Raw genomic sequence first — 72089 nt, 5'->3', positions numbered from 1 at the left:
TAAATCACATGTACGTAATGATAGGCCATGTCCCACCCCCACCCCCCCTGCCATGGGTTATATTGGGTCACATTTCATTTTCACATCAAGAAAAAACTGGATGAATAGTGAATGGGAAAGTATCATTATAATTGGAATCCTGCTGGTTTATGCAGGCCTGCACATCTGGAATAGGGTGGGAAAAGAGAAACAGAAGAGTGGGATTCTTCTCACTAGACAAAACCAGGGAGTCTGGAAAGCACATGTCGTCTGGTTTCTTAAGTTACAGCGAAAGTCAGCATTCAGAAAAGAAAATGTTCAGCAACAAGCCCTTCTTCCCCACAGATCTCAGTTCAGAAGTGCTCCTGTTCTCTCTTTGGAGCTATACCTCAGCCACCTCTAGTTACTTTCTATGAATACGTGGGCTATTTTCCTCCTCTGTAGGCCCCAGTGAACACTTAACTGGGGTATCAAAGTGATTCCTCTCCAGCCAGCCTTCTAGTTACAGATTAACAGGAACTGCCCTCGTATCATATAGCAATTTAGACAGGCAAACACATTCATTCATGTGACCGATAAAACATGTTTGCTTTGTGTTAAAGAATCTATAAAAGCCTTTTCTAACACTGTATTGAAACAGTCATGAAGGTTTCATTAGTGGTAAACAACTTCAGTGCCTTATCTGGGTCACTGTGGTGTTACATATATGGGTCTGCGCCCAGGGGCCTTTACAGCTCTTTGGAGGCTTCATCTTGAGCTCCAGCCGAGCCCCCAGGCAGGGAAAGAGCAGGGGCATGGCCTCTCCGGAACTGTGAAATTACACTCCGTCTCACAGATGAGAGGGGTGGCACGTCCACCCCAAGAATGCACATCTGCATTCACTCCCCAGAGGTGCCAAAGGGCTCCAGAGAGCTCCCAAGCATGCAGCCAAGCCACTACTACACCAAAGTCCAGGAGAGGGATGATGCATGCTGTTGGCTAAATATATGCCACAGGAAGAAGCCGCAAGATTACATTAGTCTGTTTTAAAAGACAGTGACAGTGTGGTGATGTACTGTGAGGAAGTATCACATAACCCAAGCACTATTCTTTTTATTACCATTATTTTGTCATCTCCATCTTATTTAGCTCGCCACGTATACTTCCCAATCCATCATACAGCATAATTACATTCAATGAATGAGCTCTCAAGTTACATTACAAAAAGAAACTCATTCTTAGAAGTTTCTCAACTGAGTCGTAAGCAATTAAAACCATCTCTGAGTGCTTCGTTTAATTTTCTTCAATGGAAGAAGTCTTAGAAGGAGGTAGAAGTAATTTCCTTTTCAGAAGGGCCATAAATTCGTATTATGGTATATGAATAATGCATTGTTCTATTTAAAACATCTGAAGAGCCAACACAGTCTGCTAAAAGCTGGACCTACTGGCAACATAAAGCAGGGGACTAAAGTTCTGCAAATAAGTCAAACACAAGTAATGCAGTGCTGAGGGTTGCCTCATCTGTCAGACATGGGGCCTACAGAAGAGGGGACCTTGTCTTGTTCCAAGCACAAAGTTGGCTGGAGACATGGTAAAAAAACTAACTTAATAAGACTAGTCTGCTTTACATAGGGCAAGTCATTTGTGTGTCTGAGCCACTTGACCATGAGCAAGATCCAGATATTTCCCCCTGAAAACAGAAAACTTGTGAAAAAAATACTTCCCTCAGTGCTAGTGTCGCTGAAGCAGCATATCCATCATAGTCAGCACAGCCAATTTTTATAACTAACCCTTTCTAATCCATTTTATAAGTCACTGCTAAACCATTTCATAATTAACTCTTTCAGATCTTAGGCAGAGAACACATCAGGTGTATTAATTCTGCAGCTGCAATTCTGGCTGCATTTTTCTACCACACTTAACATCACTTGTCTTTGCTGGGCTCAGTAACCCCTACTAACAGGTTCACCTTAAATATATGGTCAAGAGATTGGGGCAATTGGTGCAGAAGTGTGTTTGGAACTGCAAATGGGTTTGGGATCTTCTTTTACTTCTGAGAAACAGTGTATTTGTTTAAAAAAAATACAGCTATAACAGCCAAAACTTTGTTTCTGAGTAATGTTTGCATAATCAGGACTGACACTTAGGTATTTTTCTGCTCTGGCTAATCTCAGTGCCTTCTGCAAAAAATATAAAGTGATTCTCCACGATTTCTATTGGCTCTCTGGACAAAAGGTTTTTTGTGCACTGCAGGACCAAAAGCATTACATGCAGTAAATATTTGAGCTGAAGGTGAGCTACTGATAGATTTGTATGCACTATCATTATTCTATGTTATTCATGTCGTTGGCTTGCATCCCCCTTTGTGGCCCAGTAAAGTAAATGACTGCTCAGAAAGCTGCTGAGCAGGAAAGAACCTGCTACATAATACACAAATTGCAACAGATGATTGCTACTTCAGGCAATAAAAAGCTTGTTATTTTTAACAGCTGGGAGAATGTATGCTTCTTGGACTACATAATACACTGTAATGACTCAAGAGCCATTTTAAAGTACTACAATACCATCTTAATTTACTTCAGATCCACCTAGCCAGGTCAATTATAAAAAATATGACTACTTTAAAAAAACCAATTAAATTCTATCATGCTTAGATTGGGGCTCCTCTCATTTAGCCCTAACTAACCAAAAGATGAGCAAACCTAGGAATATCTAGTCAACTAGATATTCCTACAAAGGGGTGAACATCTTTGATAGACCTATTACTTTGCCTTAATTTTAGGAGACAAAGCAACTGCGTCATATAGGTGCAACTTTTAGGCAGCGAAAATATATGAGATTAATTCATTCCTTATTGATGCTTTTGTTTCTCTGTTAAGTATAGTTTTCTGTTACTATAGTTGAAGAAAAATACCATTGAGAGTAATAAAAAGAGGCAGAAGATGTGTTTTTGTTAAAGAGGAATTTATTTCATTATGTAGGGACAAACAAGTTAAATTTAAGTTACTTCTGCTGCCATTTCTTGCCTAAATCCTCCTTTACCCAAAGAATAGCCCTACTGAAGTATCACTGGTATTAGCTAAAGTGTTATGTAAATAAAGCTGACAGAGGTGACAGCATGATATAACACTGTTCTTTTTTTCATATAGCATATGAATGTGATTCCTACCATGTTCTTCTTCCAAGTGCCAAAAACAAGACAAAGATCTCAAAATCTTATCCTCTGTCTCACAACTTGAATAAATACCCAATCCTGTACATGGTGAATAAAACTGAGCCATGTGTATTAGATCATTTCAAGATCAAAACAAAAAGCATTCTTGAATCTCCACCATGGATTTAACTCACAGAATTCCTATAGATATCCTGGAAAAATATAATGTTATTTATTCTCCCCTTGTAGTTTTGGCAAATTTATTCGTGCAGTATAGCATTTCTAAGAACAATTTTTAAAAATTGCTTATACAAAAAATTGGTTATTTTTTAGTATTAATCCTTACAACGAGATGATGGAAACTTCCACATTCCAGACCAATCTATGGAAAATAATGTGCCCCATGTAGCCCATAATTAACCCATACTTTGTAAGATGTGCCCCAATGACTTAGCAGAACCTTCTTTGACTAAGAAGAAAAGACATTACATTTAATTTAAGGACACAAATTAATAATACTGAAATTGAACCAAAGATTGGACCCATCAATATTGTCTTCTATATTAATATTTCATTTAGCAATCAGGGGATTTTTTAAATTCTATTTGGGGATGTTTTCTGGGGAGAAAGGAGGAAGAGAAAAAAAGCAGAGAAGAGGTAGGAGGTTTTTAGTTATCCTGTGAGTTTTGGAATGGAGAACTTGGAGCTGTCATCTGTTTTTTAAATCATGAGCAAAATTAACAAAATAGTTATAACAGGATAGAGTTCTTAGATAAGGCTGTAAGAGTTTCTACAAGATGTATGATTCTACTAAAACAAAATGTATTGGCTTCCTCAAGAAATTACATGACAAAGTTCTCTAGTGTAAGGTGCCAGGGGATCAGAGAATACTTCAGGTTGGAAGGAAGCTCAGGATGTATCTAAATCAACCTTCTGCTCAAGGCAGGCTCAGCCACGTGGTCAGACCAGAACACTCAGGGCTGGGACTAAATGGTTTTAAAAACCTCCAAGCACAGAGACAACACAGCCCCTCTGGGCATTGTCTCCACTGCCTGACTGCCCTCATGGGAAACAGGTTCCTTCCTGTGCACAGTTTGCTTCTCGTTTCAGTAAATACCTGCTGGGTCTCACCTCCCCACCATGCCCTCTGTCCATAGTGACAGCACTTTCTCAGGCACTGTGGGGCTGCTGTTGGTCTGCCCTTGAAGCTGGCTCCAGTCCAGGCTGAATACCCGTTATTTATCTGCAGCAAGTCCATGATGTGTAACACAAATCATCATAAATACTCCTGCACTCGGGCAAACTGCAGCTGACATCATCCCTAGGAGCATCAACCAAAGGAAATGCTGACGAGTGACACAGAAGCTCCAATCTGTCTGCTTCCCTCAGATGGACTGCATGAACCAAAAATTTACTCCAATTCCTCATTTCATGTTCTTTCACTGCAGCCTCCAGCAGCACCTCAGGCATGCCACGAGAACCAATGAACTTTTAGTGCTGTATTAAAACATGCTGCAACTCTGAGGCATTACTATGACTACAAGAGTAGTGAGTTGATTGTACAACACAAACTGTTGACTGCATTACAGCTTCCCAATGCCAAGAAAATGCACCTGATGAGGCAAAAGGTAACACACAAAGTCTGCTACAGATCAGGCAGGTACGTTACCCATGTAAAAATTATCTTTTACTGTGAGTGTAGTCTGATGTGCAATTTCATACCTTTCTACCCACCTCTAGAGAGGCTTCAAAGGTATAAAAATTCAACAATTTTTGGGAGGATATGAAGAATATAATGATGAGTTTTCTAATGAGTACATTCTTTTTGTAGCCCATTGTACAATATCCTAGTATATATTATAATGAAAATGGTCTCTGTGTGTGCTTTTTGGCTTACTCCACCATAAGAACAGCCAGCCACCCTTAGGTAATCATCTCCCTGCTAAACCAGACACAGATGGCTTCTGCATGGAGGCAGATGAGGAACTTTCTTGCATCCCATTCCACTACCTGGCTCAGAAATATTATAACTAGCAGCCAGGGATACAGTCACATCTGATATTGCCACAGCCAGTTTTTCTACCATGAATATGTATGATTGAAGTGTAACCAAAACATGGATACACTTATGCATATGAGAAGCAGAAAGCAGCATTGAAACAAAAGTAGTTTACATCCTGCCTTTAAGACACTGCTCTGAAATTTCAGTTTAACAACACATTTCAAATTTTTTTTACCATGATCCTGTATGAACCATTCAGTCTCTCTTACCTGCAAAGATAAATTTCAAAATTTTTGATGCTCACTATTTGTTTGCTGTTGTTGTTTTATACTGTCAACCCTTTGGGGAAAATACATCACTTTCTCGTTGCAAAAGCTACCCAGCATGGAAGAGTAAATCTGGTTCATTAGTAGATGTTCATTTGGAAGGGCCTTAGGTCCTAAACTTGAGCAGGACAAGTGCATAGCGCTCAGCAGAAACCAACTGCCTGAGATCCCATCGTGGTGTTTGGGCAGGGGTTTAGGTCTACTCCAACCACCAGAGCTCAGAGCACTCTCCCCAGCACCCAGCTTTGCACCCATGAGATGCATTCAGTTTGGCAGGTCCTCTAAGCAACAATGTTACGTGAGGTCAAAGCACAACTTACAGCTAAAGATGCATGTGGAAACACAGGATACTGTGTAGCAATGGCATAAATTATCTAGTAAGATTAGCTGCATTTATAGCCTGTCAGCATTCCACTGGTCACCTAACAAGGAAGGACAATTTAGGAATGCTGTTGGCATTCACAAAGCCATTTGTAGTTCTGGACACACTTTTTATTGGATCTAAGAAATGAAGTTACTCTGCAGCAATGCTTCAAGAGAACATAATGAATAAATAGGGTGGCAGGAGTGAGAGATTTTGGTGAAATACAACATTTAACACTCCTTTGATAGTCTGAGCACTCATAAGGAAAACAGAACTTAGCCAAGAAAGCAATTAAAGCTTCAAGTCAAATCTTCTGTGGGCATAAATCAGTTGCACTATTTTATACAAGGTGAAGAGCTGGTTCTGAAATTTATTCACCCTGCTGCTGTGTTATCAAAGAGCTTCTATTCACCTCTCTTGCTCAGCAGCGCTTGAAAGGAAGCATCCCATGAAGTGTATGCCAGAATCCACACAATATATCTCACTGCATTTCCTCATCCTATCCCCTCTGCTGATGACCTCTGGACCCTTTCTTTCAAATCCTCTGTGTTCTGATACCCCCACTGCACAAACATGGCTACCTATTTCCTACAGAAATAAACTTGGTTCAGTAACCATGGACATAGCTTATCCAGTCAGGAAAACACAAAACACAACTGTCCATTGTGAAAAAAATGAAAACGCTCCTGTTCCCATTCAGTGACCCCATCCCCACTGACACCAGAGCGGCAATTTTTCTTATCTGAGGAAACATGACCACATGGGAGAAGATTACACGCTGGAATATTGCAGTCACATTGAGCAATACCTTTCTTTTTCCTCTTCTGTAATCACAGTACTGAAGGATAGATCTGACAGGATTTTATTGACACAGGCTTTTATAGATCCAGTTAAAAGGTCCCCAGACACTCATTCAGCTTCCTGTACATATAGTACAAAATGCTGCAGAATCATTATTAATGAAAATACATTTTACTGTGAATAAGCAGGGGAGGAGAGACAGGAATTCCAAAAGACTTTAACAGACACCACTTCAGTGTGGCACATTACCTGTGTTAGTTTGCCATAACCAAACAGGAATACTTTCTCTTATCATTAAGGGAATTGTAAGACATGGCCTCAGTCCTTAGCCCACATCTATCTGATTGAACTTTGGCATATGTCTCCTTCACCTCATTTTCCTATCTCAGCAATAAAGACTGGTTCCTTCACTTCATCTATCTTGTCAAATTAGACATGTACATGAACCCTTTCACCCCACATAATGTGGTTGGAATAATGTAAGAGAGCCCTGAAAGCCTCATATTCAGCCACAGAGATCCCTGCAGTGAAACACAGAAGCCACTAAGCCACTTACAGAAGTAACACACTACATCACGTAAGTCTAATCTCAGTTGAGCTTCCAGAAATACATAGATTAATTATAACTTTAATTTTATATACTTTGAGATCCTTAGCTGAAGAATTCAGCCAACTATGACAGTAATAGCACCAACACTAGCTAAAACTGGAAAATAACTGCTTCCTTAGCCTCTTGGTTTCACACATTTATCCACTTTTGAAACTGATTTTTTCTATGCTTTAAGGTAAAAAAACAACACCAGCTCATCTTGCTCAAATGGGAGCAAATTCCCAACAGCTTTTGTGCTATGGAACAGTGGGAAACAAATATACACACACACTTTTCCCATTGTAATGAAGCTCTAACCATATTTGTTTTGGAATAGGGCAACAGCAAAACCAGCTGTAGTTTGAAATGTGACACTCAGCACACAGATTGTCTCTAATAAGAAGTACATGATGTGCTGCGTTTGAGGAAGACATGGCTTTTGCTTTTTTTTCTCAGCACTCATTGACTGAAAAAAAATCCTTTCCAATTTTAACAGAGCCTAATAAAGCTTGCTTTTCTGACATCACAACAGTTACCTTTGCCCAGATTGACAAGCTTATGGGCTGCTGAAAAGAATTGTGTGAGGGAAATGTTCATACAGAGATAACATCATACTGTCTGATTCATAAAGTGATAGAAACTTGAGTAAAATGACCTAAAAGTGGTCACTAATCCATAGCAGACCAAAGATTGGCTCTGGCAGCTCAGACTTAACTCAGTCTAAATTGCAGATGAAGTCAAAACACCTATTTCTTCTGGAAAAACTTGTGATCGTCTGTGAACTTCACTATGCCCTGAATTGCCTTTGTACCAAGCTGGAGGCCTTCCTTCCCCTTCTCCAGTCATGAAAAACTTGGAAATCATGTTTCTGGAGGTCCCACTTTCTTTGTAAGTAAGCTTAAGACCCCTTTCCTACCCCTGCATGTGGAGACAGAAATGCTGTTTTTCACTGGATACTGCTGCTACCACCCTCACCTACTTTCAGAGTGCAATTCTCCTGTAAGACAGATAACAACTACTTCCACAGTGTTCTTCTGATTTTAACCTATTTATAGCCATATTTATTCCTTCATGTCCATGGCCCCTTTAAGGTCACATCTGTACTGTATGAAGTCTGATCTCTCTCAGTGTGAGAGTGGTCCCTGAGGAACCTCCTTATCCTTCGGATCAAGGATTTGAAAGGGAAAAGGATGGCTATAGCAACCATTTACATACAGTATATGCCATGGGGACCATCAGGATCCTGAGCCATAATCAGATCAAACAACGGGCACTGAAGATTACATGCAAGAGATCAAGTCAGAACAATGTCACAACTTAGAGAATTTGGAACTTGGTCACATGTAATCCAGGAATATGGTCATATAAATCTCTCAATTTATGGACCCCTGAAGGAGTCAGGCTGGCATGGAGGACCACTGGTCTGGATATCTAGGACCTATTATCTCTAGAGAGATCAAGTGCAACTCAAATACAAAGGCAGTTGAGCATCTATTATAATCTAAATGTGTCAGAGTAATTTTTCCAGGCAGAAACAAGAAAGGGGACAAATTTACAGGATTGTGACCATGCATGTCACTCTTATTTAATGTTGGCTTTTAGTCATGGAAGCTACTCATTTATGGAGTGCTCCATAAATAGTTGTAACTTCCCCCCCCCCCCACCCTGCAACCAGTCTAACAACACTTTGCAAACTCCCTGTTTCACCTGCTCCATGCAGCACCGCAGTGAAATCTCAGCAGTGCATGATCTTTCATTCACGGGTCTTAGCTGGTTAAGTTTTCAGTTTAGCAGATATAAAACATTGCTTATGCTCAGAATTTAACATTGCAGAAAGCCAAACCCAGGTTCTAACCAGAAAAACAGACACCTCATGCGTGCTGCTCTAGCTTTCCAGCTCAAATAATTGTCTTGTGTCTGCCAACACAGGACACATGAGTAAGACGTTGGCAGTGAAGCGAAAACTGCAAGATCAGTTATCAGGGTTTGCAAGCTTTTCTTAGCAACAGAAAAGGCAGCCATCATTTTCTGTTTGTGCAGGATTTCAGCAGAAACAAGCCTCTTTAATTTCATGAAGGAGAGCTTTTCAGTCTTACGCAAAAGGTCACGTAGAGCATTCTAGCTGTGCTGCCTGGATATAATCAAATATAGAAGTGCCCACTGCTTCTGTCTCTCATTTCTTCATTTCCCATCTTCTAGTCACTGAAAACTTCACCTAATTATAGCTACACTTTCTGCTACCTTTTGATTACCTTTGAAACTGATTCTAAAAGGTTGTGTCCAACACCATTATTCGGTCTATACCAAAATCCTAGCATCTTCTTGCAACCCTCAGTCTAAAGTGTCTGACATTGCTTGTGAGTCTGGGATAACAGTCTAAATCCTGATCCTTATGCTGAAGCTTTCCAAATTAAGAGAAAAATATTTTTCTCACCTGTAGGTCTTCCTAAGCCCTAAAGATACTTGTGAGGAAAGAAAAGGATCAGAATTTGAATCTGAGATGTGCTAAGACAACTGTATTCTTCATATCTGCTGAAACACGTCATTGTATGGCATCCACTGTGGCATAGCCTTTAATCAGAATACAGGTTTAAAGGCAATAAATGATGATGCCAGAGATGTTGGCAGGAAGCGTCACAACGCTGTGCCTGAAAAGACAGACAAAGCTGTTTAGTGAGATCACAGAGGTGATCTTCGACATCCACCATTCTCAGTCTTCAGCCAATACCACGTTGGTGGCAACACATGACAAAAATCCTGGGGATGAAAAACAGTAGTAATTACCAGCAAAACGCACACTCCACCATGACACGTGTCATTTACATCTTTCAGGATTCCCAGTAATCATTCCAGCCTTGAAACACAGAAGCAAAGCTAAATTTTCTTTATACCTTTCCTATTCTTCATCACCTGACATGATTAAAAATTCAGAGTATAATAGATCCATACCTGTGTTGTTATGCACCATTGCAGGAAGATTAATTTTCTGGAGAAACACACAAGTGTTACAGAAATCATAAGAACTATCCTATAATTCTCAGGTCTACTCCTGTTGGTGATGGTTAGGACCACTGTAACAGACTGAAAGCAGTGCAGTCTCAATTCCAACGTGCTGCACGATCTGCAGAAGACTTTAGTCTGTTCACTTTATGGTTTACCTCTTCTGCTGACCTTGGACACAAAAAATTGGGCTGCAGAGGCAATCACTCACACTAACCCCAAAGTCACAAAGCAAAAGAACACTTCTTCCACCAGGCACTGCTGAAGCACAAATTCAGGCATGTCTTGGTACCAAGCTCTTGCTGGAGTACCAGGCCTCTTTGGGTTGGGAGCTAGACCCATGGAATCATCTGGGCCTTTGTAAATCAGTATGGCATAGTGTCTTTTATTTAAAATATACACACTCCCTTGTTGCTGAAAGAGAGCATTTTGATACAGTTGTATTGGTAATTCTGAATTACAAGTTCTTAGAAAGGGATATCAAAGACTATTTAAACTCTGGTGCTTCTTCTTAAACTTAGTAGGGGATGAGGTTGCTCACCGCTTTGCCGATTTCCTCTTATTGTACAGAAACAAAAGTGTGCTCGCTAAATGGTTGTAAAACTCCATTGTGCCTTACAGAGTTTTAGAATTGTTTTCACAGAGGGGGATTGAGGGAAAGACTGTTAGGTTTTGGCTGGAAAATCATATTTCAGAACAATGCTAATCAAACTACTAATGACTGTCCCATGAACAAGCATGGCCAGCATTGTTCTTTGCAAAATATGTACCAGCATTGTTCAGAGACACTAAATGAGGATTCTTTTGGCTACAATTCACAGGCAACATGTCATCATAATATGATTCTGAGGAAGAAGGCCTAATGTTTTGGATATTTACCTGAACATTATTGGTACCTCCTCACTAGAAACTAAGATATCGGCAATGCCACTTTTTGCCAGCCTTTCTTCCTTCAAAGCAAATATAGTGGACTGCAAGAACAACTGCTCAGTTCCAGCTAAATGAGCAACAGGTCAGCTCTAAGTATAATAACTATAAGCTCTAAGCATAATAATATAATAAGACACAAACATCCAAAAGATTGTGTTTCGTGAATAAGCTGTCTTAAATGCTATTTAAACAAACTTGCCCACAACTAATACCAGTGTTGACATTGTCCTGGATTTATAATGCATTTTCAAAGGTCATTAATATTGTCATCATCAAATATTCAGCACTTCTTCTCTGAAAGAAGAGGATTTTTGTTTTCTTATATTTGATCTGATAGTATCAAAGAGAAACATTTCAAATTTTTTTCTGCAAACAATTTTGACTCAGTTTTAATTGAAGACAAAAATAAGCTACATATAGTCTGACACCTCAAACATCCCATCAGGCAGGAGCTCAGTTTTCTAAGCAATCTTCATCTTCTGAAAAGACAAACCATTTTGAATCTTTCTAGGAAGTTTTCTAAATGCAAGCTAGCGTGTGCTACCAGGACACTTGGTGTTATGGAAAAAGAATACCAAATACAAAGCACTCTGGCAATATTCCCTGTTTGCCTTTTTCTCCCCTTCAAGATATGACAAATACTGCTACTCTCCACCATACTGACATCAAAGCTTCCTTCAGCCCACCATTATCACTGCTGAGCACCAAAGCAGTTGCTGGGTTTCCTTTATTTGTTCCACGTACAAAGGAAGGAAACATTATTTCTCCTACAGAAAGTCCATCTTAATGCCCCTAATGAACACCATCTAAGACACCTGAAAGGATCCCAGGAATGCTGGAGACAAGAGTGCAGAAGGCCTGGAGCAGGTTGTTTTTGTGGCAGGTCTAAGTACAGATGGTGGCATCAGGCTCCTGCTGCCTCGTATCAGACTGATCCTGAACACAGATCTCTTTATGGAGAAAATAGGATTTATTTTCACACCAGCTCTCATTCCTTAATCTAATCTCTCCTCTCTAAAATGGGTATTTCCACCTGGAGTCCTCTGACAGGTCACAAGGTAGCAAGGTGAACATTTTCATTTTAAGATGGAAAATCTACAAACCAAATCACTGATGGGAGCTATCAGTGAGCCAGATCATCCCAGACCAATAACCTGGCATAACTGTTCTCAGTACCATGGGTGGTGGCACTCACATCTACTTCTATTCAGATCTCTACCTTGTTTACAACAAATAATCTTACTACAGTTTGAGAGAAGTGGCAATAACATTGACAGAACAAGACTAGATGGATTTACTTAAAAATTATTCAAAAATGTATTAAAGATGAGATGCACAAAAAGGTGATTACATCTGAATAGGACATCCTAAAAGGACTCCAATAACTGATGAAAAAAATTAGTGTTCAAAGGAAAATAGGTTTAAATTTTGAAAACATTTTTCCCGTGTGTTTTCAGGTTGTTTTAAAATCAAGTAAAAAAATTTCTAATCTAAACTTTGAATAGTTTAAACCAAAAACATCATGGACATCCAAGACTCATGGACATCACCAGCTGAAGACTGGATTCATTTTCTGGTGTTGTCCCTGGAACTAGGATGAAGTAGAAAATTAAATGCTCAGCTGCTTTGCTTACGAAGAGAAAGGTCTGTGGAACTTAAAATCTAATGCATTAGACAGTCAATAAAGAGTTGTAACTGAGATGCCCGCTTTACCACAGACCTTTGGCTCACTCAACAGCTACTGGAAAAGGTATTACAGGACTTGCAGACTCTTGCAAAAATTCTCCTTCAGAAGGCAAATACCTCAGCCTGGCACAAGTTTAGAAAAATAACTAGGCCAGTACAAAAGGATGTTTACTGTATTATATTTCCCTTTTAAATGTGAGCCTTGTTTCTTTTATTAAAATAACAGTATGTATGTGCTTTATCTAGGTTAAGCTATCATTTCATCAACAAACAAGTGCTGTACAGCCCATCCGCCCAACTTTGGAAATAGCCCAAATAAAAGAAAATAACAGCAGTAAAAAAACATCTCAGCTTTATTATTTGATTTTTCTGAAGTATCTTTTGTGTGTCTCACATGCTTTGTCCATGACACCCATTTAAGAGCTGGGGTGGACACAGGAATCACTGAATCTGTCTCACACTTGCCTTTATCCACTTGGCTGTCTCACAGACAACCCAGGGGTTGACACACCAAGTGTATCATGAGGGTCTGATAAGCATATTTATATCTGAAGCTGCTATTCTGGCTTTCAGCACAGCAGGTAAGTCAGGTTTTGATAGTTCATAGCACAGAAATGCATCTATTATGTGGTATGAGCAGCTGTTTTCACCTCACAAAGAGGTGCTCAGCCTGTGATACCACTAAGCTTTCTTTCTTGAGAAAGGTGACACAAAGCAAGAGAACAGGAGAGTACAGGGCCACTTCTGCTAAAGCAAAAAGATAATGCAAAACCTGGAGTTCTAATCTCACATGCATATCTTGATGTCTAAGGAGTATTATGTACATCCTATTGTTTGCTACACCAACTGGAATTTTCTTTATGCAGACGGTTCTTGCTTAGTTACACGAATACAGCCCTACATGGTATTAACTGGGGAGGATGACACCTATGTCAGAGGATCTCCACTACACCTGTTGAATTGTGGTGTGAGAGGGACACTGACAACAGGGTCAAGTCCTGTGTTCAAATCAGCCCACCACAGGAAACCTTGTGCATAATAGCCAAGGATATAGAACATTAAAAATATGTTCTGAGAAGAAAAAAAAGTCATGTTTTATATTGTAGCTACCAAAGCCTTCTTCTTCTCCTTTGCCATGTGCAAGTCATTGTTAGCAGAGCCTGTTTGTTCAGGCCAAAAAGGCTGGCATAAGGAAAGGGAGGTGCCTGGTTCCTCAACATGAAATCCCATTAATATTACTGATAGACTATTCTTTAAAGAAATCCGTCTGTTTCTTATTTAGCATATTCAGAATAGCAGCTTGTTACATTTTTACAAGAATCTGTGTGATCCAAGAAAAGCAAAACCTCATGTAATGAAAGAAAAAGAGAGAATACTTATTAAACAATCCCATCAATTCCGTACAATTTAAACACCCATCTCCAAAATGGCTTCAGTCTGTTCTATTCACAAATTTCTTTGCTACAGCAGGAAGGGGACAGAAGGCTACTTATTTCCCTTCAGTTTTGCAAAATATGCATAGGAGTAACATCTCCTAAATATATAATAAATCATCTCTTCTTGTGAGTCAATATGAAATGCTGCCCTTCATAGCTGCATTGCAAACAACAGGTTTCTTCACTCAAACTCCTAAGCTGCCCTGCAAGAACTTAAGCTGAAGGCAGGATCTGAGCTATGATGGTTAGGACCAGTCTATGATAGTAGGTATCTTTGTTTGGATAACAACAGAGCTAAGTGGGGAAGTCTAGAAGGTGTGCTGCCCAAGGTGGGGGGGCAAAAAGTGTCCCAGAAAAAATTCTAGGTCTTTCTTCAAGTGTCAAGTATGTGATTTCCTAATAACAGAAAGGGCTTGTATTCAGCTTGTACTATATATAAGATTGTTCAAATATCTGAAACAGTCAAGAGCATTTCTTAGTGAATGTATCCAATATAAAGTTATTTGGAATCAAATGCTTCTGCTAATAAAGAATTAAGCCTAACTATTCATAGTATTTATCAGCACTGCCCCTTCTTCTGGCTGATACTTGAATCAGCATTGCAAAATGTTATATGCCTTCTAGACTTAAGAAGTCATTTAATTGTATTCTAAAATACAATTAAATGATCTTTAAGGTCCCTTCCAACCCAAGCCATTCTATGATTATAGGATCCCATTCCAATTTTTGTGATGCATGTTATCTGTTGGCAACAACCTGCATATTTATACAATAGTTAATATACTACTTGAGCAAGGCAATGACAGGATGGGGTTGCAACAACCAAACCTAATTCTGAACCAACACTGAGAATTCACAGTTGAGGTTTTGAACAGTGAGACCTACATATGATCAGAATAAAAGTTTGGTACTAAGACTAGGCTTATAACAGGTTATATGATGTTCAGAGACAGTATTATTTTCAACAAGGTTTCTATGACTTCTATTATTTATTTTGTGTAGCTGTAGATTCAGGACACACCAGGAGTCAGCTGTAATCAGGCCAAGTAGATAATGCAGTTAAATGCCATTACCACCATTAGCCTCCAAATAATTGCCTTTTTTAAACTGCCATACAGATGTGTACAAGAAGCATTCTTCTTTTTGTAGAGAAGTACTTATTCCATAGACGTGAAGAGAGAGAGTAAAGCCGTTGTCAGATAATAGCTGCTGAAATTTTCCTGAGTCTGCGGATACAAAATCACGTATCAGCAAAATCAAATGATCATCAGGATTCAGAAACAAGAATTGCCATTGAACCAAATTTTAGTGGCAGAACCACAAGCTGATGTGCTTTCTTTTCAGTTTCAAAATGAAAGTGCATTTAGTCACTTTCACAGTGCACGAGGAGCAGGAAAACAAAATCTCCTGTGCCTTCAAACGCAAGCTGCTTGTGACTGACACAAAGAGCAGCACAGCTCTGCCTCCTGTGAAAACTCCAAGTGCAAAAGGCAGCAAGCACCACACACCCCTGTTGGTCCCTACTCTGTTGCCAAAATCTCTCCATTGATCTACAATGCACTGGTGCTCAGTCAGCCCAAAAATAACACTGGTGTTATGCTTCAAATTTGGGATTTGAAACAATGCAAAATGAACTGGTTAGCAAAAGAGTGCTGCTGATTAGCACAGACAGCAAGGGATGAAACACAGAATGCTCTGTGACAATGAAGGCTAGTATAGGAGCATTTAATCTTGGGAATATATTAGGCTAATGGGATATTCCACTAGCTGCTCTTTGTGCATTGCCAGTTTGCAGTATGGGTGGAAGAAGGTCCTGGCACAGAAAACAGAAAAGAGCTCTGGTTTCCAAGGCTGGAAGGATCATGGAACAGATCTTTCAAAACTATTGGAAAAAGAGGCATCACGAGGCATCATTCTTCTCTGGGACTACAGAGAAGTGCTGATGGTTTGCAGAGACCACTGTTAATTCCTCCAGCTCAGAAGAGCGCTCCTCATAATAAGTATATCCTCCTCAGGATATACAGGCACACTTCAGTGGAGACAATGTATTTCAGCTGTCTAGAAGTGAAGACGTCTTCATCCTAGAGGCAATGCTAATCAGACTCCAAAAGGACCTCAGCCTACTTGTTATAATTTCAAAACTTTTCTTGAAAGAAAAGAAATGAAAAGAGAAAGTAAAAAGAAACCTGAGAATGCAAATAATGTCTACAAGTGTACCTTGACACCATTGGACCTTCAGAATGGGTTGTGCTGGAACTTACTGTGACTGAGTAATGCACCAGAAACCCCACAGAAGACAGGAATTCCTACACAATGCCTTCACAATTTTTGATGGAAAACTAATTATATAGTTTATTAGCTAAATTTCATATCTGCATTAGTAATTCTTCATTCTTTCTCATCTAAGGCTGAAACAACAGAGTAGAGCTATTTTCAAGTTTGAAAAGCAATAAACCTGTATTTAAATGGGTACTTTCCAATACTTGTTTGCTTTGGAAGTGTGATTCATCCCTGAGAACACAAGACAGCACATCTTCCTTGAGGAGTCACAGAATAAGCTGGGTTAGAAGGGACCCACAAGGATCATCAAATCCAACTCTCAGCCCTGCACAGGGCCACCCCCAAGAGTCTCAGCATGTGCCTGGGAGTATTGTTCAAATGTACCTTGAATTCTGTCAGGCCTGATGCTGTGACCATTCCCTGGGGACCCTGTTAAAGAAACTAATTTCTAGCACACCTGTAACTTGTATCTACTTTTTTATAAATTGTGAACCAAAAATTCATATGAAACACCATATACGTGGAACTGAGGAGCACAAACCACAGAACTATTCCAATCTCAAGCAGTTATAGAGAAAGAAGAATCCCAATTAAGATCATCAGACCACTCTTAATGTTGTCTTATTGCACCAGTGAATAAAGATAGTTGCCCAAAATCTACGTCTTGTTATAATGCATCAGTAAAGTAACTAAGGCATTCATACCTTGAACTTCTGGAAAGTATTAGGAGCCTGGGTTTAGAGTTGGGAGTGAACACAGGGTTTTCATAAGAAGAGACACGGTCACAACTGACAATTCATCAAAACTGAAATTATTACCAGAAGAACTTCCTGTCTTCAAAAAAAAAAAAAAAAAAAAAGAAAAACCCCAGGTTTTGAAATTCTAAAAATATGCCATTTCAACATTTTTAAAATAAAAAGTCATGGTTTTGCAGTTAAAAGTATCTTCTCCTGTTGAAACTTAATTTAGTTTATATTAAAAGGTTAAAAAAAGATAAAAAGGGGTCACCATTAAAATGAAATATATTTGTTTGTTTCTTAAGTTACTCACATATTCACTGAGTCCCATGCCAGGCCTAAAATTTCAAAATCAACAGAATCCTTGTGGGGCAAGAAAACTGTGTTCTGTATATCCACACAGCAAAGGGAACATTAGCAGTTCAATCTCTTCTCAGTTTCCTTGCACTGTAGCTCAAAAATTACTTATGAGAACCCCCCTGATGAATGGAAACATAATCTAGTTCTCCAGTCTTTTAAATGTTTAGAGACTTCTTTTATATTATTTATATTATTACACTTTTTAGAAGAAAGCCACACAGCTAGTCCTAAGGGGAATAAAATGGAGGAGTTCCTTCAACCAAAACAACCCCAAATTGTTCTTTTAGATTAATGAAATCAAAGCATTAACTATACACACCTATATTTTACTATGGCCATTGCATGGAAAATAGATTAGTAACAGTTGTTGCCGGAACAATTATGCCAGACTAGATTATGGGAGTTTTTTAAAGGATAATATATTTGAAAAACTTAAGATCAGTTAGAGGCCACTGCTCTTTTTCAACATCCATCTTTCCCAATCATCTTTTCAGAAAGGCACAAAACACAGTAACGAGAGAAAGTTGAACTTATTTGAATCAGTGCGGGTTATAAATTTATGCAAGTTAAGACCAGAAAAGACTGCTTGATAAAGCAATCTGAGGGTTTCTATATGACAAACTATCCAATTTCCTCTGGGCTCTCTCATATTGTGCTCCCATCACTGTATCTGACTGACACCATGCATTTGGCTAAAGCAAGCCTTGATGACGGGCCTCCACCTGAGGGACAGCTGAGATATTTATTTAGGCATAGCATACATATGTAGAAGACGATGGCCACTAAGGGAGTTTAGACACAGACACAAAGGTAACTAGCCACTGACTACAACCTAAAACCTAAAAAACTCCCTCTGGAATTATGCCTATCCATTTTGGACACAAAATCATCAACTTTCCCTGAAATAGTTGAAAAGCTATACCACCATGTTTTTTCAGCTCTTCTAGGATTATCTAGGACATCCCAGCTATGTAGTCCTAGCTGTGCTGCCAAACCCACTCAGCACTGAAGAACTATTTTTTCTCGTGTCCAGCTGTTCAGTCAGGCGCATCTTTACCAAACTTTCAACTGTCCCACTGCATTTAAGTTTCTGCAGTGACTGATGCCCCAAAAGTCTTGAAATCTGGAGGGGGTAAAAAAGCTCTTTTTCAACTGGAGGACTGCTATAGGAAAAAAAAAACCTTGTTTTAAACAGTATGCTAGATTATCCTACAATGAGAGGAAAATTAAAGTTTAGCTTAGAAATCATCTACAATAATGAGAAATATCTTTGGATTTCCTTCATGGGATGTGTTTTATTTCAGTAAGTCTAGGTTATTGATTTTATTTACTGCAGTAGATCAGATAGGGAAGCAGCAGCCTTTGTGCTTGTTTATACACTCTTTTGTTAACTGAAGCACATTCTGCTCTTTGGGGAAGAGGAAGGGTCTCTTTAGTCCCCAAAACCAAATTTCCAATATTATAAAATTATGCTAGTAATATGAGTTGTTGCGACAGAAACATGTAGAAACATTACAGTCCATACTTTTTTAAATACTGTAGCATAATCAACCCCAAATCAGGAGACGGATTCAGATTGGTGCTATGGTTATCACTACTTCTAAGGAGTTCTTTGTAAGGTATTTGTGAAATTATAGAGTATGGCTCTTAAAGCTAGAAAAGACCACATAGGATATTTCATGTACTTCTCTGTAGTACAACAACATAAATTCACCCAGCTGTGTATCCATTGTTTGCTAAGGCATAACAACCCCTCTTGGTTTGCAGACTTCAAGAAATGGTAAGCTCACTGTTTCTCTTCATAATTTGTTCCAGTGGCTGTTAACTTCATTGTTAGCAACTGAGGAGTAACAGTAATCTAGGTGGCAAGCAAAAAATACTGGGAATAGCACTACCTGTTTAAACAATGATATTCAATATAATTAACGTTCTTTTTGCCAGGTCTGTTCATTGTAAAAGCAACAAGGATTTAAGATTTTTTTTTTTTTTTAAGCAAACTTTTTGCATTTGTTTCTCATTCATTCATGTTTCTAGAAGCTTTTAAAGTTTGGAGGCAAATCCATGTTCTGGTTTCCATCTCCATAGGCCACAATGCTCTCAAACAATGACTGGTACTTTCTTCTGTAGATTTCTGTGATTTCCGTGCAGCTTTTTTTCAGGATAGAATGGAAGCCGCCTTCTCACAATGAAATTATTCCCATACGGACTCATAGCTGAAAGTTCACGAGAACTGCACATGCACAAAAAAGGAAGAAGAAATGTGAATACTCTTTGGGATGTCACAGAACACATTTCCAGATAAAATAATAGTCTGCATTTTTGCCAGTCTTTCCACCTTCAACGTATTGGACGTGTATTCATCATCAGATATTAAATATCATAAGCATTATTTTACTAAGGTCCAGCTTGACCATCACTGTCAGATTTAGCTGCTGCAGTTCCAGGGGCGATAAAAACTGTTGTGTATGACTGACAGACTCTTTAGTGCATCCGACTTTGACAAGTACATTGGCAGTAGCATTCTTGGAAATCTCAATCCCTGGAAGAGAAGTAGGATACTGAAAGAGTGTGTGGCACAAAGGCTGTCTGCTACCATATATTAAGACCGGGTGGTCTTGATGGGTGGGCTACAACCCCCTTATCTGCCCTCCCTCTGCAAATCTGTACTTACTTTGAAGCTTTACCCTTACAAGTTCTGAGTCCTTTATTAGAAGCTGAGGCTCAGCAGCACAGAGGATTAGCCTTTATTGTCTCACTCATGGCCAGGCCTGTCTGAAGGTCCTTTTCTTCTGTAAGAAGTGGTTATTGACAGCAGAAGTCCTGTGGAGGATAACTCCCAGAATACATCTGTACATGGCAATGGACCATGGTGCAGTGACTCCTGAGCAAACCTGACAGCTGAGATAGTCCTGGAGCCCTGTGCAGAGAAGCTGCTAAGGTCCCAGAGGAGACTCTGCTGTGTTTATATGGCCCTGCACCCAAGTAGTCAGCCCTAGCTCTAGTTCAGAGTCACCTTGATACAGCTCTACCAGCTCAATGCCCATCTCACCATGACTACGGCAAGCCACGGCCAGGAACTGCCCACTGCAGGGGATTGTTACAGCAATCAGCACTTCAGAAATGGATGCACAATAAAGACATAAAGAAAGCAAGAATGTACTTCAAAGTTTCATGTTTACCATCTGTTACACTGGCTAAGAGGGAAGCCTAAGTTTGATTGATTTGATCAAACTAAGCAATTCAAGCATCTTCTCCCTTATTTTAGGCCAAAGAAAAATGTAGCAATGCAGAAGCAGACGATAAATCAAAACCAGAAAAATAGAAATTAAAGCTCAGTTCTGGCCTTTCATCTTTATTACCCTTCTTTATGTGCATATGGTAGGTGTTCAATTCTTTCCAAGTCCGTATGATATTCCCTTGTGCTTCAGGAGCTCTAGAGCTGTAGTTGTCTATAAAAAGGCAACCTAACAGTTTCCTGTGACTGAGAGTTGAATGTGTTATTTGTTACCAGCTGGTTCATGGATAGCTTGAGTCCAAGTCTTGGCTTTAAGTGATCAAACTGACTTTAAACCACTCACTCACGGGGTGCATTTATGTATAGAGAGAATTCTGTTGCAATATTTTATTTCTGAATTATGCCAGATGACTTTTTTTTCCTAAACCAATATTAAAACCAGAATCTATAATATGCCAAACGCAGACTGCATTTTTTGGAAATCTGATACCAAACGTAACAGTAAATGAACCCTTCTGAAAGGTTAAAGTTGCTTTCATATAAAACATTTTCTACCAGGAAATGGAAGCAGAATGTTGAACTAAGCATTTAACTTGAAAGAACTGTGCACAGACTCCAATGGTTGCATTATCCTTTCAAATAAAAAAAGCAAAAGTTTTTTTATGAGCATACATAGTTCTAGCTTCATAAAAAGGGTGTTATGGTGACAAGGCAAAATGAATCCCAGTATTTTGGATGCTTCTTTTAACCTTCTGAGAGAAGGTCATTAACTATTTTTTTCACAATATGGTTAAATTCATCTAATAGTTCTGCTCCCTTCACTTCCCCTGCATCCTTTCCTCCCTGACAGGCAGGTCCATTCCTTCCCTTCCACTTTCTGATTTTCACATGGCTCCTCGATGAATGTAATTGGATTACTAAACCAACAGAAAGCTATTCATGTTTTTATTTTGCTGAATTGGTTTCCAACCAGCTGGCAAGGTGAACCAGCTCTAGGGGTTATACAAAAATTAGAGCTGGTGCACAAGCAATGGTTGAGAACAGCACTCAAGATTTTCTTGGGAGACCTAAAACCCTTAAAGTACCTGTTCTAAATAATGTGACTGCCTCTTAAAAATACACTTCCTGTTTGAGATGGTGGACCTGTTGCAGTAGATTCTGCAAGAAACTGATGAATGAAAGTAATCATACCAGATCTGCCAGTTACAGAGACAACAAAGATTAATGGCAAACATACACCATGGGGTGGTTGCCCATTCTCAGGAGCAAACATTCCTGCATGAGGGCGCTGACCTCATGACACATCTTTATAGAAAGCAATCAAAAAGTGTCTGTTTCTTGGGCACAATCTTCTGCTTTGGGGGGAAATAAAAAAATGCCAACTTTATACAGTTTCCTTGAACAATGATTTTGATTCTGTGATCATTCAGGAAGGGAAGAAGCCATCCAAATGAGCTTGACACATTGAGCCACTGCTGATTTGCCAGATTCCAGTGTCCTCAAGTGTAACACAGCATTATTATTCAGTGTTCTGTATTTAAAATCAGAAGTGATTTAATCTGGCTCTCTGCCATACCACTTGCTGACATGTTGACACCATGAAAATAATGCACAGCTCTGTGACCACACTACTTTCATGCCTCATACCGGGAGAAACAGACAACGCCTGCTATTATTATTAGCCACATCTTAGATACCTTGGAAACATGAAAAATTAACATCAAAATTATTTCAAACATTTGTAGTCTCCAGCCCCAAACTTTTCATTACAACTCAAAAGGAACCTGTGCATCCACTGTGATTAAAACCAGAGATTGTTGATTTACATCTCACATCCTTTAAAAGTCACCCTTCTAAGATTGTTTATAAATAACTGAGTTTGTTAACTGACATAGGAACACTGGCAAGACTTTTCTCTGTTAACTGAAAAGGCTACCACTTTAGGAGAAACCTCAAAATGCAACAAAAACGCAGTTCTAGACTGCAAAATTTGAAATAATTTATATCAGACATTGCTCTCTGCTAACAGTACCCAGTCTACTTCTACTCTTCAATCATTTCAAAAGGTAAACCTACCAATGCCATCACAGCACGCTTGTCAAACCAAAGTGAAATTGTGGTTTTCACTGGGGAACACCGTAAAGCAAAAATAGCACATTTAATATGCTACCTCCTCCTTACATGACAGTTTTTTATCATCTAAATATCATGCAACCTCAGTCATATTGAGGGCAGACAGCAATATATGCTGCTTTTCACAGGACATTTAACAAGACTGGAAGTTAACATCTGTATCACCTGTACCCAGCTATTGTTTCATACACTCACCCCTTCAATCCTCTGACTACCAAGCAGAGAAAGGGGCTGGTTATATTTTTACCTTTTTGCAGTTTACAATAATACAAAAATTGCTCTTCTTCATTTCCCTGGGCCTATGTTGTCAGAGCAGGACTGTGATGTGCTTTCTTCCTGTGAAGACACACAGGAGTAACTATTAAGTCAGGAGAGACAACAGAATACAACAATGAGAAACAGAAAGCAAGTCTTTATAGGTTAGAAGTTGGGGTGGCTGTGTTATTGTGGAGAACTCACCTCAATCCTCACTCTGTGGCCATCACTCATGAAATGCACCTATATGGTTATGCATTTGCCTACTGACTTTAGATTCCCAAAGCCTGAAATAAAAGAATATCTGGCTCAAAACCACTGAACTGTGCAACTGGATCATAGCTTCTCAGGGAAAAACAGATGTACGCATCAAAATGCCTTGCCCAAATAAATTCCTTTAGAAACTTTGGAACACAGCAAGCATAAAAAAGAAAGGGAGGGGTTCTTTTCTTTTTCTGCTCCTATGAGACCGTCAGAGCACACAGAAATTTGGTTTATTTCTGTTCAAGGATGAATACATTGGACAACATTCTGTACTTGTCCACATTGTTCAAAAGGATCAACATTTTGAGAGTCCCAAACCAAGACCAATTCTTTCTGTTTTCTCCATTAAGAAGACCAGGAATCTTGTGGTCTCTTTTCAAAGGAATGTCTTTGTCCAGAATCTTGCCTCAGAGATTTATTTTCACTATATTATTTAGAACAGAAAAGAACACTGGAATGACTTCCTCATTTCTTTAGCAAATCTGTTCTTAATCTACTTTATTCCAAGCATTTTATAGACAGTTTCTTACATGGTGTTCTACTCTGAGGTTCTGTAATTACACGCACAGTGGTCAAACTTTCTCTTGACCAGAAAAGACTGGCTGTAATTCCAGTAAATTGAAAGGAAAAGTTTGGGGAAAGAGTAGGTTGCTTGAGAAGACAACTTAGTGCTTAAGATGTGATTTCTGTTCTAACAGCTTCTCTGGGTAATGGAGTTGCCCCTCACAGAGTACTGACAAAACCTGTCTTGTGGAAGTTTTCTACAGTTTTTGTTTTGCCTGGGGTTTGGATTTCACAAGGCTAACTAGATTGCCCTTGTCTAGGAAACCCCGGGGGTGAAGCCAGATGGTGTCTGTGTGCAAACTGCAAAGATTGAAAATGGGGAAAGGATGGTGGCTGAAAACCAGGGAATAAAAACAACTGAACTAGATGAGTAGGTAAAGTACAACAAGTTAACAAGAAGTTATGAAGTGACATGACAAGGGTAATGAAGTGCACTTTTCACAGACAAAAATGTGAATATTTTGAGGGGAATGTCAAATGTATTTGGGCCTTTTTTCTAAAGTATTCGAAGCTTCCTTCAGCAAGGTTTTCTCTCTTCCTACTCAATGAATTCTTTTAAGAATTCTGTTAGCTACAGAAAATTCCTCTAAATTCTTGTTACTAGATATACACCTCTATATGCAAGAATAAGTTATTCCAAACAAGTCCAGTACTAGACAAGTAGCAAGTAAAAATAGCACAACTTGCACATTCTTACTAAGAGCTAGCTCAGCAGTTAGCAGCACTGCCTGAACAGTCAATTATAAAAGCTCTTGTTTTGTGATATCCTGATTTGACTATTTCCTCTACCAAAATGTCCTATTTCAGTGACTTAAAATGCCTCAGGTCAGTCTCACATTTTGTGCAGCTGAAAGTGCATGCACACTGAAAGAGCAGATTCTGGGTTAACGTGAGATATTAAGAACAGCAATGAGTCTCTTCGGAGGAAATGGTGCAGTCTTCCTGTCATCGTGGTTTCTTGACGGTGAAGGGGGAAGGAACAAGGAAAATAGAGACTCTTACACATTTAAAGGCAAGTTTTCTGATGGTGAGTGTTTCTAGAATTTTATCAGATGTCCATATTTACAAACTCGAGCACATGTAGTTTCACAGGAACATTCAAAAGGGAAAAGAGAGGAGATGATCAGCACAGGCACGACCTACTTCCGGTGTTGGTAGAGAAGGGTGTGCTGGCCACCAGGCCAGGCTGGTAGGGCAGCAGTGAGAGCTGTGGCACACAGCTGGGCACGCCATCACTGCTGTGGCAATAAGCTGGGTGGAAGGGCACAAAATGCACATATGTACCTGAGCCCAATCAGAGCCCAGGGGCAGTTCATTTCCTTACTTCTAAGTTGTGTCATTTGTAGAGAAGTTCCAAGTGACACCCAGAAATAGCATTCTTTTAGTACACATTAATGATTATTGTCCTACCCATACAGCATTTTGAAAATTTTCTGTGATAAGCAGTGCTAGATTTTTTAAATTTTCTACTGCCAACATTTTGGCTCACTTCTAAAAAGCATGCACAATTCCACACAGGTGAATCTCTGCTTGATTGTTTACAGTTCCAGTGTTATACCCTTACATATCTGTTCTCTTTGGCTAATGTGGCTTGACGATTTCACTCTGTGATTTCCCTTTTCAATTGTATGCATCAGATAGCAGATATTCATACTTCCCGTCCCTACATCATGTGACACATTTTCATAATGCAGAGTGATAACATGGCAGACCTACTCTTGAGAAGAATTAGCCTTGGTCTACTCTACAGCATATCTTAGAAATTAGCACTAATTTTTACAGTATAAATTAGGGAATGCAAGGTATTTACAGCTTGAAAATATTGAATTCTGCGTTACACTGCTGTAGAAACTCGGTACTCTGTCTGAAGATTCATTTGTTATTTAAGTCTAATTCTATTTCTGAAACAGCCTCTTTAAAACTGTATCTGCTTCATCTCTGTGCCAGCCTGGTCTCTCTGATATGACTGATGCTTTGGAAGACATTGCCCTGAAAGGACACTACGCTTGCAGCAGAGCACTTGAAAGCCAGCGAACCTCCATCCATCTTCTCCTTTATGGCATGTGCTGGGATAAACAATGGGGAAATCAGACACTTACTGAGGCTGCATGGAAAAGTGGTGAAGCAGAGTTTCACTGAAAACTTGGTGAGGGTGCGAGGTTACAATTTTGAAGGTGTTCAGTGTTCCAGCCAGATGTATACTTAGCTTTCTGTAAAGAGCTTAGCTACCTTAAATCTGCTTACTTCAGCTCAAGGTGACTGCTTTCAAATTCCTCAAAATTGCAAGAGACCACTACTTGAATGTTAAGGTTAAAAATATGAACCTTTAAAAATCTGAGCCCTTAAAAATCTGAACCTCAGCTTTTGATGAGCAGTAGTCTCAGTCTGCCAGCTCAATACAGTCTTGAACTCTCCACTGTATGAATGCTACCTGCCTACCCACTAGAAGTAGGTCATTATCATCCATCTGAACAGTAACTCAGAAGTAATGAATGGGAACAATCCCTCTCGGCCTGTACTTGAAGTTGTGATATAGAGGTAAAAAGCTAACCATGCCTTTATAACCTTATTATCCTAACTCTCCAGTCTTACCAGCCTTCATACCTCTAATTAAGCATGCAAAAAATAAATACCTTACTGACAGTTTGTCCTCAGGCTTGGTATGAGTAATCTGACTACATCTGGAAAATTGCTATAAAAAAAGATGTTGTGAAACAATTTTTCATTCTAAGATATTTTTTTTTCTAAATATAACAATTTTTTAAATTAAAAAAATATAACAACATTCTAAGCCAGAGTCACTGTGTCTGAAAGTAGAGCAAAACCTACACACTCCAGTTACAATAAAGAAAAATTTTTAAAAGATGTTAGCAATATTTTTTAAAAGGCAGAAGTATTTGTGTTTTTAAGATCATATCGGTGAAAGATCTAGCAAGCCAAAGTGCTTTCCTTTTCCATTCCAACTAAATCATACACTATTTGGGGTAGAAATTTGGCAGGAAACTCTGTTGTATTATCCCTACATTGTGGCTGGACTGATTTCTTTATCCTTTTTTGATAGATGGATGTCTAGCTGAGCCCTGAATATCCTCAGCAGTGCTGATTCCAAAGCTTCATTTGGCAGCTGGTTTCCTTGGCTATGATTCTCACATTTATAAACTTTTCCCTGATATATAATTCTAAATTTTTCCTCACAATGCTTAGAGCCACTTCCTGCTTGCTCGCTTTCTTAACTAGTGAGAATAATCAAATATTATCTCTTTTTCATTTACTTTCTGCTGCAGGCAATAAGAAGTCACTTTAAACTTCCGGGAATTAACATGATTGGATTAATCTCAACATCATACCATGGGCCTTATTTTGCAAGCCTACCATCAATTTTCTTACATAGCTCAAGATTTAGACAACTTTTTAAAACAAGTATCTAAAACCAGTTACAGTACTTCAGCACATAACCATAAAAGACCATAAACAAGACTAAAGTTCTCCCTTCTCATTATGTATATTTCCATGGATTATGTTGTATAAATTGTTATACTCGCTGATTATGTGGACCTTTCATCATGCTAGAAAATGTAAGAGTTTGCAGAGCTGAAAAATATCAGTGCTGCAGAAAAGAATGACACTGATTGTTGAGACAACAGTTGGAGAGACTGACTCTATAGAGCAAAGAAATTACATAGCAGGTCAGTATCGGTAATGTCACTGAATTGGGAGGCTGGTGTCTTTGTAACCACTACAAGACACTTAAGTAAAGACAAGGAAGGAGAAATTTATTTCAAAGAGAATAAAGACAACTTGGAGAATAGGACAGTGGGCTGTGAACCACCACTTCTGAAAAGGAGATAATTTTAGGAGTCAATGGGGGAACCTAAAACTGGCTAAAATGCTTTGGGAAGCTGTTTCTATATTGGAAAACTACAGCAGACTGTTAGCCATGCAGCACCAAGCTGCATCACTCTAACAGTTCATGGCTGAGGACCCTGGAGTAAAGGAGGCTGAACTGCAGCCTGAATGCAGAAAATGGTAAAGTGAGCTGAGTTCTATCTTTCCTCCAAACAATTCCTACCCTACAGAACCACTAACAGTTTCTTCCTTGGTATGTGCAGAGTTTCGTACATTCCCTCCCAAGGTACCCAGCCATAGCCCTTGGCACAGTATAGAACATCTTTTCCAGATAAATTCCACTGGGTGCGTTAGAACACAGAAGTTTCTTTGGTAGACTTAGCCCTGGGTTGGATTTTCACAAAATGATCATCAAATCACAAGTATTGAGCATCTGATAGCTTCTGGCAATTCATCTAAACACATGTTCATCCTGTCTTTGAGCAACTGACTACAAGGGACTGGTCATTGCAGCTTCATGGCTCAGAAAACAGGATGAATGAATACACAGAAAGATGGATCAGGATAGTATGATTCTGGGAGTCTTTTCTGTTAAGGGGATGAGCACTTGGTTCAGACTGTGCTTGCTCAGGCTTCTGGACACATCACATTCCCATCAAACATGCTTGTATGACTAGTGGGAACTGTAGCAGAATGTGTCCCGTGCAGTCATTAGTCTAATTTGCCAAGGCATTCTCACACTACTAACCTGGTATGCATCTTTCTATTTACCATGTAATTGTTTACATTTTGTCAGTAGTTACACAGTACCAAACGTGCCAAGACCATTCAAATGTTTTTGACCATTTCTCTAGTTCAGTTCCAACCATGAAAAGTAACTCAGCCAATTCCAATTGTAAAAGAACTGCTTCATCTGGCCATTCATTCCTTGTAGTGACAATTAAATAACTTGTTTTAGAGAAGGAGTGTTATGGCCACTGAACAGAAAACTCACAATTGCCTCAGAGCTGACCTTTCCCAAGTAGCTTTTAGCCACTGTGCCATTTCCTCTGAGCTGTGAACCCTTTAACCCCTGCATGTGCATCGGGTACAGTGTGTTCAAGGAACACATAGTTCTTCTTTTCACTGTAGGACTGTCACTTTTAGGATGTGAGAAATGTGGTTGTTTTTATAAATAAAGGAAGTATGAGTAATTCTGTGAAGCCACGAAGCCCAAACTCTGCATACATACTTGTTCCAATACCTTACATCATTTTAGGTGTTGAAGTTCTGATGTTCAAAATAACATTACTAAAATTACAGTGCTTTTATGCTATCAAGTCCATCTAGAAGAATTGTTTTTCTGGCAACAAGGATAAAATTTCCCAAATCAGAATACTGTATTTGCAAGTTTTCTTTTTGTGCCTTCATCTGTCTACTTGTTAATTTGCTGCTAAGCATTACTACCACATACAAACCACCTGGCAACATTGCTCCTGTGTTGAAGAGCCACTAGATACCACCTGACACTGAGAAAAGTTTGGACTTGCTGGAATACCTGTATTTGCATTTAGATTTGCCTCTCCCACTGGATCATAACTGTAGGTTGCTGTAGGATGCCACATACCTAGATGTGTAGCTGCAACATGTAGGCTTTGATAGAAGGACAGACAAGCCTGCTCTCTGATGGAACTGTCCTCCCAGCTACAGCTGCACAGACGTGCAGTCTAGAGAAAAGCCTCTTTGAAGTCACTCCTGCACAAAATATTTGCACAGCCATCAGGACAGCAGGAAACCTTGTGCTCCTGGGCTGCTGCCTGTTATCATTCAGGTCCTATCTGCTTCAGCCACCTCCAGAAGATTGAAGCACAGGCCACATTAAGCTCAGTGAAAAGAAAAGTTGAGCACAGTGACCTTGAGGAAGAAACTAAGGACAATCTGCATCGCTAGGGCCAAACTTCTGGCCACACAAGCTATCCACCTGAGCCTTGCAAAGCAACAAGGTACCCCACTACACACCTTAGAAAGCCAACAGGTATATGGGACATCTGAGATCAATCAGCAGGAGAAGATAATCGGCTCACCACCAGTAAATAGACACATGTAGATGCTGAACCTCTCAGGCCCTGGGACAATCTGGCAGTATCAATTTCAGAGCAGATATGGGTGCCAGTACACCCTGCTGTTCCTCACTTCCTCACCAGAACACCTTGTTGGAAGGCTTAAAGTGCTCTCAGGATGGGATAGCTAACCTTCAAGTCCTACTGAGTCATGTACAGCTTATAAACAGACTCACTCCTACTTCCATATCACATCTAAGGGCAGCGATGCTTTTGAGGCCGGAATCCCTTATTAAACAAAGGGAATACTGTCAGTGCCTTTTGAGGTTCAGAAACTCTGGATCTTGCTGCCTTTAGACCAAACCAATTAACTATGATGACATTTCAGGTGTGAGAAGCTTTTTTTTTAATATGATTTGAAGATGACAGAACGTATGTTCTTAGGTGAAAGGAGAAGAATCAGGCCAATTAATTAATTTCCTGTATGCTTCTTAGTACAGCTTAGGAGAATCAAGTTCTAATTGGAATGAGGTGCCAGGGAGACCAGAAGCCTTGTTAATACAAATACCTACATAAAGTCACTAATTTAAATGAAATTTATTCTAACCCTAAGTCTGGCCATTTAAGTCTATGGTAAAACTTTCACTGACAAATATGGAAGCAGGCTGAGACCTCACAGAAACTTCTTTTAAAGAACTTCTAAACTTTCACCTCACTGCTTTAAAGCATTTTGCAAGAACATGCACTCAAATGTTTTATACAGCTGGTAAGCTAAAACATATGAGGAAGAAATAACTTGTTCTAAGCCACAGAAGAAATCTGTGTCCAAGCTAAAAATTGGACTCAGTAGTGATATCCTGTTCTTTTCACTGAGCTTTCAAGACCACAGGGCAGAAATTATGCTATCCATGAGTTAAAGCTGTTTGTCTTGTTTATGAAGAAAAGTCGCCATGATGATACTTGTAGCTCTACAGTTTCCCCTATTATAAAATGGAAGATAATTCTTATTTTAAAGCATCCATTCCAGTTTAGTTAGGCTGAGATTTAAGTGTTTAATGCAGTTTAAGTAGAGGCCATAGGAACTGTAAACAGCGTAGAGTGTTTAATCAGATCCTTTCAGCTGTAATGTTCAAATACTTAAAGGAAAAAAAAATCTGTAGACACGGCAGAAACACAGAGAAAACACTTCAAGTTTCCTTACTATTTTGCACTACAGAAATCAGAAAGACAAGTACTTCTCCTTGAAATGTTTAATAGTCTCTTTGAAAATAAAACAAAACATGTATGACTACCCAGGTGATTTTCAGCATGTGACCTCTGCTAAAGGTCAGTTCTTTGGAAAAATGATGAAATTGTGTATAAAATCGTAACACCAAAAAAAAAAAAAAAAAACACCAGCAGAAATTAGACAGTGATAAAATGGCATTGAGGCAGATTTCAGGAAATATATTTTCTTTTTCTTTTCCAGTGTTACATTCCAAGATATTTTTAAATCACAGATATTGAAAACAGATTCCCATACAATTCTTAATAAGTTACAGTAGCCACCAGTGTTAGTGGTTCCTAACATGTGGCAAAAAATATAATACTTCAAACTCAAGCCATGTCATGCTGGTATTTTACCAGCATTCCTCATGCTATTGTTACAATTCCACTAGTTTCATGGCATTTAATTCTCTCTGAATATAAGAACAGAGTATCTCCCTTTCTGATATTGGCAGCAAGCAGTATAATCATAATAACCACAGTACTTTTCATCCCACTGTCTCAAGATACTTTGATCCTTACCTCTGATTTTCGAGATGGAGAAACTCCAACTCAGAGCAACAAGGTGGCTCTCTGGAATCAGCCAGCAGTAAGGTCACTGTAGGGTCTAGAATGCAAACAAACATCGAAAATTCGAACTTCAAAAATTTTATAAAGCCTACCTGGTCTCACAGACAGAAAACTTACAATTCTAATCAGCTTGCCATGATTTGCCCCACAGTGATGCCCACATGCATCTCCAGGGCAGCATTACCTCCTCACCCTGAAGCTGGGATCACAACTGGACAGACACAGGGAGTACACAGCCGTGCAATTCCCTCAAAGGTGACAGCCTCATGGGGCATCCTGAACAGGGGCAAGTGTCCCTGGGGCACAGAAGCCAGGGAGAAGGATGCTCCCCAGAAAGATGATCCTGTGGTCCTCCCACTTGAGTCTGTACCCTTGGAGAGGAAGGGGCACAGCAATGCTCAATCTGATGTGGGCACACCCACACCAGAGCCATGACCAACCATGTCTGACATGTGGCATATGCCAGTCCTTATCCCCAGGACTGTATCAGATTCAGATGTTAGGAGTGCACACACATTGGGGCAGCATTTAAGTCTTATATTAGAAAGTATAAAATGGATTACTCCTCTGTGATACATTCATAATTATTTAATTAAACTTACTGTTTATACAAACACGTTGAAATAAATCACATTAACAAAACCTACTTGAATTTGTAAGCAACTTACATACAATATTTAATATTTTAAAACTCATCAAACGCTTCATTTAACAATTAATTAACTAGAACATTGAGATAAAAGCCTTAAAAAGAGACTTGAACTATTCATTGAATGTCAACAGAAAGAGATTCTGAAAGAGATCTTGAAAAGCTTGCTGTAAAGCTAAATCAATGTTTTTATCAGGAATCATCCCTAGTTAGCTATTAACAAACAAAGCAGAGTTACACATAAAAGTTCAAAAACAGAAGTCCTGTCATTAACATAGAATATTTTAGAAGCTGCTGCAAACTCCTTATGAGGTGCTATTTACAAAACTGGATGGGTTTTCTGTTCAAAATGGCAAATCACACACTTCCCCAAAAATTCAGTTTGGGAATGACCAAGCATGATTATAAAACTGAATGGGAAAGATGGGGGTAGGTGAAAGACATGACATCTGGGAAAGCTGGATAATAATATTTAAATATTAACATCTATTTTTTACACAAACAAAAAAAGCCAAGTCGAGTTTTTAATTTAATTTCAACCTGAATTTGTTTCTTCGGCTTTTTTCAACAGTATCACTTTTCCTTACATTCCATGAGGTTAGAGATATGAAAAAACAAACTACACATGACCAACAGTAGGGAAAGGCTCATTCCAGGACACACAGGGCTGGTTATCTGTCTCCTGCATAAAATACAATACAACAGTGGCTAGAAAACTGTTGCTGACTTAGCTGATGCAAATGTTGCAGGCAAGTTAGACATTTTGGAAAAACCTTCTTACTTTACAAGCGTTATTAATGCACTTCAGATGAAAGCTTTACTTTTCTTAAGCCAGGACAGGATTTCCTGAAGAGCATGATATGTACCTGGAAGGAAAGTTGTCTGTTTTATTTGTATTAAAATAATCTTTTAGATTAGATTTAGTGTTGGATTTAAAATTTAACATTCTGTTAAGATGATCTGATATTTGCCAAACTTCACCACCAAAGTCACAAATGCAATTACAATAATTTGACATTTCTTTTTCATGTATTACCAAGGAAATGTACAGAAATGGAACTAAGCCTAAGCTAAGGGTGCCCATTGCTCTGGCAAAAACACCGATGTCCAAGCCCAGTGTGTTTCTTTTCTTGCAAGGACGTCAGCAGTATATTTAGCACCAGGGTGGAAAGAGGGGAGGTTGGACTAAAAGACTCATATTACACTTTGCAGATCTCATATTCCCACTTTTGTGCCACTCCTGGATTTATGGCCTCATCATTTCATGGTTTGTTTTGAAGTGTTTTGACAGACAATTGCTTGTCTGCCTAAAATTCAAAACCAGCTTTAGTAAGATACACCAGATGCACAAATGAAGCCTTCCCCAGAAAATTATATTATTTTTTCAAAAGGAAGTGGTGGGTTATTTTTATTTGTTTGTTTTTAAGTCACAAAAAGCAGACAAAGTAGCAAATGAAAGAGGAAATAATTGTATATACAATAAATGTGATCATCTCTGCTGCATATATTCAGCCTAATTAAATACAGGGTTACTCTATATGAGATCAGATGAGGCCTTAGTCACACACAGAGTTAAACATAGTGGTGCTGTTGAGACACTAAAAGATGAGATATTGCTGCTGACCACAGAGGGCAAATTACAATTAAGTACACCTCTTTCTGGGAAGTTTGCCAAGGAAAAACCAGGGAGAGGTGGCCATTACTGCTGCTTTGCTTAAGCTAGAGAAAAAATGGAGATGTAGTTGCTCTGTTACCAACTGAGCACTTGCACTCAGAGTACAAAGCAAATCAGTGCTAATGAGACAAATCAGGAAACCAGCTCTGAGAAGGAGTTCAAAGCACAGAAGCAGAAATTCTTCAGCTCTCTCTGTGTTCTCAGCTTAGCACTGGGATAGCTGCACCACTGCTGGCTGTTGCTCTGGCATGGTGCTATTTTTTGCATACTTAAAAACAGAAAACCATAAACAAAAAGTACAGATGTGGAGTTACAGCAGAAGAAACAAGGGAGGTTGAAGACACAAAAACAAAGCTTGAGCAGCACATTTACTTTTGATGAAAGGGGTACCAAGAAGAGCTGAAACCATGGAGGTAGAGTGATAACAGCAGAACACAATAAAGAATATTCATATAGAGCTGAATTTCCTTAGCAGGCAAAGGAGAAGGACAGGTAACAACCTTGGCCACAGTGACTATAACGTGTAAAGGATGAAAACCCAACCTACCACTGCCCATACTGGACTCAAGATTTATTCTACTCGAGGACCCAAATTGACAGAAAGAGCATTGCTAATGGCAGGAAGATATCACGTCCTACATTGCTTCAGTACTTTGTTGCTTCCTTGCAGAGAAGCTGTGTGATTCAGCAAGAAACAGACTATTCTGACTTTTCAGTCAAGATATCTTTAGAAATTTTCTACAGGTCTTTGCTGGTAATACAGAGTACTAATTCTTCCATACTTAAGATAAAGAGGACTGACTGTCACCTGCAGCATTGACACATTCCTGCCATATTCTGTGGTGGCACCTAAGCAGAGGGGGACACTTCAGCATCAATCTCTCATGTACCATGGCAAGCAACTTACCTCCCCAAATGCATCCCTGACTGGGTAGTTTTGTTCTGGGTCCAGTGTTAGCTCCAGTTAGCCTCTCTACCATCCCGGTAGCTACAAGATTTCTTTTCTATAATTTCTCATTATATTTTCAATGTGAAAAGTCATCATTAAACGACATAAGTTAGACTATGCCCTACAAAATTCTTTAGTATATCTTTATGTCTGGATCAATGAGCCTTTACTTTTTTCTTCTTTTTTTTATGTGTGAGAAAAATCCCTTTTGGTGTAAAAAGAAAATACTGGGAGTTTCCTCTTGCATGATTTCCTGAGATCCTTGGTAACCAAAGATCATTTATATTACTGTCTCTTACCATCTCTCCGCCTCTCACAAGGCTGGGCATCCAAGTTGTACCCAACTATGGCTAATCAAACAAAAATTTCACAAGGTACAAAATAATACAGATGGAAAAGTCCAATTTGAAGCCTCAATTTCTACATAAGTTCTGCTTTGTCATTTTTGCCAAGATGAGTTGGACCTATGGGTCTTCTCTTGAGAGACTTCCCTTTTCAGTGTCACCAAAACACTGGAGCCAGCACTTCACAGGGGTCTCTGGTGCAAAGAAAGCAACGTCACAGGTGTGCTACTGAAGCCAAACTCATTCATTAGTCCAAGGTCTCCTTTTAACTCAAATACTGCTTCATAATGAATAAAAGTTTGGCACCCAAAATTTGCTTAACAGCATAAACCAATATTTCCATGTGGTTTCTATAAACTCTCAATCCAGGAACAACATTCAAGGGTTTAATTGCACAAAAGGCAACATCACCAACCTGTCACTCTGGATGACCTGTATTAACACTGAGTGTCAAATCACCTGCAAAAAACAATACCACTGTGAAAAAATAATCTGTCTTGACCTCAGTGCACATTTGTCTATGTAATGTTATCAGAAAGTTCAGAAATTTGAAACATCTCATAAATAAAGAAAGCATTAAAATCATTTGGAAGTACACAAGGAAGTGAGTGTTTCACTGTTCTTTGGCAGCAACGTTTTCCATGAGTCCTTTCCCAGCCTGACCATGCACAAGGCTGTAGGACTGAAGCAGAAACTGGTTAAAATATGCATGGGCACGTGTGTGTGTCCATGTTTATACACATGCACACACACTTCTAAGCATGTGCGAAGGAAAGAATGGGCGTAGGAAAGATTTTAAGAAAGCTTTTCTATAGGGCAAGCCTAAGGAAGTCAGGGACAACTGCTCTCAGTAAACTGATCTGAGATTAAGAAAAAAAGGAAATGGTTGCCTTTGATGAAGGAGTTTAGAATAGGTACAGCTGCATTGAGCAGGAACAGGAACTTTGTAATAAAAACACTCTGATGTGGCATTTACCCCAAAACACCGTTGAGTAAAAATAAATACACATCCACAAAGCTTGGACTATTCTGGTGCTGTTTTAATCCCTTCAGAGCATCACAACATCTGGGGTGCACTGGAAGTTAAATTTCTAGTGATTATTTAGGGTTGTTGCAACCAGTTACTGGACATTTGTGTCTTTTAGGTAGCTGCATACAATGTGAATCAATTACAGCATCTGTGAGCAACAAAGCTCTGCAGTAGCAGCCAGTCAGTTAAGGGAAATTAGTTCCCAGATCCAGGACCTACATCACACACATTCCTTGTTGGGTTCATCTCTTTTTCTTATGAAGGTTGTTTGTATGGATTGCTACTGTCCTAAAGTCACACAAACTGAAGTCCTCTTGTTCTCACTCATTTGGGCTACTTTCTTCCAGTCCAGTACAGCTGTCAGTCAGGGTGGGATCTCTTTGAGAGCAACAAATGAGCCAGATGCATAGTTCAATGGCCAGACACTTCAAGTCATAACAAGCTAGTGAAGCGAGCTAATTTTGCTTGCAAAAGAGTTAGCCTTTATTAGCCACTAATACCACTTTTTGCCCTGCATAGCCCTTTAACCAGCTGCAGCTCCATTGACATCACATTTTGGAAAGATTACTAGTGGCACGTCTGGTTATAGAAAGCTTAGAGGGCTTCCTAGAGCAGCTACCACTTATTAGGACATGAATGAACTTAATCTATCTGATGAGGAATGAACTTAAGTTACTACACTGCAGGCATTCATATGGGGTAAATATTGTCACTCAGACCACAAATTCTGCAAGACATTTTTGCCTTTTTATCATATGTTTATCACGTGTATATATGAGTAGTGTAGATCAAATTCATATTAGTAACTTAGAACTGATGGAGAACATGTACAGAATTGCATATATATATATATATATATATATATATATATTTATATATGCACTTGTGCCATGATATTTAGTCCTGGGTTTAGAGGGAGTGATGAAATTGTTGGTACTTTGTATTTTTCTATCTTCTCCACTTATATAGAACCGAGGAGAGTCAGTAGTCTGCACTCATAGACTCACTTCACATACGTTCTGCATTAATCACTAGAATTTACAAACCTTGGCTAAATCAGGTGTGATTACATTTTTTTTTTCGTATGGAAGTGTGCAGTGATACCTTACAACTTTGTGATATTGCTGTAGATTAAAAATCACAAATTAACCTGCTGATCTAGAGGATAGACAAAAGATCAAATCTGTTTTAATCAGCTATGGCACTCCCTGCACAGCAAAACAGTAGAAGCTCTTAAGACTCTAACCAGCTAAGTACAGGCAAACCCTCTTGATTTCATTTCAAAGGGTTCAAAGTCTAAGTAAAGAGCAAAATTATACTCTATTCTGCATAATGTTTAAAGAAATACAGTACAAGGAAGCTGCACAAGTTGCAATGATGAGAGGGAGAAGAGAAAAAGAATCTCAAAAAAAAAAATAGCGTGTTAAACAAACCACTTGCAAGTTTTCATTAATTTTAGTCTAGCTTTGAAGAAGAGGGAGAACAGCAAGTATTGTAGGTTCTCAGTCAAGTTATTTAGGTGGGGAATCCAAACCAGTTGCATTTTTTAGCAAATATAATCATAAAGAAGATTCACAAAGGCAACTAATGTCTAAAAGTAGTAAAAAGGCCAACAAAGGAAAGACAGGGAGATAACTTTATTTTAAGAGTTGCCTACCTCAAAAAAATCAGGGTGTGGGGCCCTGCATACTGGGAACGTGCCTCAGTCACTGGAAGTAATGGTCCTGCTGTTTCCCAAAGCACAGCAACACCATGCCTCTCCTAGAGCAGCAAGAAGTCTCCCTACAGATGGACGGCAGTATCAGCATCATGTGATGTCTTCTATTTTAAATTTTTCTAGTCTGCTAAATAAGGAGTAGGTCCTGAAAGGATGTGTTTCTCCTGGATTATAACAGCAATAACGTACAAAAGCAATAATATGCTCTCTTATAGCTAGGACGCTTAACATACTTGAAACCTAAACTGAGTAAAAACAATGAAGAAGGTTGAATTATTTCCTTTAATGTCACTGATATTTTCTGTGGATCAGAGGCATGGTTAGCAATATTTATAACATCAACTTTTCATCATTTAGAAAACTGTAAGGAAGGCCTCCCTGGGACCAAATTGGAAATTCTGGTGAACATGTTTCAGTATGGAGCAGCTGACACATGGAATCAAACCACAATTTAGCATTCATGGGTAGAATGTATGATCACTAAAAGCATACCTGAGCAAAAAGAGGGAGCCAATCCAACCAGACTACAAGCTGTGTCAACAGAAATAATAAGTATGTGCTCCTTGACACAGGATGAGGAGGGATGTTCTCCCTCCTTCTGTCACATACCAGCACAGCTTTGATAAGAAAACTGTGGCTATATATCTTACCCATGGTTACACCAAAGAGGATTTGTCTCTGCCTTTCCTCCTGATCACATTCTACAAAGTCTACCATAATGGATTCTCACCCTGGAAGTTATCAATGAGTGCAGGTGCAATCATCCTCTTTTTGCAATTAGGCTGGTCAAGTTCCTACACAGCATTTGAACGCGCAGACCCTTAAATACTTCTCTTGTACGGAAAAGGAAAGAATCCAGCAGGAAAAATCCCAAACATCTAATGGAAATGCAATTCCTCTCCCATCTTAGCAACACCAATTCTCCTCACCAGTGCCACAAGCAATATCTACCTTTGCATTTTTATTTCACCTGTAAGCACAGAAATATCTCATGAATGCGGGGCTGGTCTTCTAACTAGCTAATTGCTTATACCACCCAAAGTAAAGCTGAAACACAGCATGACAGCTCATCTGCCAGCTCATCTGGCAGGTCTGCTGTTCCCAGTACTGGTACCACACAGAGAAGGCAAGAAGGTGAAGAAAAAGGGTTGTGCAGGAAAAGCTGCAAGAAAATACCTAGCTTGCCAATTCCGCTTGCAAACAAACAATAGCTATTAAAGGTGAAACCTGCTTTGTACAATATACAGAAAGAGAAGAAACACTTTAGAAAGGACATCTGCTGCAGAGTAGCAGGAGCAGAAATTGCCATCAAGACTGTGCAGCTGGCTAACATCACTGGTGAAAAACAAAAACAATCTTCTAGGGAAAGCAAAACAGCAACCAAACCTAACAACAGGGTTAAAACTAAAGTGAAGAGAGATAACACTTCCTATAAGTGCAACACACTTGCAACTGAGGGGAGCAGCAGAGAAGGGAAGCCATGCTGATACCATGTCCACAGAAAACTGATCCTCAGAATACATTTGCCATGTACCACAGACATAATAAGTGTCATCTGCACCGTGAGATGCTGCCAGAGATACTGATGGTCTCAGCAAGTTTCTGGATTTGATGTATCAGGAACTGAGTTGCCATTGACCCACACGGAAAGGACAAACCTGAAAGGAGGGATTAGGATTGGCACAGGCAACATGGGTTAACTTTGTACAATGCTAAAAATCAAGCTGAGATTTTTGTTTGTATTTCCTCTCTCGCCACCCTCCTGAGCTCTCATTATTAAAGAGGGAAGAACAATGTCAGATCTCACACAGAGTCAGCACGGCATGAGACAGGGAGTCTGTGCTAAAGCGATTTTATGGATATGCGATTGCAAATGAGATAAAAACTTCCCTACAACTGCAGCCCTTCTGCTTCCAAGGCATTCCCAACCTCTGGGGGTTATTGACATTTACCTAAGGACTTCTTTTCTAAATAACTAGAAAATTGCAGTGATCTGGATCTGTCATAAACAGGCAGTCATAGTCTAATGTGGGACACTGCTCAGTTAGATACCCAGGCAGTCTGCAAGAAGAGAAGCCCTGCATCTGAGGCTGGAGCAACAAGAGGGATTTTGCATTCCTGTTATCTCCTATGCAGTCAGCTCCTGGCCACAGAAAACATGCAGTTGTGCTTTAATTGGGGATTTAATTTGGAGAGATTGTAGCTACATGAAATCTCTTTAGACAGGGATCTTCCCTGCCACCTCCCACAGAAAATGAGTGTTTGGAGTTATATGTCTCAGGTCATATTAGCAGAACAATTTGGCTGTCAGTTGCAAGGATATTCAGGGGACTTATCAGACTGTAAAATACTGAAGTGTGATGACCATACAGCAAGTGCCCTCACCTGTGGCGTGCCAGACAGAAACTTTGAGTCATGAAAGCAGAAGCTGGCCATGTATGTGAGAGAGTGAGCCATGTATGCCCATCTCCAGCCCATTAAACAACCTGCCACAGCAGAGCTGGGCTGCAGCACTGGTGCAGCTTCACTTTCAGTGAGTCAAATCAGTCAGAAGCTGTTTATCCTGTTCACTGTGTATTAACTTGATGCTTATGCGACACAGGCTCTTTCATAAGTTGTTCAGCAAGGGGTTTTGGCAACGGTTTCATGTTACAAGGCTTCTTTTTATATCCCCTGCTGCCTTTTCAAGGCTCTATCCACCCATTCCTTACAACTATTAATAAAGTATCCCTTCCTCCAGCTGTCAGACCAGGCTTTACAGTCCGTTTTTAAGCTATTGTTGCATTTCTAACAATTAAGACTTCACAGCTTATGCTGGGTTTTTTTTCTCCTAAATCCAAAGTGCATTTTTAAAGGAGCTATATCAACTGACATCTTGTTCTAAAAATAGGTAATCAAAAAGATAAAACCTGATGAAATGCTTCCAGGGCTTTTTTTTTTAGTTCAACTCACTTATTTCTCGCAAACGCATTTTCTTCAGCAACACAAACTGTACTTCTCTGTATTAGCAGGAAAGAATGTGAGGGGAAAGTTAATTCTAAGCCAAGTATCCTGACAGAGCCATGCTCATGGTGTCCTTTTAGAAGGCATGTCCTCTTGCTACCCCTGCATTGGGTAGATTGACCCACACAATGGCCAGAGAAGTGGAATACATAGGTTATTTATGCTTTATAATATATATACTGTAGCTGTTACACCTATTCCACATATGGTACAGTCAGCACTGATCTCACCACCGTCTCACCAGAAGACCACATCTAAATCTTAGGTAAAGCTCTAGGGCAATTAAAAGGTTAGGGAAGAGAAATGGAGAGACAAGGTGATGTCACTGCTCAGCTTTACTTCCTTCAGCCTGCACCACGGCCAGGTACACATTCCGGTTTCCAGCACAGCAGTACCCAAATCTTGTCACCTCGATTCAGAAAACCAAAGATCAGACACTGGGACAATGAAAAGTGAACAAGGATTTTGATTGCACCCGGTTTTTTCTTCTTTTGTCTTTCCATGTCGTGTTGACAAACCACACAAACAACTGAGGTTCCCTTTCAAGGCACCCTACTCCAAAACTTCTCTGGTTTGAACCCTTAAAAAATGGAGGTGCTCAAAATAAACAATCACTTTGAATACCTTGGCCTATATCCCAGTAGGGAGTGAATCTAGTCACGTACACAACAACCTTCAAACTACACAAATATGAAGAATTAGAACAATAAAACTGCAAAAGGCAATATGGAAACAAAAACAGCATGATGCAGCAACCAAGATCATGTAGCTCTCACTTAGCTACTTAAATTGTAGTTGATCCTACTTGGTTTGTTAGTCCCTGCTGTGAGCCTAAACCCCCATTAGTTTTCTCTTCTTTGAAAACAACCCAAAACACAATTCTTACACCATCAAGTTTAAAATATGTGCATTAAGAGCAATACTCGGTGTTATGTTTTACCTGTGCTGCTTCCTTTTTCCTGTGAAGGAATCCCAGATTTCTCTTATCCACTGCTGACTTTCTCTTTCCTGTTGGCTCAGCCTTTCAGAGGAGTTGCTACCTCTGCAGTTCAGGTACCATTTTTTTATTTAATGAGAACATAAAGCTGTACAAAAAGTATATACTTGATTAGTATTATTCTTTCATCTAAGCATACTCATTCACAAAAAATAAATGCATGGCCAGAAGTAACAGGAAGCCTCAGTACTTGAACAATAAAACCACTGAAAGAAAAAGTTTTACAAGCCAGCTCTGGTGCACAGACCACAATGGAAAAACTGTTAGATTAAACTACTTTCCTTGTCTAGGATGGAAAAAGGATGAGACAAAGAAAGAATAAAATTAATCCTTGTACAACCTTATCATAATGAGAGTTGAAAAAATATGGACATTTAATCCTATAAAATACATTTTTATTCAACATTTTTTTCCTAACTTGGGATGATTACGTAAATATCAACTGTTTCATTTTGTTGGGACTTCTTAAAAGAATTTTCAATAAGAAATAAAACTTCAGGGTTATTTTGGGAAGACATTCCGATTTTTAGTATTCATGAATAGAAAAACATTGTTTCAATTTGCTGGGCTCTTTTCCTATTGCATTTTTCATGAGACCCACAGGAGTGACCGTCTGCATCCATCATCTTCTATGGGACAATGACAGCCATAATGTACCAAGTTGCCCAAAGAAAACCATGATTCTGATGCTTAGTGGCCAATACCAGTTGGCAAGCAAGCTCAGACCAGTAAAGAGACTGGGAGCAATAGGCATGCAAAATATAAATTGACTAAAGAAATACGCCACAAAAGGGAAATGCACAATTTATTCAAAACTAAATAGTCTTATAATGGAAGCACAATGTTAAAAAAATTAATTTATTTTCATAGCATGTTGATTTTTCGGAAGTTGCTTTAGAATGTCATCCTGCTGGCAAATTCCTGCCCTGTCCAGATCTGTCCCTTTCAATCCCTGGTATTTTATATTCCCTAAAAGATGATTCTGTTGTCAAAATCACCCTTGAATATGAGGCAAAAAGCAGGTTAGGGCACAACCAGTAAAGAAGCTATAGCAATATTTTCTTAAGGTCTATTCAAGAAATGCTCTGTGTTAGGGTTAGCATACAAAACTTAGACTTCTGAATATTTAGGTATCACAATGCTGTTGTAATAGAGGGAGGCAGGCCAGTTTGCTAATTAAAATATACAGAACTGGCAAAACATCCCCTAACTTCTTTGTCTGCCACTGACCTACTGCAGCCCTGCTGAAGTTATTTTAACTATATTTGAAAGGTCTTTTAGGGTACCTATTTTCTTCCACAAGATGCACAAGATGTAACTCAAGTCTGTGTAATAGTGAGGAAATCCACACTCAGAAATGGACTAGAAAAAATGGAAACAAATATAACAAATGCATACTTGATGCTGTTCTCTAGCCCTCTGCTTGATTAAATAATATGCCCTTCCTCTTGCAGTTGAATTGAGTGGTTCTTGCATCACACTGTAGGAGTTTTATCACATTGAAATTGGTTTTCCCAGCATGATTTAACATTATTTTATTTTTAAAGCAGTTTTTTAATAGAAAGTTAAAACAATCTCATGAGAGAAATTTTCACAGCAAATATTCCTCTTGGGTTTTCTCAGGTATTTTCTTCATCCAGACCAGATTGCTGCACACTTCCTCATAACACAGGAGCTGAGGAGAAGAACAAGAGAGGAAAGAGTTTACACTCTTGAAATGCCCACAGTTGTCTCAGACAACCTGGAGGCCTATCGAGGCTCAGAGCCACTGTATTTTGTAGTCAGATGAAAATGCAGCTTGAAGTTGGGCAGGAAACAAGTTTCATGAGCCCAAACCACAGATTGCATGCCTGCCTTCACCATCCAACTCACCCAGGGTTGAAATCTGGGAGACACCATTTGGGAGAGCCCACAATGGCACTTCCAATGCACAAGCTGTGTTGTCCATGGGCAAAAGGAAGGCAGGGTCTCTGAGTGCCAACATACAAAAGGAGCCTGTATGCATGAGAGCTCTTATCACTGGCAGGCTCTAGGACTTGCAAAGTCACAGCAATGAAGCCCAAAATACATATATATGCAAAACAAGCCACAAACTTTCCACCCTGATGAAAGCACAATGAGGAAAATCTTTCCGACAGATTCACAGCTGGCTTCAATCTACAGCCTAAGCATATCTAATGGGTTGCTTTTATCAGAGAAGCTCTCACAGGGTTCTGGCTGCTACTGAGGGCAGTTTGCCACTGTGCAGACCCCTCAACAAAAGTCTGAGAGGACACTGTGTACTCCCTACACAAACTGAGGCATGGGGAAATAGAGACCATCTGCTCCAAATTCTGGCCCCACTTGCACCTTTATTAAACCATTCCAGCTCCTAAGGTCTTACTCCAGCTAATGTAGCTGCCATATGATAGTATCAGAAAAATGCAAGATGCTCCTCTCAAAAAATCTTACTTCTTCTTGTATCACTCTCAGAATTAAAGGCTTCTACCCATGTGCACACAAAGTAACACCTGGTCTCAAACTCTCCTGGGTGTAACTCTGGCTTCTCTATAGAGACAAGAATTTTCTGCTGGGAAGAGGCTTAAGAGAAGCTACCACATTCAGCAAAAGCAGGACCTTTATCTTCTACAAGCTATTAAAAGAGAAAAAAGTTCAAAACACCACATACATTTATGAATATTTGCATGCTGGGGGCTTGATGAGAAGTTATTGTGTGCATGTCATGTTGTAAGTAAAAAGTACTTCAAATATATATTACTTTATTTTTCCCCCGTGGTTTACAGATTTGTCCTGGGACAATAGATGTTTACAGAGGAGGGGGATATGTCTGTGATTAAGGCGGCTTTCAGCTCTTCTTCCTACAGATACCCTGTGGATATTGCTGTACTCTCCAGAATCCAAGCTTCCACTTAAAAAACAATGAAGTTTCTAGACCATCTGGATTTGCGGAAGCAGAATGTAAACAGATGTACTGTTGTCTTATTTTAGAAGCTATAGCAAGCCAGACTGAAACAATAGCACTAAGAAATGTCAACTGCTCCCATTCATCTCAGTGGGGTGGGGTGTTAACTTTGAAGCCTAATTGTGACCACTTTAAAGTCAGCCTTTTAACCATTTCACTGCTATTACTACACCAGAAACTCCAAAGTAATGAACTTACCCAGCCTCTGTATTTGTATGCATTACTCCAAGACCTTCCATTCACTTGAAATGAGCACTGCATTACAAACGAGCTAGTTTGAATATTCTTTTACTTAAGAAGTTAGCTGAATTGTTTGCTACTGTCTTTCAAAATTAGGGTTAAAAGAAAGTCAAGGGTGAAAGGTTAGATTCATTGTTGTTGCTCTCAAAAGTGCAACACGTGGGATTTCATGCTTTTTGCTTTGATCAGGGTGCCCGGATGGCAGTTTATTTCAATAAACTGACAAACAGCTACATACAGAACTAAAAGTAATGACTAATCAAGTAACACTGCATCATCGATCAGGAGTAAAAAAAAAAAAAAAAAAAAAAAAAAACAAAACTTCCTAATGATGCTGTAGCATATACTTGCAAGAATAAAAAAGGGGAAAGAGGAAAAGGGTCTTCATTTTCAGGAAATTATAGTTGCCATTACCTTAAATCCAAGGTGTATTAGGCCTGGTTCTGAGTATACAGAGAAGCTGTCCCTCTAAAGATATTTTACATCCCATTTCCAAGAAGCTGCTGCATTCTACATCAGTGGTCACTCTGAACTCTGCATGTGAATTTTCCTCCAGGACCAGCAGTTGAAGACTAGCAGCTCTACACACACATTTTTGTAACCATTACTTCAGATGCTCTAAGAACTAATGCTGGACATTATAAGGGCAAGTTATTCTACTCTAGCTTATGTTTCTGAGCATCCAGAATCATGCTGACGTGCAGCTGAACTCTGAGTCACAGAAGTCATGGTGCTGCAGGGCATGATGGAGATGCCTGGCTGGATTTGGTGGTGCTGTTTGCCACACACCTGCTGTCTCTCTGCCCAACCAGCCCTCCTGCCCACCTCCACTGCAGGACATCTCTGCATGCCTGCCCACTGTGTCTGCCACAGGTCATGGGTGACACAGGACTGCTGCAAAGCAATATATGCACTGCATTAATACTTCTACAGTTGCATCTATACTGACAATCCTTTTAACCTGTCATCTTCTTCCTAATATAACACATATTAGGCTGAGAAGTCAACACTAACATCACCACTGCGCTACCCTGGCCATCATTAGTACATCCATGTTAGGCACCCTAACTGGATAATCCTGACATGTCTCAAGATGCCCTCATTGCATCTACAGCCACCAGCTCAGGGGAAGCAAAACAGGAAGGGCAGTACTTCAGCTACATGACAGAGCTATGGGGATGGCATCACCTTGAACCTTGAACAAGCAGCTGGGACAGGAGTAACCTCTCTAGGTCATGGAACAGCAACTGGAAGAAGGTAAGGTGGAAGGATCTGCATAAGCCATGCTATATTTACTGCAAGATACTACTTGAGCACACATTCTCACTCCTGAATAAAACTGTCTTTACATGGGAAGGCCTTAAATTGATGAGTGCTACGTGTGGTAAAGGGATAAGGTTATTTTGGTAGAAGGGGAAAATTTTCCTGCCTACACAATGCCTAGGTGTTTGTGCAAACAAAGCCCTAATTCATGCAGTGCAGGTTCTTTTGCCTGCTACAACAGACAATACCCCGACATTGTTATTAGTAAGTTATGAATGCACAATACTTCCATGTGTAAATTCCACTGTTAGCTGGATGTTAGGGTGTTTGAAATTTGCCCTGCTACACACCAGAAATCACCAGATACACACCCCTCTGTTGTCAAATATTAGTACTTCCTAAATCTTGATCTTTAAACTGCAACATAGAATGTGTAAAATGCTCATGACATAAAACTGAAAATAAACCTCTGCTTTCACTTAAAACCTGTGAGCACTGACTTCACACACAAAAGGCCTGGTATGGAAAGACAGACAGGCACCTTCATTTTCTATTAACTTCAATCAGCTGCAGCAAAGTGATTGGATCTCTACAGAAGGTGCTGAATAAGATCATATAGAAATTCACAGAAGTGTCTGAGTGCTGTTGAACATGTTTTCTGCAGATGCTTAGAGGTGCAGAACAAAGGCAGCTGAAAACAGACTTGGTAAGTTTACAATTTTACTTTATCAGTGTATTAAATTCCCATTCAACATCCATAAGGCACCACGCACTTGTTACAGAAAAAATAAACAGCCTCATAAAAACTAGACTTGCCACTCTTTGCTTTGCCTTGCATCCCTCTTCTTTTCAACTGTGAGCAAGTAAAACAACCCCCTGACAGCTGGATGTGCAGAAGTCTGTGCCAGCAGTGTCCTGGTCTGGAGCATCACTGCAGGCTGGAATGCTGACGCTGGCAGGGCTGCCACTGCGTTTACTTAACACTCATTTCTCTCAGTCTGCTTCAGACCAGAAATGCAGGCAATGAAAACCTATTCAACCTTTGGGAACCTCGGTCGTAGCGGTTTAGCAGAGCAGGGTTTGTGCAGGTACATGAAAGAGGCATTCAGAAGACACTCCCATTCCAGGGAGGCAGAAAGAGAACCCCCAGCTGTCTCTGGTTACCTTTTATTGGCATGAAAAGCAGGAGGCAGGAGGGGCAAGGTTTCAGGACAAATGAAAAACAAGCTTTCTAAGATTCACTGTTCAACCTCAAAACAAAAGCTCAGCGAATTCAAGCTACAGGATCTTAGTTCCATTTCTTTCAGTTTAGTACAGAGACGAGAATGAAAAAACTGCTTCAAGTAGTGGATTAAACATTAATCTGAAACAGAATTAGAGAGAAAAAAATATACATTATGAATTCAGCTAGTTTCCTAGACAAATAAAGAGCAAATTGGCAAACACATGAGAAAGTTTACCATGTCAGTAAGTATCCAAGGCTCTTTGGTTAAAAACATTTACACCACGATGATAGCTGGACAAAACAGCTGTCACAGAGGCATTATTAAGTAGAGGGTGTAATCTGTAAACATTCACCACCCAAATTAAACCAAGGTCTGTTGAAATGGAGGAGAAATGCCTCATTTCAGAAGGCAAGCCCAATGGCTGCAGATAGCCCAGTGGTACCTTCCAGAGGAAGCCAGCCCAGGGCAACATGAGGGTGTGGGGGGCACTGGCAAGAGTGTCACTCCTTGGAGCCACCAGCAGCTGGGGAGGAGGAATGCTATCCCCTCTGAGCCAACAGGGATAGACAGCTTGCAAAGTCCTGCACTGTCCCAGCCTTGCTGCATGCCTGAACAAAACCCAGTTTTGTGTCTTGCATGACACGGCACACTCTCCTCCCTAGGTGTGGTGGATGTCCAGATTAATTCTGGGTTTAGTGTATTGAGCTCCTTAGGAGAGAAGATGGAGGGGCCAAAGCATCCCCACAGAAGCTTCCCCTCAGAAAACCCAGTGCCCCTCATGTGCCCATGAGCAGTTTGTGTACCATGCAGCCGTGCTACATAAGGGCACAGCATGGGGACCCTCCCTGCAGGCCATAGCACAGCCCTGTGTGGCAAAGGTCAGCATACCTGCTCGTGAGAGGTGAAGAGATAAGTCTTAGTGCAGCATCCAAGTCCTTCCCATTAAATGGGGACAGTACAGAGTTCCTCCTTCTTAGGAAATGTAAGGTCCTCAGACCCTGCAGAAGAGGGGACCGCAGATTTAGTGACCAATAAATACATTCAACAGTTAAACAGATTATGTCAGTTGCAAAAAGATAAATAATAACCACGACACCTAATATTTACACACTTCTCCATACAAACCTATTATTTTTCTGTAGAGGTGTACAAATATGACCTAACCAGTCACCTGAGGACACATGGTCAAAGCCTTGGCTTCTTGATGAACTGCAGAAGTCTTTTTAAGCGTGACCACATGCTCCAAAGTTTGTTGCATTGAATCTAGGCAACACAAGTTTAGGTACACTTCTGTAAATACCTTGAGATAACTCAGAGCCTTGTATTAATTTAGGTGGCCTTCATGACACCTAAATGTAGGTGGGTTTGTGAGACCTGAAAAAATGATATATACTAGGTTAGGGGGAACTGTAATAATTTTTCAAAGACCAGTAATTTACATCTAGATTATAAATTTTTGCTGCAGTTTCAATTTCATGACAGATATAAACTACCCAGAAAATAAACTATCTGGTTGAAGCAATGATCTGGATAGCATGCTAGCTATCACCTTGATACACAGTGAGACAGAAAAACAGGAAGGATTTATTTGGAATTCATTTGGCATTACTGTAGGATTTTCTGCAAGGGAAAATATGCAGGTGTTTATGTAATTCCTTAGTTCTTTGAAGAGGTGAAATGTATAATTTAGAAAAAGCTCTTAGAAACACTTAAGAGAAAAATATTTTACTCATTACAGTAACTTCTTTTTTTCTAGATCATTCTTTTAGTCTCTTAACATATCTTAAAGCAAACACAGACTGCCAAATATTTTAATCAGAATACTTCTGATCTGTAATCTCTCTGACACAGATCCTGTCTTAATAAATCATTTCACAGTCTTGAAGAACCATTAGAAACAAACTACAGCCTTTGCAGTCATGATATAAAGTTACTTGGCATTCCCGTGGGTGATAGGAGAGGATAGAAAAAATGGTCAAAATTCAGTATTGATGTCTGAATATTTACAAATTGGTGGATAAGGACTTGATTCGTGTCATTTGTCAGGCCATGATACTGGAGCTGATCTTAAAAGCTGACATTAAATGTTATGAGAGAATATGATGAGGTGCATTCCTAGAGAAATCTGACTGAAGACAACAGAAATCACCCCACCAACATAATACGATTTGGCTGGTACTCAATGTTGTAAAATGCACACTGGGGATATCTCAGACCTTTCACACACCAAATACATTTTGGACACTACTTTAGAGATAAATAAATTGGTATTAGTCTTATTTTGCTAAAAAGAATATTTACTGACAGCATCTTTTCATATCTTCTCAGATTTTATGTTGGTGGCAAATCTTGCAGGTGGGAGAGTAAATACTCCAGCAGACATCTGCAAAACATAATGCAGTTATATTCTGTTATTAAAACTACACTCTTTCTAGTGTTTTTCATGGCATTCTTTTGCTATGTAATACTCTGCTTTACTAGTATCCCAATATGTCCCTGATCAATTTTTCATCATGATTACCTTTGCCCACCTGACTCCTCACTTGCAGAGTCCTTTTAGCCCTTATTTGGGCAAGTTACACTTCCCTTTCTGTTTTAACTATAATGGGCAATTGTATGTCAGTCCCTTGTAGAGAATGGACACTGCACCTGCACCTGAGCTCCCACCCACACAACCAACATTGGCAGATTCTTGTGGTTCACATTTCTGTTACTGTGCCAAGTTCTGTTCTGTCATGTGCTACTCATCTCCTCCTGTTTTCTCCTTGAACATGTGCTCTTTCCTTCTTCTCCTCAACTGCCCCACCTTCCAGAGCAGAAAAAGGAGCTGCTCCAGTGGACATGGCCAGAGCCTGTCCAGAGTGTTCTCTGAGTCTGCTCCCACACTACCGCAATATCTAACCCTAGCACCAACTTGGAAGTCCTACCCATTTCTGGGCAAAGCCTACTGCTCATGCAATATGCTGGTTCAGCAGAGAAGTAGCAGTCTTTGAAGGGATTTAGCTGAGTTCAAAATGAAATTTTTTTTCCCATTTATACATATGAACAGCTGCACCCCTGTTTTGACATCCCCGCTAGCCAAGACAGGAGAACAAACAGAAAGCTTTCCAGGAGTGGCCTTCAACAAAAATAACAAAACTGACTTAAATGGTTCAAAGCCACATAGGAAGACCTGTCCCTTCCAAAACCTGGAATAATGAAAAAGAACAATCCTGGTGACAATATTATTTGCTAGCAAACAGATCCAAGCTCTATGTGACTTGCAACATGTAGTAGTAAATGCAATAAATGGCAGCATCTTACTTGCAGGAAACACCAACCAAAAATTTAGTACTAAATATTATTAGAAAATACTAAAGAATTTGAAACCTTTGCTTCAGATATCAGCATCACTAATTACTGATTGCACAGAAAAATCACGACAGGCTTGCTAGAAAGGTTTTATAACCTGATTCCAAATGAACAGTAATAAAATGTGAAGAAAAAGTTTGAAATAATGAAATAAAGCAAGTTATCATCAGTCCCACTGATTTACATCAGTATTTACCCACCATGAGATGGTTGGTATTCAGGGAAGTTTTGGTAAATATTTTACTGACTCACTTCTTCAGGGCATTTCTGTTAGAAAGAACCCTTGAAAAGGAGACAGTAGACATATTTTAGAGGAGCATGCAAAGGTAGTTGCAACAGAGGCACAGAACTAGAGATTAATGTGCAAGATTAATGAAAATTTAGATATCATCAGTTGTTTATCCAAAGTTTCCTTTCATTTAGAAACCAGGCTTACGAGATGATGTAACATCTGTCAAACCAGACATAACCATTGAACTCTCCCACTCCATCTTGACTCCTTCTGCTCTTTTCCTGTATTTCAATGCTAGGTTGTACATGAATAGAAAATTATTATTGTGTTTTTACAATTCTTGGGAGTAAATATGTCCCAGTTTGGGGAAATCCTTTTATCTGGACCCACTTACTCAGCATCACAACAATCCGGTATAAAAATACTACTTACACTTCCAGCTGCTGCCACTGCCTCACAAAACAGACCAAAATTTTGTACACAACTTTGACTCCTATGAAGTAAACATAAGTTTCACAAACAGTTTCCTTCCCACCACTGAGAGAGAATTGCCTATGAAATTCAGACTGCACAAAACCAGAACAAAACGCTTTGGAGGAGGAAGCCACGGTTACACCATAACTATTTGATGCTGCAGGGGGAAGAAGACATAACTTAACTTGTTCAAAGCACTTGTACTGAGCACCTTTTTCTTATCACTTATCCTGGGTAACAGACCTCATCCAATTGATCTTTAGTTGGATAAGTAATTTTCATGACCTCCTGGTCATTAAAGTGTTTTTCTCCTCTATCTGTCATTATACAGACTGAGGATTACAAAGTTTTATGAAGTCTTTGGGAAGGGGTTTTCCTTGCAAGCTTTAAAAAAAACCAAAGTATTTCATCATTCAAAGAAGGTGCAGTGAACTTTCATGAAGATTTTTTCTACTTTCCAGTGTTGTGGCTTTTTATTTTCTGTAAGGTAATACAAGCAAGAACAGTTTCTGGAAAAACACCTGAAAATACTGTGAACAGAATCACAGAATAATAGAATAAGCCAAGTTCAAAGGAACCCATCTGGATCATCAAATCCAATTCCTGACCCTGCACAGGACGCCCCAAGAATCACATAATGTGTCTGAAAGCATTGTCCAAACACTTCTTGAACTCTGTCAGGCTGGTGCTGTGACTGCTTTCCTTGGGGAAAGTAGTGCCCAATCACTCTCTGGGTGAAAATTTTTTTCCTGGTATTCAACATAAACCTCCCCTGACACAACTTGGCGCCGTTTCCTTGAGTCCTGTCACTGGTCACCACAGAGAAGAGATCAGTGCCTGCCCCCCCCCTTCCCCTCATGAGGAAGTTGTAACTGCAGTGGCTCCTCAATCTCCTCTTCTCCAGGCTGAACAGACCAAGTGACCTCAGACACTCCTCATATGGCTTCCCCTCAAGGACTTTCACCATTCTTTTGTCCCTCCTTTGGACACTCCCTAATAATTTAATGTCTTTTTCATACTGCAGTGACCAAAACCCAGCACTCGAGGTGAGGCTGCCCCAGCACAGAGCAGAGCTGGACAATTCCCTCCCTTACCGTATGGGTGATGCTGTGCCTGATGCTCCCCCGGAGACACTTGGCCCTCCTGGCTGCTGGCTCATGTTCAGGACATAATGTAAGGGAGGTAACATGGAGGAAGTCAGGAGATTGAGCTGCACTCAGGACTCTGTGTCACTTCACAGACACTGCTGCGATACAGCTAGCAACCAGAGATGGAGGCCTGTATGGTTTCTATTATATTATTGTCCAAAACAACACTAGAAGATAAAAAGACACAGCTGTGAAGTACACTGTGATGGGGTTTCAGAAAAATAACTCCAGTTTCATATCTCAGTTGGGTCATGCTCACACAACAGGAATAAATATTTTGTAATTGAATCAGCTGAACTGGACTTGTATAAACAAGACCTGATAAAGTTTAAGTTTTGTCTGACAGTTTCCAATGTTCAACTGCAGCTTTTTTCTGAGAATTTCCTATTCCTGGAATTTATGAATTTTTCATGAGTCCTCTGATGAACTGTGAACACATAATGGGAGATTAGGTGATTGAAATTAATTCTTGTGTCCAGTTTGGAACTTAATTAGCTTGGTTTCAAACACTGAATTGTAAATGTACTGAGAGTATGCTACTCCAAACACTAATTATTCTATTTCTAAATTGTTCTAGGACTATTCAATGTGTTTACATGCCTTGTTTACAAATGTCTCCAGGATTTTAAGCAGTTCAATTTAATAACCCCAGTAAAGACTAAGCTTAAAGGTCATCCATGTCAGTGTGATCAAAGTCTCTCTGTTCCTAAATGAGTGCACAATTCAGTGCAATGTAGCTAATACAATGAAATCAGTGCTGTCAAGTGATAGGCAAGCAAATCGCAGCCTGGAAGAAGGTCTAAAGGCAGAAGGCCATTCCTCTCAATGTAATCCCAGTCATCCCACACTTCTGACTAGAATTCCCTCCCCCCCCCAAAAAAAAAAAATCCCAAATCCACCTTTCACCCAAAACAAGAAAAATGAGTCAAAAATCACTAGCAAAGGATGATGTGAATGCAGTAATCCATCTATTATTAAAGCACCTACAAACTGCCTAAGCAGAATCTCACTTTTTTTCCTTCCCCAGAATGGCATTTTTAATGTGAATATTTTTGATTGATTTTCTAGGAGGACAAAACCTCCACAAACCAGAAAGCAAATGTAAAAAAAACCCTATTTCAATATTTAAATTAAGCAGTCTTGCTGCCTATATTACTAAAATATAAATTATAATTTCTCATGTTTCCTTAGAAAAAATATGCATATTTAAATTTCTGGGTGCAAGGAAGGGCTTAGGGGTAAACGACTGCTGGAAAAAGATACACTGACCTAAAGGTAAGAAGAGGAAAAGTGAGGATGTATCCCAGAGACTCTTCCATTTCCTGTTGCCACTAAAGGAAAGAACAAGAACTGAGAAGGTTCCTGCCTGCTGCTGGCTGGCTTTGTATATTCCCTGGTGTTTCACTGCTTCGGTCTTGGCTCAGCAAGAGTTTTCTCACCCAGGCATCTGTGTCAGTTAATAGCAGTAAGACCAGAAAGAGATAACTCAGCAACATCAAGGCAACTCTCTTCTCTCTACAGGAAAGAAGATGTGGAATAGAATTAGATGCCAAAAAAAAACCTCAAAAAAACCAAACAACAAACACCTCAAGCCACCTGTCCATCCACACTGAGAAAAATCTGTGCAAGGAGCAAGCGGATACTTTTCTGCCTAACAGAATAAGCAGATTTTCTAAATTTGAACACCTCTGACAGCATCATAGTTCATATAGCTGTGTTGAAGGAATGAGACTATGAAATCTGCCTGTGGCCATATCTGGGAACTCTCCTGCAAATGGCCCATGCCTGCGTTAGCTACCTCCTTCAGCTGGTGGAAGTGGGTGGCTGTGTGCAGCCTGCCTGTTGGAGTGGCCTCTGCAATGACCAAGCTCCATGGAATGCTCTAAAGGGCTAGGGCAGAGAATAGCATGGCCCAAATGGGGACATTCCCAGGCACAGCTTAACTTATTACTGGTACTTACACAGCACTGATGTCTTTTTAAACTAGCATGCTATACCTGCTTTTTCAGGAGGCAGTCACAAGTGACCAGCAATCCGGTTACAAACAAGAGGTGCTTGCAAGGAAAACTAGAGGTCTTCACTCTGTTGAGCTCAGGGATGAGCTGCAGGTTTTTGGGGGGTACCTGAGAAGCAGGTACACCTCAACAGCATCACAGACACCTTAACATGGACTCCCTATATCATCTTCTAATTTTGCTTTATAGAACTTTGTGTGACAACACTTAAAAATTCTCAAGATCTAACACAAAAGTGCATGTACTGCAAACAGCCTCTCAGCAGCTATATTTGCATTCATTGTTACTCCTTAACCTGAAACCTCAGGTTTAAATAACTGTCAACTGATATTATCAATGTTTAGTTTATGAGTCATTCAGCCAGCACAATGGGCAGGGGAAGAAAACAGCACCTTTACAACACATGCCCTAATTTTTCTGCTGCCATGGGGAGCAGGAGAAGCAGAGAGGGCACAGGAAGGATTTGTATCCTGAACAAAAATATATGTCCCAGCCCAGAGTTCTACCTGTTAGGCACACATAAACTCATAAATCAAGTTATGAACCGAACAGCAGGAAAACAGCTCTGGGACATTAAACCAAATGTTTTGGTATAGTTTCAAGTTGCAGCACGAAACTTTCTGCTAACTTGCTTCCTATTTAAATTTGGTCCTTCACACAAACCACAGATTTCTGTAAGTTGTTTTTTTTTTTCTTTTTTTTCCCCATCAGTGAGTCTCCAGAAATTGGAAAAGAGGGGAGGGAGAGAAAAATCACTGCTCTGGATTTGGTTTTATACAAAGGTCATGTAAAGAAGGAAATGTCTGCCCTCCCACACACACGTGCTAAGGACAGTTTTGCTAAAATTAGCCACTGGTGGAAAAAGCACAGAATCGAGCTGTTCTCACGAGTCTTTCTCTTTTCAGCAGAATTCTGCACCATCCCAGAGCCCAGCAGACTCAGCCTTGCCGGGTGTTGAGCACCTCGTCTGGCCACTGGCTCCAACAAAAGCAGCAGAGAGCAAGGCACAGTTGCCAGTCTCAGATTGCACAGATATGCCCAGACTAGAATCATCTGGGATGCATTAGACTGGGAAATCTCTCGTCTGTGCTAGCATACCTGCTTTTTATTCAGGGCAAGTGTCATTGAAACAAGATTTATATGTTTGACTGCACTGATAAAATTGTCTACCAGAATCTGGGTTGGTCACTCTTATCTCAATATTAAAATTAAATATTCCTATGAAAACTAGCCTTGACTTTTGTTGCACAAGGTAACTAAAAAACTATTTGTTTTCTTTAAAGTGGTGAATTGCAGATATCAGTATAAAACATAAGGACTGGAGTGGAAAATTTTGCATTATGGCACTAGGTGATTATGTTTTATCTGGGCTGCAAAATAATTTTCGTATTCTCCATAAATTGTTATAGCTTCTAAACCTGATCACAATTTCAACAGTAACAGACCAAAAGCAGTATGCAAATACTGATTTCCTATCTCATGTTCAGGTCCTGCTAGCAATTGTTCAAGTACAAGCATATTAGATTTATGAGTGTTTCCTTAATCTGCATTCTTTATTCAGAGATGCGGACCCTTGCCGACACCTTTGTGATGCCTGGTTAACGTTCAGGGCTTCAATCTCTTTCTTGTGTTTTCCAGCACTTCCTTGCTTCAGCCAAATCAAAACCACAGGCAGCACTGCAATACTCAAATTTTTGCCAGACAAAAAACAGCCCCAGAAAGTTCCATGGCCTCCCTGTGTGGTCAGCTGGAGCAGGCAGACCCTTCCTAGGGGCACTTATTTTTACCATCACCACCCCCACCTCTCCAAAGTAACACACATGGGATTAATTGTCCTCTAGACACGCCTATTTAGCCTCATTGACTATAAACGGGGCTTAGGTGACTAAATGCATTTCTCAAAATAGGCAAGATGTATCTGTTACTGGAACCTAAGCCTCAAGGAAAAAAAAAAAAAAGAAAGAAAAAAATTACCTTCAATAAGAACATGGTCACCTTTTCCTTTAAAAGCCCTACTCTGTGGACCCCATGGGATCATGCACCAACTGGACACTCTACAACTGCCCTGGCTTCCAGTTATTTCTGGTGCAGGTCTTGTCCTTGATTTTTGACCTTTTGGAGCCCCCTTTGTGTTAGGTAACACAGCTCACTCACTTTCCCCAAAATGCACAGGAGAGTAAAGCAGGAAAGTGAAAGCAATAGCAATATACCATCAGGTACGGAAAGAGTTAAAGACACAAGGAGCAGGAAAGCTGTCTTTCTTTAGGAACTCCTACAGTTTCAGTCACTTATTAAAAGAGGATTTATATTTCTGAAGTCAGGATCTGTACTTCCCCTCTCTGCCAAAGCCGTGTGTTTCTCGGCCAGGCTGTGATGAAAAGGGCCCTCCCTTGCCCATTGCCAGCCAGCGCTGACGCCATCCTGTCATTCTTTTTCACCTTGCACACATGTTGAGGCTTCTCTGTGGAAGTCTTGCTGAGACACACATCTCTTTGTCTCTTGTTGCTCTCTGCTCAGGAGGCCTATTTTTTTAATCCCAGATTTCTTTGCACATTGCTCAAGCAGGAATGTTTCTGGGATTTCCGTGAAGGAGGATCCATACATGTAAATAATGCAGTTCACTAATGGCATCCAACCATCCATTAAAGCCAGAAGTCATTTCTATGGAGACAGGGCTGTACAGAGCTCTAACTAGGAGGTCTTGCTCTTGTTTGAAAAGTCAGACGTACCTAACTACAACTGATCCAAGCAGGAAGGTCAGGAGGATGGGCCACTTTTGCACCACAGCGGGATTTGGCAGGTGGATGTGGAACCAGCCACAGGGTGATTTAGCTGCAAGAGGCACCTCTCCTACCTGCATTTCTAGAGAAATGCTGCAAAGGCTCAGTGTCTCTCAACAGTACTTCTCCCTATTGGAAGGGAGAGAAGCAGAGGCCATCCTTGAGGCTGAATTTAAAGACGTGGCTAGGGATTGTCTAGATTTTTTTTACCTGCTGGTATGCATTCTTGGCTGATCTGTGCACGTCAAGCATAGATGGCTACAAAGGAACTCCTGCAGCCACTTCCCTTTCCCTGGCCAGGTCACTTCCATGTATCCCACTCTGTTCTCCCAGTAAAGAATGAGTCTTTCACAAATGGGCATCACCATCATTTGCCAGAGGAGGTTGAGCTAATAGGCAGCAAGAACACTGCACAGCAAAGACACAGCGAGCACTGCAGACCACTCCCAAGATCAGCTCAGATATGATGCAGGTGTAGCCACAGGCTTTCCTTGTGGGAAGGAGAGAAAATTGGATAGCTGTATGTTATGTGTCTCTGAGGTTTTTAGAGTGACGAGAATAAAGTGAAACAAGATTAAGAGGCATGTTAGGCCGTCTCTGACAGATCTTTTCCACTTACTGGGAAGAGTCTCCCACTGACCTCCTGGGAGGTTCTGAGCCCCTGAGGACTCCACAAAGAGGCTAAAATTTTCAGCCACAAATGGCACTGTTTTCTGAGCAAGGCTAAGCTATCTGGGAAGGTATCAGTGCAGCCTGTTGCTACTGATACTGTGAGCAGAAGACAGAAACAGTGGATCTTTTGTTTATCAGCCCTCTACAGTGTACAGCCCCTTTGTGAATAATAAGTCACCTTTCTGCAATTCTCATACAGTGCAATGCAACAGTTTCAAGTCAGCTCAGTTAAACTGAACCTGTAATCAACAGATATCAGTGAGTTAAAATAGTGCTGATAAGAAAAATGTCTGTACAAGGAAATTCTGAGGAGCACAGTGCAAGAATAAGTTAAACCAGGGAGGACATGTTCTTTCTAATAAATGCAAGTTACTTTTGGCTGGTCTTCAGATCTCAGGTTTACTGCTCATACTATGGAAATCATTATATCACCTTATCATGGGCTCAGATGAAGCAGTGCTTACTCATGCTTGCAAAGCATTTACAGATTAGAGAGAGCAGGGCCTGTAAAACCATAAAGAATACCTTGTTATTATTATTATTTGACCAGAGCAATAGGGAAATAGGCTTTAAAAATGCTTCAGCTCATTAGTTCATAACTATCTTTTAGTAGCTAGAAGTTTAGCTGACAATCTAAAAGCAAAAACCAGCAAGCTGCAAGGTAGCAGGTTCAGACTTCATTTGTCTCAATATAGGCTTATTTTTTTGCCCCTACCACGGCTGGTAATTACTTTTAACAGTGTTTTTAATCCAAAGGGAAGAAGTAGATGTAGAGGTAAAGGTAAGAAGTAGGTGTAGAGGTGAAGGTAAGAAGTAGATGTAAAGTAAAAGCAAATGAATCTAGGACTCATCCTGAAATATCTGTGTCCCAAAATGTTACCCTCTAGCCCACATCCCAAGTTGCTATCCTTCTCCCTGCATAAGCTTTTGGGGTCTCATTAATGCACCAGGCAAGTCTACACAGCAGAGAGCTGTTAGAGATCCTGAGGTAGCTTTGAGGAAACTGGCTTTTCTACATGGTGCATTGCAATGCCATGCACGGATGCTAGCTTAGATCCCAGAGGCAATACAGCCTTGTCTGTATAGCAAAGCACCCACACTAATTAGCCCTGCCCCTGAGGATGTTGCAGGAACGGAGCTAATTAGGTATGCTGAGAGGCACCCCTGTTAATTAGCCCAGGGAGAACAGAACAACACTAACAGAGCTTCCGATCATGGCATTAGCTCAGGGATCTCTATAGTGTACTTGGCTGTGTAGCATAGCTGAGCCCACAGCTCTCTTGAGCACCATCCGAAGAATCTAAATATCTTCTTTCAATCCAGCCTCACCATCTGACCCTGCTTTTGCAAGTATTCATAGTGGTGTTTTTCTCTTGATGGTAGGAAAATTAAGTAAATAGATTCAAGAGAATGAAGGAAAAAAGCCAGTAAAAACCACACTACAATAATCAAGTGTTATTAAATTCAGCTACAGGTAGCGACATGCCTGTAGGGAAGCACTGGATATTCCTAACCCGTTTTGATAAAAGGCATACTCTGGCTAGTGGTGCATGTTTTGCAAGCAGTGTATCTCTAAAGGTACTGTTAACTCAAGCCAACTCAGTCACAAACACAGATTATGATATACTAAGTTGTAGCCATGCAAGATTTTCCATTACAAGTTCAGGGCTGGATGAAATAATTTAGGCACAGGTACACACCTAGGAAAGATGGGCAGCAGTTTTATGCCCTTCTTTCTTCCCTGGCCTGCCCCATGCATTAACACAGGGCTGTTCTGGCTGCTTCTCCCACCTCCTGTCTGCAGCAGACCCAGCTCACCAAGGACCACTGCCCATACTGTGCACAGCACATGTGAGGCTCTCACCAGCACCAAGCACTGCTCACAGCTATGCCTCAAACTCCCAGGGTTGCTATACAATAGCACAGGGGTAAACACCACTCTGTCTCCACTACAGCCAGCACAGATAGGAGGAAGGTGATGTGACTATTGTTAAGGGAACATTTCCAAATATCTTTCCAGCCACTATATCGTAGGTATATGTAAAAAGGCTGAGTTTGTGCCTTTCAGAGAGAAATGTGTGTGCTTTGTGCCATTCCAGGAGGGGGTTTTGTGGTTCTTATTTTTGCAAAATGGAGCACAGTGATTTCCAATTACCTTCCAGGCATGTGTGCAAAGGCACCCATTTCTTTCCCATATGTTTCAGAAAAATGTTTTTGCACATGGGTAACTTCTGAATAGGACATAAGCCCTTAAGTCCTGGTTTGAATTCTTGATCAAAATGCAAAAATGCATGGTGAAACTTTAAATCAGCCTCAAAAGCTTATAATGTGAATCTGCTGGAACAGTTGAGAAAGCCAAAACTTTCAAGAAGTGGATATTAGGAAATCATAAATACTAGAGAAGGCAGAAGTTTCTTCTAGAATTAACGTGGTTGCAGTAGAGATAATACTAAGGTTTCTTCTAAAGATTGCTATATTTTAGGTATATAAAAGCAAAAAAAAAATCTGGCTCTTATCTTTCAGGTTCACAAGAATTTATTATTTTGATACGAAGGTGGGGGAGGTATATGCAATATATTTGAAAATCAAAGTTCAGTATTTAATCTTTACTTCTTATCCTTTAGAAAAAAAATCTTTAAAAGTATGGTTTATGTAGCTTTATGATAATTGTCAAAATAATATAGTGTCCTATAGCATTTACTAATGCAAACTGGTATCTCACACAACCTTGACTTTACAACAGAGGTTCTGGATGTATACCAGACACACAAAATGGTCATTAACTTGATATGATATGAGAAAGGTGTTGAAGTGAATAACTTATATAGTAGTAATAGTGGTTCTGTCTACTGACATTTTATCTTGCTTTTGAATGGCAAAAAAGATACTTTAACATGCCTTGTCTCTGGGCAGCTTTAGAGTGACCTAGAAACTTCTCAGTTTCAGAGTTCAAAACAGGCCCCCTCCATTTATACTTGGCTGGTGCTCAGAGACCTAGAAAATAGAAGAGACTGAAATCCTAGGCAGGAGCATCCCATAACTCTATAAAAGTTTATGCTGTGTCCCAAAATAATGAAAATACCCCAACTCTGTTTCCAGCTATATAAATAGCTCAGATTTTCAGCTCTACTGCCAGAACTTGGCTAATACCCTTCAGTTTGTTTGTCCAGTTTTACATCTACCAATAACTATTTTCTCCACTTCTATCTATTCAAAACAAAACCTGAAGCACAAAGGTTATCAACTCCCCAAACCTCTTGTGCATAGATAGACCCACAAGGTCCCTGTCAATGAACAACAGCTAATCATTCATTCTCATTATACTGGCACATAAATCTTCTGAGTGACCAGGGAAATGGGAAGCCTGCTACCCTCATAACATTCCTTGCGTGCCTGCTGAAGGCGTTGTGTCTATACATTGCCCACGACTCCCAGAAACGTGGAGTTAAGAATAATTCAAGAGACATAAGAAGGACTAGGAGGGAAGGATAACCTGCACATAATCTTTGCCAAGAAGTCCTCAAAACTAATTAATTGATGTGGTTATGAAAACAAATTAAAAAGCCTGTGATGCTAATCAGTCTTATTTCTCAGAGGCTGACTGGCCTTAGTATAGTTTCACATGTCATCAAAAAAAAAAGAAATTGTGGTTAATACAAGAGCTCATAATCTTATTCAACTTGAGAGCCCTTAAAGATTTTCTAATGGAGGTGCTACGTAGACAACAGTTTCATGTTTCTTGAGGTATTCTGCACTCACCTCTTCCAACCATTCACAGAAACTAGAGGTCCAGCAGACAACAAGCTGACATTCACAGAGATACAAGGTCATCTGTGAGACAGAAAGGTCAATCGAGTGGCCAGAAGTGTGTCTGGGGTGTAAACACGGCATTTAGCAAAAACAGCATGGTCCAGATCTGCCTGACGTGTCCATACAGGCATGGCCAATTCCTTTTGTGCAAAGGAAGAGCTGCCATTTCATATGAAAAAGCATAAACCTCTATCTGCCCTCCAAACTCTAGAATTATAAATAGTTTGAGTGACAAATACTTCTGTCACAGTGTTCGGGATACCTTCAAAAGATATTCCCAGCGCTGTATATGACTAACCAAAGCCTGGCAAAGTTCACCCTTATAAATATATCCTGGATAAGCCTGTTGGTTTGAACAGGAATTTGTGTGTCTGTGTCTAAAGGAAGAAAAGAAACAGGAAGGTTGGTCATGTCAGTCACTTGTACATTTTTCAAGCTGATTGGTAGAGTTTAATATCTATGCTTTGACAGTAATAAGAGCACTGAATTCCTAAATGTTGTGTATTATGTTGCACAACAGGTTTTATCACAAAAAGCTGAGTAATCTTGATGAATGAAGTTTCACATGTTACTGTTGAAAAAAAAATTAGACATTATTTGCATAGATTGCATTAAGTTGATTGTTTCCCACCCCTCCCAAGTATCTCAGTACCTTAGAAATAAATTATAGTCAGAAAGTTATTAAAATAAAATTTTTAAAAAGTCCTGAAGTAAATTTCAAACCACAAGACAAAGCAAACAGCACTGTAGTCTATTTTCAGACCTCCTCAAAGTTATTCATATTCTAGTTGTCAAACAATCATACAACTCCCAGACATCTTTCTTTTCCCTGAAATCCTGCTATGGAGTCTTCCACAGACACATTAAATTATTTCCTGTTCAATATGTTAAGAAAGAAGAAAGAAGCAACCACCCTTGACTCACATGTGTTTCTCTTTAAGAAAAAGGGTCTCCACAGTTCAACAAGGCGAATAGTTTTCTGTAAATGAAGTCATGCTGAGATCTTTAAAGCACCTAGGATTAGAAAAGCAGTATTGGTAGCAATGGCATTGTCACACAAACTAGAAATACTCCTTCTCACCCTGTTTTTTTAATTCCAGCCTTCCTGGGACAGTGTCTCAACCTGTACAAACCAGATTCTCTGCTAAATTTACAACTGTGTTGAGAAACGTGTCACTGCAGAGAAGCACAAGGAAAGCTGTGTGAAATACTAAGGGTTTAAATGCCCTTTCAAAAATATTTGTTGTCGTTCTGACCCAACTGGAAGAAAAAGGGAGACAAAACATTTGCAATAGCAGCTTGCCTGTGTTGGTAGAGCCTGAATATGGGATTTTGCCTGGTTTATTTTAAGTCTGAGCAGCTAGCAGCTGGAGTATGTCCCACATGCTAACACTTGGAATTCCCCAGGGAGAAGGCTTGTTTCAAATGTCCACGCCAGCCCTCCAAAGCTGGTCGTCTTTGCGCTTTATTAAGTTTATGTACTCCATCCTTGCCTCAAGTCTCGATGGAAATGCACCTATTCTGAACAACTGAACGTCCTTGCCAGCTTCACGTGGACTGGTTTTGATTTAAATGCAATCTATGAACAATATCTACTTGCACACGCATACACACCCCAGGCAGATACTGAACAGACGCAGCCTTACAGACTTACACAGCAGCTGTGACAACAACTGATGTCACCTCCTTTGCAGAAATTTCCACAAGCGTCTTCCAAAGGCCAAGTTAAATGAGATAGAGCTTATCAGTTTCTTTAAAGTGCTCTGGATGAGACCAGTCCATGTGACCCCCTTCCTGGCCACGGGGGTGTGGTATGTCACAGTTCCCCTATCAGCTGGCACATGGTGGTGGGAGATATGAGACAGCAGAAAAGTAGTAGTAACAACATCACCCAGACTGCTGAAGACAGAGCGAATACGCTGAGTAACTTCAGTGTGTGCTCACTTACTTTCTGAAAACAGGTGGAGGGTTTTCAGCCCTGACTTCTGCTTGCACATCCTACTCGGCACAGATGGGTGGCAACGTTGCCAGCTATGCTTTGGAAAGGCTATGGTTCGTTAGCATCGTATTAACGCCTTTAGCAGTCAGTTGCAATTTTTTTTTTCTTCATGGACTTATCCCTTCTTTTGCATATTCTGTGAATAAAAAAGAAATTACTAGCAAGGATGTTTTTCCAAAAGCACTTGCTTAAGATAAATTCCCTGCCTCAGTTCTTGCAACAGAAAGACTAGAGAATTTCAGGAGATACACTCTTCAGTTTTACTGCTGAAACTACAGAATGTTTCCTTCACTCTCTTTAATTATTATTAAATAATCAGTTGTAAAGAGTTCATTTTTAAAGTTTCTCACAATAATTACTTTTAGTCAAAACACCAACTAGCCAATAACATATTAACAGAAACAAATATGTAATATTTGCAAAACATCTCAATACCTCATACTTGGTAGGACAAAAAGACTTCTTATTTGAAGTAAATTAAAAACATAGCCATAGTGTTGAACATTGCATTCAGCAACTTGCAGTTTTCACCCCAGGGCTCACCCAGTTTCTCTACATGGGCTTTTTAACACAGAGGACAGCCTTAAGCTCTTACCCCAAGCTAGTTATCATATTTTGGTTAACAAATGTTGGTAACGCAACAATTTTCTTTGTGAATGTGCGCTTTCAATCTCTGAATTCAAATTCTTGCACCAGCATAGTTGAAGTCACACTAGATCACTTGAGCATGTCCCTTGTAAATTGTGCTATTGGTGCAAGAGTTTCTGGAATACAGCAGCACGATGTAAAAGTTCTGGCTCTAGCACAGCAGTGAAATATAGGTATACAGTATATGGAAGTACTGAAGAATTTGTGGCAACAGCACCAAGAGAAGTTGAAATTCAGTCTTATGTTCCATTCCCATACTCCTCCTCCTAGCCCTGCTACTGAACATGGAATGACAAAAGTTTGGGAATTTTAAATCAGATTTTTTGCAGTTCTGCCAGATTGCTCCAATCTTACTGTCATCTCACACCTGTTAAAAATCTCCCTGACTCATCTAGCCAGCTCACATTGGATGAAAAAAGCTAGCTTGCCTTCACCCATTTCCTCTTTCAAAGTTAGGTATCTGCAGATAGAAAAATAAGCTTTCTGGGGCACAGACAGCCTCTCCTATTTCAACTGTGGTGTACCCAGCTCAAAATTGTGGCTGGAACCTGGATGTTAATGTCACCTTAAATAATAATATTTTTTCAGGTGCTGGCCAGAGTTTTAAGAGATAGTTCCAGCAATAAGCATATCGGAGCAGCCAAGACACAGCTGCTCGAAACAGCAACGTGCAGTGGTTATATATGCAGTGAAAAAAGACCTCCTTCAAGGAAGCTATTGAAGACAGCTGCAGATCGGTCCTCCTCAGGGTTCAGGAGTTTTTTTCATCTTCTGTAAGCCAGCCCTGGGCACGACTTTAGAAGATGATTAAACCAAAGATTTGTGTGTCATTACACCCTCTCCAACTCCAGCTGCAACTTTTTATCCATGAAAGCCCCAGGATCCAAGATACAGGATAGAAGCCTCCCTATCTCTGTACTTCCTTGGCATGCTGGTTACAGTCACTGCTCCCACCACCACCTCTGTCTGAACTGTGATTGGTTAGAGACCCTTGATCCTTGCTGGAATTGTATAAACAGATGCATGGATTGCCAGCCACCTAAAATCACTGGTAAGCCCTGGACTGTGGCAGACAAAAGGCCTTTCAGTATTCTCCCCAGCAAGTCTTCCACAAAGGTAGAGTGAATTTTGTGCCCAAGTTCACCTTTATGCTGTGGGGATGCTTTAAATGGTTCTGTTATGTATAGGACAGATATATATTTATATGTAATCCTGACCATATGAATGGTGAGATGCCAGCTATGAATCAAAAGAATTTATAAAGTTTTGCCAAAGGCAGTCATAACTGTGAGTTGCACACACGGGTGCTTTAAGTGCTAAAAAAGGCCCTACATTCTTCACACCTGAAATATGGGTCCGTAGCCTCTACACCTACAGCATTCACAAGCCAGTGCATGGTAGCCCATGCACAGTGATTTTAAATTTGAAATGCAGACACATGACCTCAGATTCCACTCATAAAGGGCTATCTGTATTGCAATGTTTGGGACTTACAAGTGCAAACATAGCAGAGGCACTAAGGGCTTATGTGAAAAAATAATTATTCCATGTAGAAAGGAAGTTGGCTTGCTTTGAGCAGAGGTGTTAATAGACTAACCTTTTTCCCCAACACCAGCCTGCTTACCTGAAAATATGAAAACATCTACTGATGCAGCACTGTATTTATTTGAGGTGGGTATCATATCCCACTCATGTTAAATGTCTTGCTGCATTTCAGACTAAGATAGTCATTAATGGGAATACCAGCTATAAGAGTCATTTAATGAAAAATAAGCCCTGGACAACTGTGCTGCAATTTTAGTAATTTGGAGGCAGAGGCGTGCAGATCATAGCACACAAATACAGCTAAATTTAAAAGAGTAGCTTCAGAATAGATACCTTCCCCCATCCATTGGGTTCAGGACAGTTAATAAGAGCTCGATTTTGAATGACAGTACCAAAGCAGGGACTTGGCACAGAGAGGACTTGCTTCAGGGGAGAGATATGCCAGAGCACAGATAAAACCATCAGCAACTGGAACAGGGGAAAAGGTGGAAAGACTACAAAGATCTATGCTAGAAAAGGTATTTAGGTCACCCTCAAAGGCAGCATTACTTTGTTACCTAAACAAGGTTTCTTCTTCTCCCCCTCTTCTCCCTTCAAATGCAGTCAATGGTAACTCCCAAGCAGTGGCAAAAGTGACAGTACTTGCATAAACATGGCATTAGTAAATTAAGCACAGGACCACTGGTTGCTCTGGCTGTGCTTGAGTAATGTTTCCCCAGCCTCTCTTCTCTTTCCATTAGCAGAAAATTAGTTTCCTCTGCTAGCATAAGCATGCACAAAAGTAGGCTCCTAACCCTATCAAAACAAGTCAGGCCTGAAAATAAGGAAGACAAAAACCTACAGGAAGTGTTTAAACTAAGCCAGACCCTACTGAGAGAACCAAGCATCATGCAGCTATACCTATAGGCTGGGTGGGATCTCAGGAACCCTGAGAGTGTGGGACAACCTCTTCGCCTGCTTTTCTTCCAGCTGGAACTGAAATAGGCACAAGCTAGAAATCACCTCACCAACAGCAATACAAACATGTCTAGGAGACACAAGCGCTGTTGATGCAACTTAGGCAACAGTAACCAAGGGCACTTGTTCTCCCAGCAAATCCCTTGTACCTGAGAGGGATGCAGGAGCAGCATGGATAGGCAAGACCTAAAACTCTGCATCTCCTTCCTTGCAGTTTGAATATGTAGATACTCCTTGGTTCTGAAGTTTCTTTTTTGAGTAAGGCTAGGAAAGGATAAACTTTGTTGTCTCAGATTGGATACACCCTTCCTTATATTTTCTTTTTCCAGCCTAAAGGAATTTAGAGAAGGGGTAGTGTCTAAGGTCATGGGAAAGAAGACACAAAGCTGCTAGGACACTCAATGGAAGATGTGGCTTGCCAGCTGCTAATCTGTGTGGCAGGGACTCCCTGGACATCCACATCTCAGTGGAAATCCTCCCATAACTCTTTCTCTCAGGACTCCATCATCCCTAGTGCTAGCATCTCTGCAATAAAATTTAGATCTAAGATCTAAATTAGAAAAGGAAAAAGTGGGGCTTACAGCATCTACCCCTATCTATGGAACTCTTGCCTCTGCTTCTACTAATTGATCCATCTGCTTCCCAGAACTGGAACTGTCTGCACTCAAGGGAGGACCTTGCTTTTGCTCTCTTAGTGGAAATGGGTGTGTGTATTTGGGGGTGTTTGCACTCTTAGGGGTGGGTTTATATCCTCTAAAATAAGCAAGTTGCAAGGCTGCTCTATGGAGATGCACAACACAATTTCTCAGCAAGAGCCCAAGGCAGATTATGCCAGGCCATTTCACAAGATGTTGGAGTGCTGATACATGGTATGCATGGGCACCTTTTACATGTATCACACACACCTACTTGCCTGGAAGCAAATCAGTAACTCCCTACACCAAAGCTTGCATTTGTTTGCTCTTATTAGAGGTGGAATGGTGCCTGAGGGAGGACCACAGGCATTCCATTACTTGGGATCACTGCCTGAGCAAAATGGAAAGGCTGCTAAAAATAAGCAACATTTGCTCATTGGTATAAATAACAAAAGCAAGAGAGAAAGAAAAACAGAAAGAGAACAAGATGAAAATGAAAACTGGCCCCAGACCAGGCCTTGCAGAATGACTAGTCACCTCCTCATTGCCAATTCTCTCACCATCTCCACTATGGGCAAGATACTTTCCACTGCCAAGTGCCCTCAGCTTCTTTCCTGTAAGGACCATCACTTGCAGATTCACAGTGGGCCTGAGCATAGGAGATGGATCCCACAGCACCTCACAAAATACCACTGTGATCCCTGCAGTAGCTTGTGAAGTATTTGGTTTATCTCTATATTGTTTATTAAGGGTATTATGAAGGGGGTGGGAAAGGGAAAAAGTTGCTCTTCCATAAGGCTATCATCACTAAAAACTTTATCCTCTCCTTATTAAAATAGAAATAACTTTTGGATTCCCATTTTTTTAACAGAATTCCTGAGCAAATCATTCCCAGAGCACCTTTGGCTGCCTATTCTCAAGTACTAAGGTTGAGAAAGCTAAGCCTATCTATACTTGGAGGAAAATAAGGATCGGGCTACTTAAAAATTCACCCTCTCCCTCTATTCCTAAGAGCACTGTACACCCCCATGGCACCAGACATTTCAGGGTGAGCTGTCTTTTTACTGGAGAGTTTAAAGCAGAGTATGCTTCTGGTTACTTCTCCTTTCAGTGTCTCCCCAATAAAAAGGAATAACAATTGGAAACCAGCTCCCAAAGTAGCACACTCCATTTTTCCTCTGCTTCTATTTAACGTATTCTATTGTAATAAAGTGCACACACACACTAATCTATTAGCCCTACAATTAAACAAATAATGGTATTAACAACTCCCACCCACCGCCTTAAGCAGGTTTAGCTGGGAGAGCAGAAGCAGCTGTCTTTGTCCTGCGTCTCTGCGAGAGGTCACCATCCTGCAGCAGGATCAGCTGATCCTCCTGGATAAACTCCTGAGCAAGTATAGTGTACAGGCTGCAGCATGATCACAAACCACCTCCAATTTCAGTTTACTCTGGCAGTAAACTCCTACAAAAATAAGGGAGGAAACCTAAGGCTGGTAACTGTTTCATCTCTTAGTATCAGATAAATCCACCTTTGATTACATTTCAAAGCCCCAAAAAACGGAACAGTCAAGAGGTTTGTAAAAATGATCTAGGTTGCCGTGAATTAACATGAATTCTTGTGCTGAAAAAGGTCACTAGCATAACCACTGAAATACCCTGCTAAAATAAGAGCTACAAGAGGTCCTCTAAAGTTTATTCAGGCATGTGTAGACTTTGAACATTTTCAAAACTAGCTAGCTCTATGAAATTAAGCTATTTTCAAACTTAGGACTAGGACAAGTTTGGGTATCTCCATATGGCCCCCAACAGTGCTGCAATATCCAAGCTATCATAGCTACCACATGAAATCTCAGTAGTAAAGAAGATAAGAGGACAAGGTTCTGACTCAAGTGAGAGATATTTTTTTCACATCAGACCAACAGATGATTGACTCAGAAGCTATCAATGTCTTTTTGGCATCCAAAGTGGAGACACACATACTTACAGTGGACTTGCTTACTGGTAAATATAGAGAAAACAGCAGGTGGTTACAGTTAAGTTGCTGGTGCACAGATTTCACACTGTCAGATTCACATGAAACAGAGAAAGATGTCAGTTTTGAGTAACGGTGTGAATGAGAAGAGTGCTAAACAGTAGATATACCTTGAAAGCAGCAAAATAATACAAAAGGAATGCCATGGTCTCCACAGTGCAGGGAGTGTGTGCAACAGAAGATTAAAAAAGGAGGGCAGGATTTATTATGCTTTGTCTAGAGTGTTAGGTAAGGCATGTGAGGCTGAGAGGTGTGGGAAGACTAAAACAATGAAGAACTTTCAAAAGGAGAATGATTTGTGATATCTGCAAGGGGGTTGTTTTACAATGCTTGAACCACATTTAACGTAGCTGCAACACCACAAAGTCCTGGTATAGGTGCATCACACTGAGAAGGGAGGATCTCCTCTTGTGGCTTTCACCACACTTGTCCCAGCCTCCTACGTTCGGTTTGCTGACACAGCTCCAGGTAGCCTCAAGACATCAAACATCCTAACACAACCATCCTGTGCACACTTCTCATGCCACCCTTCCAAACACCACAGGCAAGGCCTGTTCCTCTCGGTCACATTTGTAATTGTAGGCACTCCTCTGCAGCTAAGGTAAATTCAGAGCAGGTATATCTGTACACAGACAAGCAGGATCTGGTGTCTATCCTGTAAATCCTGCCTAAAGTCATCCTCTAAAACTTCCATGGCACATTTTCAAACTGTCTTATTTAAATGATCCAGGAACACTGAGAGCATGAGAGAAGAGGAGAGGGAGTAGGACAAGGCTGGCGCACATGGCAAGGGCAGGCGTGGAGCCAGCCAGCTCCCTCAGGGCAGGGGAGGCAGCCCTGCTCACAGCAGGCACGCTCAAAGCCACTCTCCCCACTATTCCTGTCACAGGCCACTCCTGAAGCCACTCTCCCAGCTATTCCTGTCCCAGGCCACTCCGCAGACCCCCTGCCAGCCTCTGGAGGAGGGCACAGGCACATGATAAGGATAAGCAGGAGCTGAAACGAGATGGCACCAAATGAATTTCCCTCTGCATGACCTATGCAGTAGATTTTCTGGCATCTAAATAAGCACAAAGAGAAACCCACTGGAGTAAGCAGGGCCCTGCGTCAGCAAAACACCATTTCTCACATGAAACACTTTGGCTGGCAGAGCTGTGACGGTGGGGATTACTCACTGTTTCCAACACCATACCACATGTTTAAGAGGTGATTATGAAGGGACAGGCAGAGCATTCATCTCATTTTCCTTTCTTCTTTCTTTAAAATAATTTCGAGTGTACCGTTTCTGCCCTCAAAAAATCAATTCAGAGAGAGGGAGTCCACTAGTTTATTACCAGGCAACAGTTCTACTATGGAACACACTGTGGATGACCAAAAAGCAAACATAATGACATCATCACAAGCATCAAGAAAGTAAAAACTGAACAAGAAAAGGATTTATCTTCAGCTAGCCTAAAGTAAATAGTTCAGTCAAGCAAAGAAAAATAAATCTTGACAATTGCATTCATTTAAGAATTAAGGAAAATACATGTGAAAACCAAGGTCACCAAATCTGACCTTCTGTATTGTCCAGCCAATGAAATTTCCTCCACTTACATTTTTGTCCATAGCTTTTACTTGCTGCAACTTTTTATTAAATATTTCAGCAAACAAAAGGAAATAACAAAACCAGAAGGGAGGCAGGACAGTCTTTTTCAGGGAAAGTGGAAACTAATTCAGAAAAGTGGGTCAAAGGAAATGCTGAAAAATACAAATCCATCCTACAGTTTAACTAAAGTCAGAAAGTACTAGTCTACACACAGTTATTGTAGCACTTAGTAGATAGCCCAAATTTGCCCTGGAAATTAATAGAGAGAAAGTAGAACAGTCACCCAATAAGGGCAAATAGGCCAGCATTTGGGACTCAGGAAAAGGCTATGCTAATAATATAGTGGCAAAC

At 40.1% G+C, this 72089-nt stretch overlaps 1 long non-coding RNA gene across 1 annotated transcript; it reads right to left on the bottom strand.

The window, feature by feature from the left end:
• Positions 1-19572: 19572 nt before the first annotated feature.
• LOC116441207 lies at positions 19573-64268 on the bottom strand. The gene is made up of 13 exons (XR_004238956.1): positions 63987-64268; positions 63257-63346; positions 54325-54570; positions 53002-53222; positions 50156-50233; positions 48739-48848; positions 47789-47987; positions 43558-43834; positions 42103-42247; positions 31748-31832; positions 23451-23533; positions 23239-23327; positions 19573-19853 (listed from the first exon to the last, which is right to left on the bottom strand). It is a non-coding gene; the product is annotated as an uncharacterized LOC116441207 (long non-coding RNA).
• Between the last annotated feature and the right edge of the window lie 7821 nt (positions 64269-72089).

Source organism: Corvus moneduloides, chromosome 3, assembly GCF_009650955.1.
Source record: "Corvus moneduloides isolate bCorMon1 chromosome 3, bCorMon1.pri, whole genome shotgun sequence".
NCBI classification, from domain to species: domain Eukaryota; kingdom Metazoa; phylum Chordata; class Aves; order Passeriformes; family Corvidae; genus Corvus; species Corvus moneduloides.
Note: the sequence above shows the minus strand (reverse complement) of the source record. Positions and strands in the feature narration are given on the sequence as shown.